Source organism: Panicum virgatum, chromosome 5N, assembly GCF_016808335.1.
Source record: "Panicum virgatum strain AP13 chromosome 5N, P.virgatum_v5, whole genome shotgun sequence".
Classification (NCBI taxonomy): Eukaryota; Viridiplantae; Streptophyta; class Magnoliopsida; order Poales; family Poaceae; genus Panicum; species Panicum virgatum.
The window spans coordinates 14587403-14658295 of NC_053149.1; the positions used below are offsets into that span (position 1 = coordinate 14587403).

The 70893-nt window shown below is 46.6% G+C and overlaps 3 protein-coding genes across 6 annotated transcripts; 2 read left to right on the forward strand and 1 right to left on the reverse strand.

Annotated features, from left to right (window-relative positions):
* Positions 1-4673: 4673 nt before the first annotated feature.
* On the reverse strand, positions 4674-14103 carry LOC120674278 (probable peptide/nitrate transporter At3g43790). 2 transcript variants are annotated; one of them, XM_039955433.1, is made up of 17 exons: positions 13733-14103; positions 9795-9835; positions 9043-9103; positions 8819-8921; positions 8596-8698; positions 8229-8282; positions 8085-8147; positions 7580-7629; positions 7422-7497; positions 6946-7134; positions 6706-6793; positions 6491-6576; positions 6313-6420; positions 5923-5967; positions 5748-5836; positions 5215-5258; positions 4674-5129 (listed from the first exon to the last, which is right to left on the reverse strand). In XM_039955433.1, exons 1-17 carry the CDS (start codon positions 13914-13916, stop codon positions 5032-5034), a joined length of 1482 nt encoding a protein of 493 aa, XP_039811367.1. In that variant the 5' UTR covers positions 13917-14103; the 3' UTR covers positions 4674-5031. The 2 variants fall into 2 exon arrangements, with proteins under 2 accessions (XP_039811367.1, XP_039811366.1); XM_039955432.1 differs by having other exon boundaries at positions 6946-7155.
* A 6101-nt stretch (positions 14104-20204) lies between these two features.
* Positions 20205-38726, forward strand: LOC120672879 (DNA gyrase subunit B, chloroplastic/mitochondrial). Of its 3 annotated transcripts, XM_039953489.1 has the most exons (21): positions 20205-20512; positions 20599-20719; positions 21969-22049; positions 22139-22252; positions 23130-23186; positions 23763-23864; positions 26163-26313; positions 32129-32205; positions 33009-33116; positions 34267-34337; positions 34979-35120; positions 35351-35449; positions 35570-35698; positions 35837-35951; positions 36093-36160; positions 37085-37198; positions 37267-37383; positions 37577-37630; positions 37716-37821; positions 38098-38228; positions 38326-38726. In XM_039953489.1, the coding sequence occupies exons 1-21, from the start codon at positions 20361-20363 to the stop codon at positions 38392-38394; spliced, it is 2178 nt and encodes a 725-aa protein (XP_039809423.1). In that variant the 5' UTR covers positions 20205-20360; the 3' UTR covers positions 38395-38726. The 3 variants fall into 3 exon arrangements, 2 of the variants coding, with proteins under 2 accessions (XP_039809423.1, XP_039809424.1); XM_039953490.1 differs by lacking the exons at positions 38098-38228; positions 38326-38726 and adding an exon at positions 37952-38085 and having other exon boundaries at positions 20236-20512; positions 37716-37904; XR_005674366.1 differs by lacking the exons at positions 38098-38228; positions 38326-38726 and having other exon boundaries at positions 20233-20512; positions 37267-37492; positions 37716-37782.
* Positions 38727-40656: 1930 nt separating this feature from the next.
* Positions 40657-48281, forward strand: LOC120674585 (sulfoquinovosidase-like). Its single transcript, XM_039955747.1, has 6 exons — positions 40657-40674; positions 44071-45209; positions 46181-46313; positions 46436-46651; positions 46754-46909; positions 47028-48281. The coding sequence occupies exons 1-6, from the start codon at positions 40657-40659 to the stop codon at positions 48147-48149; spliced, it is 2784 nt and encodes a 927-aa protein (XP_039811681.1). The 3' UTR covers positions 48150-48281.
* The last annotated feature ends 22612 nt before the right edge of the window (positions 48282-70893 follow it).

A 70893-nucleotide genomic window follows, 5' to 3' on the forward strand; every position in this document is an offset into this window, starting at 1 on the left:
TTAGTGGATTAGCTTAATTATATTTGGTGCTTTAGAACACTGGTTTAGTATTATAATTTGAGTACTATTACAGACTTTTTCATATAAAATAATTATACATTAGAATAGAACTATGACAGTACCTTATTGATATTGCAGTATAAGACAATAGAATTATGACAGTACTTATATTTTCACGCATCGATTTGGTATACGATATGTGCATTGCTTAAATCATTATTTTTTTTATTTGGCGCACCACACAATAGCACCAATGTCTTCGTCAGGATCAACCTACATTCCGTGGAGCAAGTGTAAAGCCACCGTACCCGAAGGAATTGATGTGCCAATGTGCTTCTGCGGTTCGTTATGCAAGTTCATGCAATTTGAGGTTTTAGGAGATGACTACGGCATGAGGTTCTTTATGTGTGAGAACTACGAATATGATCCACCTAAGCGATACAACAAAGACCGGGCCAAGGTAGCAGGAGAACATACGCTATTTTTCTCTGTGACCTAACATTGAGTTATGATTCTAACTTGTGTTGGACAAAGTCTCCTCCGCCTCTTTGTGATTTTATGCAGTGGTTCGACACCGTGCAGTCGCAGCAGGCAAAGGACATTGTGGAACAAAAAGCAAGGTGGGCTGCAGAACGTTGGCGCCGAATGAAGCACGAGGAACGGCAAGAGGAGAAGCGCAAGAAAGAGCAAGAAGAGATCCGCAAGAGGATTGAGGAGGTGGATCGTAAGGCGGCGGCCGAACGTGAAGCTGACAGGGAGAGAAAGCGAGAGAGGGCACACCGTGCGAAGGAAGCCGGGGCCGAAGCAATTAGGAAGGGAAAATATCCTAGGTACACTCAGTAGAGTAGTACCATGTAATCCCGGCATTTTACATTCCATAAGGCATGGTAGGTTTAGATGCAACAAGAAATTATCTTGTCGCGTGCACATGCCACTACAATTAGTTGTTTATGTTTTAAGTTGAGAGCTTAACTTTGTGTGTTGTAGCCTTTACCATTAATTTATAGTTGTAGCCGGGAGTCTATGAAATCTTTTTCACTTGTCCTTAATATTTTAGGAGCTTTTCATGTCACTAGAATACTAAAAAACACACATTTTATTAATATAACGATAAGAATTAAGAACTAAGAAATACATCGGGGTCTGCTGCTAAAAAGCACACATTTTGATGTCACTAGAATACTAAAAAGCATCCGGAGACCTCACCCGCCGACGATGATGACGACTACACGCTCGAATAGCTCAAAATAGGAACCATAGTGTATCTAGCTGCGAGTACGAGATCACAGGTTGCCACTGCTCAGCACGACGATCACGGGTTTCAAATAGCAGTGCTCTTCCACCATTTCAAATAGATGTGACAAGACGGCAACCACACCAGCTCACCTTCAAAGCAGTCTCTCTGGCGAGGACGACGGGCCTGTCATTCTACAGCGAAGGTCTGTGGCGTGTAGTGGGGAATGCGGCATCTAGGCGCGATCGACCGAGCGGCAGCAATGCAGTGCTGTGAGTCTGCATGCACAGAGATGCATTGAGTAGTCATTTCGAGCATCGAATCTAGCCTTTTCAGTGTTAGGTCAGCTAGCCTCTTCACTGTGTTGTCATGTAGGTTTTTTAGGTGCATTTACACTCCACACTCCGGGTATCAGACCTTTGTGCGCCTATAAATACTCCCAAGTTTGTGAACTCCCAGCACAACTCAAACACCAAACCTCATTGTATACCCAATGTCTGGAGGTGGGTCTAGCGGGAAGAATTACTATGGTTTTGAGAAAGGAAAAGGGGGAAGAAAGGGAGACCCCATAATTTGGGAGGGGCCTCTTGGACATGATTCCTTTCCGGAACCAGTGTTTGAGTTTCCGCCACAGCACAAGAGTGAATTTACCAATGAAACTCCTCTTCGACAATATGATAATCGTAGAGAACCGTGGCCAAAATGCAGACATGGTGCGGACTGCTTAGTGCAGATGTGCACCGACGGGATGGATGGCGGTCGGCGTTTCTTTAAATGTCCACACGCATGGGTAATACTCGGTTGTTTCATTTCTTTATCTTCAATGAGACACCTTACATGAAATTTGTTTTGTAGTCTTCCGATGCTCCAGAAAACTGTGGTTTTACTAGGTGGGTAGATCTTGCACCAATTGATTCTGTTCAGGAGTTCATCGAGTACCTCCAGATAAAGATCTTTGATCTGGAATGCAAGGTGAACCATTATGAGGAAGTCAGCAAGGGTAACAAAGACGTCGAAGTTGATGATACCATCAATGCAGCCGGTTCACAGGATGAACCATGCACTATTCCTTACTGCAACTGCCCTTGTCACAAGAAGAAGGGCCCTGCGCCTCCGGCACCACCGCCTGCACCACCTGCAATTGGTGGATACTGCGGAGAAGGCTCAACGCAGTTTGCTATGTGGGGGTACGGCTACTAGGACTTCCCTAGTGCTAGTGACATGCTGCATCGCTGTGTTTGTTCTGTTTTTTTTTTAAATTACCTAAGGCATGTTAGGTTAGTCCAAAATCTGTTTACCGTAGTTTATAACGGGTTCTGACATGCCACTACATGTGTGATGTGTTTTTCATTATCGTTGTATTATGATGTAAAATTTGGTGGTTCACATTACGTAATGCATTTCTTAGTTCTTATTTCTTATTTGTGTGATGTTTATTTGTAATGAGATAGCTATGGACCACTTATTTATACACTTCAACGTTCGTCACTGATCACTCTCGTATTTTCCATTACATACAATAGATGGTATGTTTATACTTCGATGCTCTATTACGACTAAGTACGATTCAAACTCGACATTATGTACATGTCCAGTGAATGCAAGTTAGGTCCGAGACATACAAACAAGCATAATACAACATTAACAATACTAAATGCGAATACATCTTAAACCGATGAACATCATATGTTATAGATCATGGCATGAAATCATCTAGGTCGTCATCCCAGTTGACAGATGGTGGTGGTGCAGGTGGTGTAGTATGGCTCGACGAACCTCTTGGTTTTCCCTTTCTCTCTTTTCTGGATCTACGTTCATGTACAGGGGGAGGAACATCATGTGTTGGAGGCCATGGTTTGGGGGGCATGAAGTCATCCATGTCGTCATCCCAGTTAACACAAGTTTGTGCTGCAGGTGGTGCAACATGACTTGACGAACCTCTTGCGTTTCCCTTTGTCTCCTTTCTGATTCTAGGTTCATGTACAGGGGGAGGAACATCATGTGTTGGAGGCCATGGTTTGGGGGGCATGAAGTCATCCATGTCGTCATCCCAGTTAACACAAGTTGGTGGTTGAGGTGCTGAAGCATGACTCGACGAACCTCCGGGCATCTGTTCTTGCGCAGGCCAAGTACTATCACCCGAAGATCTTATCCGCCTCCTTCGTCTAGTTTGCGGCATAAGTCCACCACCGAAGATACATACCAATTTACGGAAATTTGGTATCGTTTTGTTAATCAACTCCGTGTCCTCGGGGTAATCCTAGCATATAATTAAAAAACAATGTTACTGTTTCATAAATATGGATTCGAAATGACGGACGAGATTAGAACTGAATGAGAGTTACCTTAATGTGCATCTCATACACCTCTGGCCGCATCCATATCTTACAAGAACTTTGTAAGAATCCAATGATATTAGGATGATTTGCTAGTTCACATACTCTCATGTATATCTTCCGACGTTCTAGCAGGTGTCCCTTTACATCTTGCGTCATAATACCTCGAAATAATGTAAAATCTTTAAACTCTACTATTTTGGACAACACCATCTCTATCGTACCATCCGCTAACGGATCCAACTTCTTACTGATAACAAGATGGGTCATGATATCAAGTATTATACTAGATTTTTCTTCAGTCCATGAAAATCCTCCACAATTTGAGGCAGCCATTGCCTTATCCTGCAATATCAATAAAGTACTGTCATAATTCTATTCTAATGTATAATTATTTTATTTGAAAAAGTCTGTAATAGTACTCAAATTGTAATACTAAACCAGTGTTCTAAAGCACCAAATCTAATTCAGCTAATCCACTAATTAAATTAAATTGTTATACAATATCAATGGATTCATACGGAAGTTACCTGTAGATCAGGAGTACGCAATTCGGCAGAGCTTCGCCGCTTTTCTTCTCATCACCCCTCTTTTTTTTCCTGAATTTTTAGGCTCAAATGACAAAGGGAATGACGGCCAGGGCTTAAATAGAAGGGAAGGCCCCTGTCGCCCCCCCCCCCCCACGGGCGACAGGCCCCTGTCGCCCCTGGGGTGGGCGACAGGGACTGTCGCCCGTTGGGGGCGACAGGCCCCCTTTTTTTTTCTCCAGGGACTTTGTTGCAAATTTGAAGAAGAAAAAAATTACATTTGAACCCTGTCGCCCCCCATAGGGCGACCGGGGTATATTTTTGAAATTTTCCAAAACAGACATATATTTTTAAAATTTTAATTTTTTTAAATATAAAAAAGAAAAAACCGTCCCGCCGCGGTGGACTTCATGATCCAGTGAGAACGCGTGGAGATGGTGTGAGGTCCAAGTCCAAAAACCTCGTGCGAATTAGTATCAGGCTTTGAAGCGTCACACTTTGGTTCAGATGACGCCAACCATTACCAAGAAACCCCTGAACACCACCATCACAACCCCGGACAGCTTTCCCGCTCACTTTTTATTTTCTTCGCATGCGTATTTTCCTTTTTTTATTCATTCATCAACCATGCCGTGAAAAGGGCATCGTGACCTTCTTACAAAATCAATGCTCCACTACCGACGATGCACAAACACCTACCTGACCAGAACAATTTCTCTACACTACTTACGCGCGTGAAAAAACCGGGCAGCATGCGCGGCAGCAGAATGTTGTTCCAGCACATACAGCAGCGGCATGCTGCGCAAGGGGATGAGAAGGAACACTTGTGTTCTTTGCCTGAGTTGTAGAGGCCTGCGCCGGAAGAAAAAATATAGATCGCCTTGCCCCTGGATGTATAGGATACCATGGGGGGACGCTGGTGTTCGTTCGTGTCTTAGTGCTTCGCGCTGCCTCGGACAAAAAAGGGCCTGAAGGTGAACACGAGGCCGGTGACCGTGAACACGTTCAGCATGAAGAACACCAAGTGGTCGCCTGCAAAGATTCGGAGCAGATGTTAGCAGAGGTGTGGGATAGCCAGTGGTGGGATACATTGAAGAGATATCCTCCTGTGTAGTACCTGGAAGAAATGAAGCTGTTTGGCGCCTTTGGGCCCATGAAAATCTGCAGAGGAAATATATTAAACATGGTGAGGTGATGCTTCATCAGTGATATGATATTCATAAGACCTTAGGGTTGAAAATAGGATCAGCTTCATCTGTTTGTAACGTCGTGGACTTTCGGACATCAACATAGCTTCTACTAATATGTGACTTTGAAAGCTACATTCATATGAAAATGATCCTAAAACATTATGAAAGAACTGTCATGAACACGATTTTTATGACAAATCCAGTGATACTGTTTCCACATGAATAATCCAAGTAGCTCTTTTCAAGTCAAAGCTATAGAGGTTTGGCTGCATGCTTTCCGGAACGAAAGAGGGAGTAAGTTCGAATTGGATCCAGGTGCAGTTTGACAATCGCCGTGGAATTATACATGGATTAAAAGGCAACCCCAAAAGCTGCCCTGACTAATCAGACTAAGAATCTTCTCCGCAAGATTGTGATGCATGCTTTGTAAAATACTCAGACGACAATACTGAATACTCACATTATTCCTGCAACAGCTGGAGCAACAGCTTTAGAGATGGACATTAGTGTTACAGCGATGCCGTTGGCTGCCGCTCTTACATCCTGCGTCTGTTTTTTGGCATACTGATGTTAGAAACATTCATATGCATGAATATAGGAAAAGAAATTACCCATTATTGGGAAGTGGAACTTACCACAGCTTCATTCATTAAAATGTTGAACACGGTAATGGTAGTTACCTGAAAACAGCATAAGGGCACAAATAAGTTTTGTAATAACTGACAATGCATCCATTAATTTGAAATATGTAACCATGACATGTTCATCCATCATAGTGAAAATAGTGCCGTACTTGAAAGCGTCAAGCTAAATATGAATAACTACTAGTGGCATCAAGCTTATCTGTTGTTCTAAACAATGGGCCTAGCACATACGAGAAAAGTTTGTTGGAGAAACATGATTTGCACTGAATAAGCTTGACGAGCTTAGCCATCACTGAGTTAAACTGTTAAACAGCATCACACTTGAAATTTGCCTATTTGTTCTAAACAGCAAAAGTAAAAAAAGTAAGTTTTTGCACTCACCGAGAAAGTATTCTTCAGGAAAGATGCGAAATTTACTACCAACATAAGAACAAACCCTGACAGTGAAGGAAAGAATGGATAGCAAGCAAGAAGTGGTATAGTCAATATCTGCACATCAGAATATCTAGTTAGTTAAATCTGAATATAGTTAGGTAGAACAGGTAGTGAATTATCTTACTGCCACTCCTCGGACTAATGTGATGTGGTCTACCGATTTTGCAAGCAATGGATAAACGAACATTTGATATAGAAAAAGGAAGAGACCTGAACAAAAAAAAAGAGCCTATAGTCAGTATATCTAGTATTATCTACAACACAATAGAACATCAATGCCTGAAATATAAACAACTGAGTTTCAACATCAACTTTATTGATTTTTTTTATGCGACATACCTGACGCTGCAAGGACATTGCCCACATCTGTGGTAGTAAAGCTTAATCCACCATACGATCTGTCACTGACAGCCCAGAGGGAGAATACCTGCAAGTTTTTCCTGATTCAGATACAGTGATAACAAGGGCACTGGAAGCAAGGATACAGGAAAAACAGATGCAAATTCAAACATGCCAGTAAGATAATTTGTGCAATTTAACAACAGAAAAGGCAACTCAACCAACAAGTGGCAATTTTACCTCTGCATAAGCAACATCCTGGAGAGAGAAAATACAATATAAAGTAATAGCTGACATCAATGGCCAGTTTTTAAATAATTGTAGGCATCCACCATTTCCATTTTCTTCAGTGTCCGTACCAGCAAGAGATTCTTCTATAGCTTCGACTGAATTATCAACAGTATCTTCATTGTGTTTATGCAGAGTTTCCTGTAATGTTGTGCATGCAATCTAAATCTCAATTCGTATATTAAATGACAATAAGACCTCCTAGAGAGATTGTAGCATTGCAGTGCAGTGATGTTTAGTGCTGAACAATAACAGAAAGATGTCAAATTTGATATACATGTTTCAGTGAACATAGGTTCTCAATAATCTATGTAATGAGTTCTCTGGTTGTTTCACACTTCGTGTACAAAGGAATAAAATGATGGTGTTTAGCTCTTAGTTTAAAATGATGTTTTCTTCAATACGAATGATAGGAACAGCAAACTCACCAGAAACCAGGTGCATGCAATTAGAGCAAGAACTGCAAGGATTGATATACATAGGCAGGGGAGAAAATACGGAAACCTAAAATATTGCGTGTTATAACATAATTAGCATAACTGAAGCAATCGTCATTGAAAACAACATGCACAAAGCAGATGCTTACCTCCCAAATATAGACGTCTGAGAGAATATGCTTGGATATTTATCTGCAGGCTGATACAACAGCAAACCACAAACACATAAGCTTGCAAGGATAATTGATGTTTTTCCTCTAAAGTGTGTGTCAATACAATAATCTAACAAACAGATAATTTTCTGCATGGTAGCCTTAAACGTCACTATACATTGAACAGAATCAACCTGTGCCAACATGGATATGTATCAATGTGGTTTCAGGTTTGAGCTAATATGTATTAGTGGATGAACTCTGGCCTTTTTTATGTCATCATGAGTAATCATTAATGCAACCAGACAACTCAAGCACTCCAAATTTACAGAAGGGTCTTTGGGAAAGAAAAGGCCAAACAAGAAAAACTTCAGAAGGCTACATAATTTCACTTTTTATTGTTTATTAATCATGGTAATAAAGAAAGATTGAAAGAGTAGTCAAATCATATAGATTAAGGTGGTAATTAAAAATTTAGTATTCCGCACAGATTGAATATTACCTGTGCAAGATAACCACCAATAGCCGGTCCAATAATGAGACCAATGCCTCGCGAGGAAGAAACCTGGTACATCAGCAGTAGCAACTTATGAACATTGGGCTCTCAAACAGAAGAACAAAAAATAATAATGTTTGAGCATCTTACAACTGCTAAAGCCAGATGATTGTATTCTTTTCGGCACACTTCTGTAGCATAAGCCTGAATACCCAAAAAGAAATAGCACAAATTAATTGTAGTGAAACCGAACAAGGTTCAAGTGTTAGCCTGTTAGGATAGTACTCAATGCATTTTAACAAGAAAATGGTAGTGTTATATCAGTAAACAACAAACTGAATCTGTGGAATATGGTCCTCTTGTGAGAAGGTGTAATACAACAATAGGTGTAATAAAAAAAACTACAAGTGACTGAAGAATTTAAACAGAAGAATATGGAACTTATTATCTAAGCAGCTAGTGAACAGAGGTAAATGAACATGACAGTGGGTCACGGTGGCCATATATGTTTAGGTACCTTAATTGGGCCGAGATAGCCACACATGACCCCGAGCAGACATCGCGTGGTTAATGCCATCCAATAGTTTAAGCTCAGTCCAAAGAGAGTGTTGAGGATAATTCTGAAATAGAGAAAAAAAGTGCCAAAATTATGGGTGCATCAGCAAAAGTACAGCCCAAAGAAAAGCCCATGTTACCATGTATACAGAGGGAACTGTGTTTTGTACAAGGAAGATCATTACATTGAAACAAGGGTCAATATGATAACCGGTTTCCTGCCATGCTTATCGGCCACAATTCCCCACACTGTTGAGGAGATTGCTCTTCCAAACATATATGAAGCGCCTTCATTGATAGCAAAAGCACCATGAGTTTATAATGATAGATAAACACCTATGCACTGCTATGTACCAGTTCTCTTAGCAGATAGGCACAGAAGAGGAACTATGTTTTACAGAAAACTCACCAACAAAACCAGCATAAAATCCAATATCTTGGGTCTGTTTAGCAATATGCAGGTCTCTTATCTGCAAGAAAAAAGTCCAAGGTTAAAATGAGAACAAATTTATGAACTTCACAAAAAAAAAGAGAATAAGTTTATGAAAATATTTACCAGTGAGTTCTTTTTATCTCAAATTTAGGAGACTACGTTTTATTTACAATGCCACATACTTTCTCCTAGTTTGGTCGAGTTTTTTTTTATTTAGAAAAAAGTTGCCCTTGAACCACCATAGCACAGGTCCGCTTGTGTGCAAAGAAAACGAATATGCTCATTTGTAACTGTTGTCAGTTTTATCATGTTTAATTGTAAGACCACAGGATCATTACATGTAAGTCCAGCAAAAAGGGCAAGACAAGTAAGGCTTCAGCTCCCAGGTTCATGTCGAATCATAAAGTGGTTTAAGCCTCTGATTTCAGTATAAAAATGGAAACAAGATGGCTCATTCAAACACCCTTAGTGTAACCCCAGCTAGCTCGATCCAACTCCATGGAAAGCACGTGCTCTACCCTGCCGCCAGATAGTAATGAGGTCTAGCTACTCAATTGCAGACCGGATCGTAACATCTTACCTAGTCTACAAAGAGAGAAAAATGGCCTTGGAATACAGATGTTCAGAATGGAAAATTCGGATTGTAGTTGTCCCACTTTTTTCTGATAAAAAATGAAATTGTATCTCATGTTTATAAAATAAAATAAAAAAGAGCTAATGTTACTTACCATAAAATACAAGAAGGGAAACAGAGTCTGGATCGGCAGGGCTGCAGATAGAGAAAAAAAACGGGGTTATGTGCATTTCCAGTTGATAACTAAGAGAGCTCACACAGGTCAAAAAGCATGCAATCAGTAATTCGAATACATGCGCCTATTTCCAACAAAACAAGTTTATTGACTGAAAAACGGAATAAAAAAATCTTACAGGACAGCACACCCAAAACTATCAACAGCAGTTGCTGAGAAGTGACAAGTGACACAATTACTTGTATAGTTATTTCTGTCCGCAGGCAAAAGCGAACAGAAGCAAGAGCAGATTTGAACGGACAGCAGAGAAAGGCACACGACACACATGCATCTAGGCAGCAGGAATTCCCTGAGGAAATGAGCGTGCATGGTGCGAGATCCCAAGGAGCAGGATCACGTGAGTCCTGAAAAATGGCACGCCGAATTCCAAGCGTTGAAAAAGGCACGACGAGACACGCACGTCAGCACCGGCCGCTCTCGTTAAGGTGGCACGTCTGCACCGGCCACAACGGGGACGAGATACCGGATACGCACGCAGGATCAACGAGGAGAGAGATCCCACGGCCGAGCGCGACAAACGGACGCAGCAGCGCGGTGGCCAAGCGGCGGGAGGCGAGCTCGATCCGGCCGCGGGCAGCGCTCAAGGCTGTGCGTGGCTGCCGATGCGGGCGCCGGGGTAAGTACGTGGGAGGTCATCAGGCGCGCGGCGCCCGGCAGGGCTGCCGTGGCCGCGAGCGCGTGACCACCGGCCGGGCCGTGGGCCGTCGTGGCCACGGGCAAGCGGGGTTTGGGCCGGTGCGGGGGGGGGGGGGTACTGACATGCTGGGCCCACACTGGTTTAGGAGTTTGTGTTGTATCTAAACGAGTAAAATGCATGGCGCGTCCCTAAACTTGTCTTCCTGTGTCATCGCGGTCCCTAAACTTCCAAAAATACAATTATGAGTCCCTAAAGTTGTTAATTGGTCCACGTGAGGTCCAAATCACAACTATCCCTCCTAAGCGTGGACCTGACATGTGGGGCCCACATGTCAGGTCCACCTCCCTCCTCCTCGACGGCGGACCTCGGCCGTTGCTCGACAGCGCAGGGGAGGGAGGGAGGAGGAGCGCCGGCGGCCGAGCTCGAGCTCGAGCACGCCGACGGAGGGAGTTGTCGCGCTGGATCGGTGAGGGGGAAGGAGGAGCCGCCGCTTCGGCCGCCCCGCCGGCGCGCTCGAGCAGGGGCAGGTCGGCCTCGCCGACGGTCGCGCGGGCGAGGGGGCCTGGCCGCCACGCCTCCAGCTACCGCGCCGCGCCCACCCAAGGGCATCACGCCGCCACTGCCGTGCAGCCGCCACGCCACCGCCCGGCCGCGGCCGCGGCCGCGCTCCGCGCCGCTGCCTCCAGCTGCTACGCCGCGCCTGCGCGCGGGCCTCGTGCCGCCACTGCCGTGACGGCGAGCCGCCGCGCCGCCGCGCGCCCGCGGCCGCGGCCGCGCTCCGTGCCGCGTCCTCCAGCTATCGCTCCGCGCTCGCCGCCAGGGCACCTGCTCGTCCACCGCCCCGGCCGGTCGCGGATCTGGCCTGGAGCCGCGGGGGAGGGGCGGGTCCGGCCCGGCCATCATGCAGGGAGGTGGCGCTGCCCCGGATCCGCTCGGCCGCCGCGCGTGGGAGACAGAGGGAGGGGGAGGGTTGGCCGGCCACCGCGCGTGGGAGGGTTGGCCGGACTGCGTGCCATGGCCGGATCTCGAGGGCCGCGCGCCATGGCTGGCGTGGGGAGGGAGGAAGGAGGGAGGAGAGCCGCGCGGCGGCCGGCGCGGGGAGGGAGGAGGGCCGCGCGGCGGCGGCTCAGCTCGCTGTGGAAGGTAGAGGAAGGAGGGAGGTGGATCTGACATGTGGGCCCCACATGTCAGGTCCACGTTTAGGAGGGATAGTTGTGATTTGGACCTCACGTGGACCAATTAACAACTTTAGGGACTCAGAATTATATTTTTAGAAGTTTGGGGACCGCGATGACACAGAAATACAAGTTTAGTCACCCGCCATACATTTTACTCTATCTAAACCATGGGGCAGGTGCTCTGTACTCTACATGCATACGGGTATATGGGTACAGAGAGCAAGCTCTCTTTACTGTTGCGGTTGGCCTGTTGCGGCAGAACTTTCATGGCGATTAGATCTGACAACGGACCACACGACTCAATAAATCCGATCTAACCAGCTCGAAAAAACCCATACGATCAAGTGACGGGTTATGTACGGACTGAAATATTTGATCCGAAGCTAAAAAAACTCGATTCAACCCGAAAATTACAAACAAAATTGCGGGCCAACCCGATCCAACCCAAACCCGACCCGACCATGTCATGGACTAGAAATGGGCCAATATTTTTTTATCCGAAACCCGAAGTGACCCGACCTGAACCCGATCCGACCCGACAAATGATCAGATCTAAGAGCAAGTCCAACAGTCTCGGTATCGCGCCTCGCCTCGGGAAAAAAAGCGGATCACCGCTGAAATCGGCGTCCAACAGCCTCTTCAACCAACTCCTCTCGCTATCACATTCTGTATGTGCGCCCCTCCGCTCGCTTCCTTCCCCGAGCGCAAGGAGCTCGTCATCTGCTCCCCCCGCGCGCGGGTCCCACTTCCGACGTCAGCGGCGGCAGCAACAACCGCGCCGGCCGGCTCCACCTCGCCACGTCCGTCCGCGGCGGTGGAGCTCACGCCCACGTCGGTGAGAGGGGCGGGCCGCGACGACGGAGCTTGCACCTGCGGCGGTGGGAGGGGCGAGGCGCAGAGCCTCGACAACGACCCCGGCGGCGAGCACAGAGCCTCGACAACGGCCCCGGCGGCTCGGCGAGCTCGGCCGCGGCCCCGGCGGCGCGCGCAGGGCCTCGACCACGGCCCCGGCGGCTCGCCGAGCCCGGCCGCGGCCCCGGCGGCACGCGCAGAGCCTCGACCACGGCGCGGCGCGGATGCGTTCCTGATCTCCTCCCGCTGCCGCAGGCAGAGGTCCTTCAGCCGCTCCACCTCCCGGTCCTTGTTCTCGAGCTGCAGGCTAAGCGCGGCAATCTCTTCCTCCTGCGCCTGGCTCTGTGCCAGGAGCTCCCGCTCGCTGCGCAGCACCATGGCGAGCGTCCGCGTGTTGGCGTTGGTCTTCGCCGCGGTGGCGACGGCGGCAGGAGGGACCGGGAGGCGGGCCTTGGCGGAAGGCGGCTTTTTGTCCATGGAGATGAGCCGCCGCAGCGTGTTGACATTTTGACCCCTAATTATGGTGTCAAATAAAGTCAGTTTACAAAACCAACTTCAAAACTCCGCGCTAGGAACCCTGAAGATCCTAATGAGGCCTTTGACCGCGTGATTTGAGAATGGTTATTGTAGCATACTATAGCTAATCGTCGATTAATTACCGTTATTAGATTCGTCGCGAAAAGTTACACCCTTCTCTGAAAAAATTAAAAAAAATCATTTGATCTTTCGTGCGGAAGCTAAAAGAGCCATTCGAATGATCCCTAGAATGGGAAACAAACGAGGCCAATGCTCCTGATGCTGGGCGGATGGTAGGCCTAGGATATGTACTAGCAGGTGTAACTGGGTGTAGGTCGCTAGCTGATCACGGGGGATCTTCGCCGTCAGAGTGGTGGAACAGGATGCGAGAAGGCTGGGAGATGAGAGCCCTGACCTCGTCGCCGACCAGGGTCAAATCGAATAACGAAATCGCCGCGGCTAGCATACAAACACTGCTAGCAATCTGGAGACACCTTTTTTTTTAAAAAAAAAGAAAGAAAACGCCGCGGCTAGCATACAAACACTGCCGGCGGCCCGGCGACGAACAGGAACGGAAGAGACCAACGAACAAGCAGCTAGCTCGCGGTGCGTTGAGGGGCGGCGATGGATATGGATTCGGGGGGTACGAGTGGGACGAGGCGGCGGCAGCTTACTGCAGGTGATGGTGACGAGCCAGATGAGGAAGAGGTCCTTGAGCGGGAACACACCCTCCCGCTCCGCGTTCAGGCGCTCCACCCGGCACCCGGGGCACCGCGGCCGGTACGCCCTCCCCTTCTTCGCCAGCAGCGGCTCCCCCAGCGCCGTCGTGGCTCCTCCTCCTCCGCCGCCGCCGTCCATCTTCGCGCCCTGGCCGGCTAGATCCAACCCAACCCCAACCCCGGGTAGTGGCCTCCGCGGCTGCAGCGGCGGAACGGGAGGCGGCGAGCCGGCGAGGCTAGCAGTAGCAGCGCGGGGGGTGGGAGCGGCCAGGTAGCCCGCGCTGGTTGGCAGCTTGGGTTCTGGCTGGCTACGGCCTAGCGGGGGGCTTGCTCGCCTTGTCTTGTCTGCCCCGCGCGGCGGGCGGCGGCTACGTACGCTTGGGCCCACGCACATGACTTTCTCGCCGCGCGACGGGAGCCGTGGACGAGTCGGGCTCCTGGGCCCGGGCGAGCGTGGCCGGAGCCGGACACTGGTGGAGCTCCGGCTCCCGGACGCGAGCGTGGGTGCAGCTCCGTCACCACCCCGATCCCCGATTTCTGATTCCCGCCCAGCTGCAGACAAACGTTAGGCCCCGGAAGAGCACAGGGAATCGAGTTGCATCACGATGGGATAGACAAAGCAATATAGGCATATAGCCGGTGAAAAGTGAGACCTGAATAAGCTTTTCTTAAGAAAAAGAAGAATTGCTTTGCTAGTTGCTAGGAAGTGGTACATGACCAACCAATGCGTATTCTTCTTCTTGATTGGAGATTCTGGACCAGAGAAGAGAAAGCGACTGGCGATGGGAGAACAACCATGTTGCAAAATAGAAAAGATTGTCTAGTGCACCGTTTTTTTTAAGGTTTCGCGTGCGTGTTCAAGGATAGGGGATTTGGCAGGTAATGTTTCAATGTCAAGTTAAACTGCGAAGAGAGGCTTTTGAATTTCAAGATGGCCTTCAAAAGTTATTCTAAGGCAAGAATACTATCGTGTTTATCTTTGTTCTTAACGACCTACAGCCCCGTTTAGTCGTCGTCGATTTTAGCTGATTTGATAGTTACTACTGACTACTAGCATCGGCGTATAATCTGCAAACATATATAGCGAACTATCGAAAGCTAGAATTACAACGAAACCAAATTACAGCAATGCAACAGAAGCAAAGACAACGCCATACGACAACCAACAACATGGGCCACATGCTAAGGTGCGGGAAGAGCTCCTAACTTAGGTTTAAGTGCCTTTTCAGACAAATTTCAGTTGTTAGAGCACACTTCCTAGCATAGCTACTGGCGGACACACAGCCTAGATCGAGGAAGTCAGTGTTATGTCATTTCAGGCTAAAGCTCGTATGATAGAAATTTCAGATTTTAAATTCCTGAATCTTTCAGGATTTGGCACCCTGACTATATATCAATGACTCAGATTAACCACATGTATTATTGTAATATGGATGTCAAATCCTGAAAGGCTCACAAATTGTAACACAAATTCTGAAATTTCCACCTCCAACTAGTTGCTCAAAATTTGTGTTACCTCATGTTTTCTTATTGACTAATATATCCGTGCGTTGCTACGGGGAAGTCATATAAATATATTGATTAGCCTATGAAAATATATATGCTATACAGAATATATATTTTAAAATAACATAGCGGACGAGGACTTTAGTCTTTTTTATTTTACTTAACAAACTAACACTAATTCTAAACAGTCTCAAACCCTTAACAAACTGTCATCCAAATTCCGATTAGGACCCCGATTGACGAATCAAGAAAATATTACTTGCTTTAGTAACAGTAGAGATAGAGATAGACTTAGGATTTTACAGAGGTAATTATTAAGGACGAAAAGATTTTTTTTAGCATCACAAAAATTCATTAATTCGAGACAGGATTACAATCAGCCGCTGATAATCCCAAAAGCCACTCCGGGATATAGTCAAACCAGAACTGGGCCTGCTCAGACACCGACCCCAAACTAGCACAACTATGAGCTACTGAGTTTGCATCTCTACTCACCCAACACACTTTAAAAGCATCAAAAGACCCGCCTAACTCTGATATCAAAACAAAGCCCGCCAATCGGCGAACGTACACCATCAACTGACTCTAGCACCGTCTTCAAAGCGCTGCAGTCTACTTCCAGAATAGTTTTTTCGAAACCACACTCAACAGCCAATTCAAGGCCCTCTTTTGCTGCCATCGCTTCAGCCGTGAGCGCGTTCGGTACTTTGTCAAACCATCTGGTCGCTGCTGCCATCACCAATCCTTTGTGGTCACGAATAACCACCCCAGCGCTGCCTGTACAAGAGTCGGCATCGAACGCTGCATCGGTATTCACTTTCACCCGTCCCTCTTCAGGGCATCTCCTCACTGATGGGAGGCTTGCCCCCCTTGTCCTTGATCGGTGTTTTCAGCGACGCCAGGTCCTCCAGCAGAGAGGAGATGTAACGTACCGTTGCACCCGGCTCCCACACCTTCCGGCCATGGCGCCTTGCATTCCTACCAGTCCACAAAGTCCATGCACCGCACACCAACATAGCAGCTGCACTTGGCGAGCATACCTCTGCCTGAAGCACATCCAATGCCCAAGTACTAGGATGAAGATTTGGAATAGACACTGTGAGAACCGTCCAATTTGATACTATTTTAAACGAACCGCCGGTCATTATCATCCAGATGAGAGTTAACACGTGCTTGCCGGAGAGCGTGCCACGTGTTATCCCACATCTAGAGACACGAATAACCGACACGTCATTCATTCAAAATAATATCAAACCCGGTAGTCCCGGTATGTGCTCCAACATACGCCCAGAATTAGCATATGCACATACCGTTTACAATCGAATACATCGCCAATATTCCACAAAGAGCAGTTTTACACACTTAACATTACAAGTTCAACATAGGTGGGTTTCAAACTTCACTTACAAGTATTGGGCTCACGAAAGTCATATTAAACAGAAACATAAATTTTATTGCATTTACATGCTCTCCCAAAGCTCGATTACGATAAAGACTTACTAAAGTAATGACGCCTTGCTCAAGGACATCATTACAGCCACCACGATCTACTCTTCCCCCGCGTTCGGATCAGCGGGGTAGAAGTGGCCGTACACCACTTTCGGCTCACCTGCAACTAGGTTTAGGAAGCACCCTGAGTACAAAGGTACTCCACAAGACTTACGCGAATAAATAAGCAAGGATCATGCATTGGCTTAAGTAAAAGCTTTAAGGTTAAGTAATTATTGCATAAGCATTAGCTCTCTACACTATCACCTATCAGAATTAATTAATCTTGCCCACCCCAAACACTTTTAGTTGATTAAGAGAGTAACATAATAATCAAAAGATCATTGACAAGACATGATTCCAAAACCAACAATACCGAAACTCTCTAAGAGGAATTCGGCGAACCAAGAGCTTGCTCATATCCGAGAGCGCGGCAATTCGAATTGATTATAACCTTACAAGGGTGTACTACTTTACCCACACGACGCGAGGACCATGCGACTCACCCAACCGATCACGCCGGGCAAGGGGGTACTCACGTCAACCGTTCCCAACAAGGCTCGATCATTGAACCTCACACCTAGATTACGAGTAGAGACTTAGTTCCACCAGGGACATCTCTAAACTTTCCTACACATAGGTCCACCTGGGGACACACTAAGCCTCTCTGCATAGCCCGTAGCCACGTATCTAGGACTGCACATCAATGATCAAGTCAAAGAAGGTAATTGGCTCATCTGTTCCATTATATTGGATATGTGGTAGCACGGAAAGGTGCTCAAGGCCGATGGCATCCACTCAGTCCTTAATCAATCCAAGCGGACTATGCCCATGTGACTTCATTCTCTAGGCCCTACCATTCTGCTCGAATCTCGATACTACCAAACTCTTAACAACCCAACCGAACCAGTGCGATCAAGGTTAAATGGTAAATGTGATCCTCCAAACCATTCATGTCTAGCGAGCAATAGAAGTATTCTAAGCAGGGCTAAGCATCTAGTCAAGTTAAGTAATTAACTAACTAACTAGTGCCAAGAACATGGTTAAACAATTCAAGGAAGGATAGTGCATCAAAGGAGGTACAAAAATGCAATACATACATACTACTTATATAAATAGCCCATTAATACCCAAGTGGAATAGCTACACTAAATCAGATTAGATAGGTGCAAGGAATATGCTTAGCTGCTTGCCTGGGTTAACTTCGGGCTCGACCACGAACGGGATTCCGGGTTCAGACTCCACGGACTCGGTGGGCTCCACGGGTTCGTTCTTCGACGGCTCGGTCACTATAATGCATGAATGTGATGCAAGAATTAAGAAATGAACTTAACAACAAGAATAAATCATGGAAATAATTGAGCATGCAGAGGACAATACAAGGAACTCATGAAAATTGGTTTTGCAGGAAAAGAATTTTCCTATAAGTAAACATAAATAGATCAATTTTCAGCTACTCTAAGCAAGATAAATCGGGAAAGGCATACAAACTGAACTAAACAAATCCAAGAAAATTATCATGGAAACTAAGAAGGAACACAAGGCTAACAAAACTGGTTTTGCCATTTTATCACTTTCCAGAAAGAAGTTCTAAATTAAACCATTTTCAGCCAAAGCATAAGAAAACAAGCTAAAACTTTGATAAACAGCAAGGAACCATGTGAAAAAGTTGCACCACTGAAAACTACACATCACAAGGAGTCTAAAAAAATTTAGTTTGAGATTTTTAGAGCAAAGCACAAATAAATAAGCATTAAACTCACTTTTGCAGGATAAATCTACAACAAAGTAACATGCAAAACAATATTTTTCCTAAGTAGATCTAAGCTAGAGGAATCTAACAAAACAAGTTTCATAATTTTTGGAGCTATACATGAATTTTTATGGATTTTGCAAGATTGCTGCTCAAATAAACCTAAAGAAAACCCTAGCTAAATCGCTAGGTACACCCACAGCCAGCCACACCCGCCAGCCAGAGGCCGACAGGTGGGGCCCACGGGCCAGCGGCCCACCCAGGCCGGGTCAAGGCGAGGCCGGCCTTGACCGCGGCGTGGGCGCGCCCACGGCGTCGTGCAGCACGCGCGCACGCGCGTGTGCGGCGACGGCGAGCGGCGGCGGTGCGAAGCGGCGCAACGAGGCAGGGCCAGAGCGGGAAAGGGGAGGTGCGCACGGAGATGCGGAGGTGGCGGCGCGGCTCACCAGCGGCGGCGCGGGAAAGGAGCGGCGGCAGAGGAGCGGCACGACGAGCAGGGGCGGCGGCGGACCGTGGCGCTCGCCGGTGGCTCTGCAGGGAGGGAGAGGGGCCGGGTTAGGGGCGAAACCGAGCGAGGGAAAGGAGGAGAAGCTCTCCCCGCGCGGAATCGAGCTACGGCTCACCGTGGGCGGCGAATCGGCGGCGAGGAGGGAGCTCGGGGGCGGCATCAATGGTGGAGGGGGCTAGGGTTTGAGGGGGAACGGGGCCCGGCCTTGACGCGGATAAGGAGGGGGGGCGAGAGAAGAGTGAAGGGGCGGCACGGGACACGAGGATGAACGGCACGTGGTGCGAGGATGGCCGGCGGCGGCGACGCGTGCGGTGCGGCGCCGAGTGGAACAGAGAGACGAGGAGAGGGAGAGGCTGACGAGTGGGGCCGGCGGAGAATTTTCTTTTCTTTTCCTTTTTTTTTTCTGGGCTGTGACAGACACCCCAGAGATTTTTTTAACTTCTGCCCAAAACCTCTTAGCAACCGGGCAATGGAGGATCACATGGATCAAGTTCTCTTCCGGATTACCACACATCTCACAGTGGCTCTCTGGTGCAATATGCCTCCGCTTCAGTTCATTTTTGATGGCAGGAAATTGTGTAGCACTCGCCACCAGAACACCCGCACCTTCGGAGGCACATTCAGCTTCCAGACCAAAGACCAAGCCTGGTCCTCCCTCGACGCCCTTGCTTCTCCAGTCGCAGCCATAGCCTTTGCTGCTTGCTCATTCTTCAGCATTCTGTATGCCGAACGAACTGAGTATGTGCCATTTTTCTCAAAAGCCCAAGCCATCACATCATTGAGTATACTAGTGCTCGGTTTGATCTTGAGGACCTCCTCTGCCTCCAGAACAGTGAAGGAATTCCTCACTATTTCCTCATCCCACACACGAGTACAAGGGATGTAAAGGTCACTGACCCGTTCTGCAAGAACTCCAGGCCGACGAACAGATTGAAAATTAGTGTTTGTGCGTGATCCCGCTCCAATTTTAAGAGGGCAGAACAGAAATGGCGACATTGTCAATACCGCGGACATCAGAGTCAATGGGCCGTGTTGCCATCCCGATTACGGCCTGGCCCAAATTCTAGACTGTTCATCCGAATGCAGGCCGGCCCAGTCGGCTGTTTCTCTCCTTCAATTTCCTCTCCGCGTTTTCCAAAGGAAACAAAGGCCCTCCTCGAAATCATTGCCGCCCCTAAACCCTCGGCCTCTGTCTCCGCTAGCTCGCCTCGGCTCGCCGCGCCGCTGCTCCTCATCCACTACCCGCACCTCTAAACCCTCCTCCCGCTTTCCCCCCAGCCACAAGCAGGCGGCAGGGAGACGGAGACCCCAGCCCAGCGTCGCCGCGTATGGCGCTCCTCCTCCGGTCGCCCCCTCCCCCTCCCCACATTCGCGCGCTCCTCCTCCGTCTCCTCTCCACCGGCGCCGGCCCCCTCCCCTCCCGCATGCTCCCCTCGCTGAGCTCCGCCGCCGCCGCCCCTCGGTTCCTGTTTGGGCCAAGGTGCGCCCTTCCCCTCCTACTACCTCACTCGATGGAGCTCGACGGGTTTTGATTTTGTGCCGTATTTTTCCCTCTCTACGCTCTAGGGTTGCGGCGGCTCCGCGGCGGAGTGGGGTCCCGGTGCGGGCGTTCATGGCTTCCACGGCGGCGTCCGAGGCGATGCAGGAGAAGCGCGTGGCAGGGGAGTACACCGCCGCCAACGTCCAGGTGATTCTCGCCGCCCGCGTTGATTTCTGGTGCCCCTTGCTCGCGCGTTGAGAGCCTCATTTATTTTGGGTGGCTGCAAACGCAAAGGCCCGCTTTTGAGTTCGGGCCTGCAAGGAATTGGGCTGCTCGTACCAGATATTAAATTGTTCCTGTCACTAGTGTAACTCTGTAGCTCGGATGGTCAGAGGCACGCAGTTTTCCGTGCTGTTGGAATAAAGCAAGGAAGGCGTTTTCTAATAGCATTATAAATCGTTATATATATATATAAATCGTTATATATATAACGATTTATAATGCTATTATATGTATGTACATACATACATATGTATATGTAACGAACTCATATATATATGTATATATGTATGTACATACATATGTATATATGTATGTACATACATATGTATATGTATGTACATACATATATATGAGAAAGGCAACATGGAATAGCACACCAGAGTGAATGTGTATTGAGGGAGATGAAGGGAGCAGGTGAGGGGGAGCTAGGAGGGAGGAGCATTTAAACAGTTTTAAGCAGCCTTGCAACCCAATGCAAACCTTTTGGTCATTGGTTTTCTTTGGATTTTCTAGGTTCATGTGCAAATGTTAGAGAAATTAGATTTGAAGCAACCTTTGCATTCATTTGGTAATGGGAACGCCTGCAGATCTTCAATGGAATTAATGAAATGTATTATTTTTTTTGTTAAATGGTGGTTTAATGGACTTGTTTTCTGTGGGGTGCCGTTTGGATTGTTTGACATGAAGTCCTATGTAGCATGATGGAAACACAATCTTTGTGTGACTTCACTCATTTATGTAAACTCATACCTTTATTATTGTGTATAATTGATTCCAAATTATGTGGTGGTTTATGAAGCATGACACTGGGTGTAGAACTTGAGATCAGCTTGGTACATACAAATAACCTACATGTCCTACTTTTTCTTTAGAATTTAGAAAACACTGTATGCATAGTTGTTTATTTTTTAAACGACTTCAGAGCTGTAGTATTTGCTATGTATTTTAACCGTACTGTCAATAACCTAACAATGTGTTGTCAGTGAATCTATGTTGCCACTCATTGGAATCACTTACTAGTGTATTGTAAATCTTGATGGTCTTTTACAAAGACAACATAGAATGTAAATCCTCTGAGGATATATGATATATCTCGAGCTTCAACTGTTGCCTTATGGATGAGAGATTGTTCTGAGCTTGATTTTGGTTATATGCTCGATGGGTAATTTTGTAGGTCTTAGAAGCATTAGATGGAGTTCGCACAAGACCTGGTATGTACATTGGGAGCACAGGACCACGTGGATTGCATCATCTGGTATATGAAATGCAAGAGATTGTGCTTAGCTCTTTTTTTCCTTCGGTTTTGTACCTTGTTTGATCGTTGTTTTGTTTGCTGTATGATAGGTTTATGAAATCTTGGATAATGCTGTGGATGAAGCTCAAGCGGGGCATGCCTCGAAGATTAATGTAGTCCTTCATGATGACAATTCAGTTAGTGTAACAGACAATGGCCGTGGGGTACGCAGTTTCTAAAAATCTGAAATTTCATGTTTTTTCTATCAAGAAAACAAAATCAGGGCTTGATGCTTGAAATAATCAAGAACTATGTGGTTGTGATGAATTTCTTGCATTATGCTGTTGTGTTCATGATGTTCTGGTAGGTCACTGTACTTGTTGGGTACTTAATTAGTCAATATATATTTAAGAAATCTCTGTGTCCTTTATACCATATTTTCATGAAATAGCTGTTGCTTAACGTCTGCCAAGCCATTTATGCTCGTCCTTGTTATGTTTCATCAAGTCATTATTGAAATTGACAATATTTTGATTTTGTACAAAACATGTTAGAACCTGTGATAGAATGGAATTTGCTCTAGGAGCCAGTGCCCATAGGTGTCCATTAAGCAATGTAGAACGATAGGAATGTTTTCTTCACCCTTCTCATGCTAGGAGTTTCATGTCATCTGCCACATTTCCACATGTTAGTCCAGGCATGGACAGTTCTAGCTGTTGTTTTCGTTATTTGCTTATCGTAGCTGGTGTTACCTGTTTACTAAAATACTACACTTCTTTGGCATGCCTGATGCACATCCCCTTGCCTGATTATCTGATTGGGTGCACTCATTGTGACACTCCATTGACAGTCTGACTCCATCTTTTTTATTATCGTAGCCATTAATACTTCATGCCAATGGTGATGTTTAGTTTGCTTGAATAATATAAAGTATTGCTGCCTTTTTCTTTTGAGCTGTAATTTTTTTTTGTTTCTTATATCTTTTTAGAACTTAAAGGGAAACTCTGGCCTACCCAACACGCATCTTCGTACAGCCTCCATGGAATACCATTTTGTCTGTCATTTTACTGAATCACTTTTTTTAATCTATACGTAATGCAGATTCCTACAGACATGCACCCCCAGACGAAGAAATCTTGTGTGGAGACTGTCTTAACGGTATACTTCAACCTTTTTCTTTAACCCTATTTTAGTTGTTGGGCATTTATTGGCCTTCTTTTTTTGCGAAACTCATTTATTGGCCTTCTGGTTGTAGTTATGTAGGTGAACCATTGTTTTGCTATTGCATTTATACGCACATAAAGCAAAACTGTGATTTTATTTTTTCTTCTTGTTTAGTTATTTTCTTAACTTTGTTAAACACTCAGCTATAGCTGGCCTAGAATAATAAACAAAAAGGAAATGCTTCTGAACAGTTTCCACATAAAATGGCTACTTCCTCAACCTATCCCATTTTTATTTTCATTGTCAGTTAGTTTTCTATTTCGTTGCATAAGTTTTGGAGTGTTTGGTTTGAGTAATCGAGTAAATGTGCTTTGTCGCCTAAGATTACCATTGCATAAACAAAGTGTGACCTTTTATCTGCTCTTTTATTTGTCACATATTTGGTTTTTGATTGCATGCGCATTCTTTATGAACCCTCAAAAATTTTCATTTCTGAACCCTGATGTCTTTCTTGGAGGTTAATGACTGAAATTCTTTATCTTCAATAACTGTTGTATTATCATAATACAGTTAATGCACGCTGGTGGCAAATTTGGAGGTTCAAAGAGTGGTTACAGTGTCTCTGGAGGGCTACATGGTGTTGGCCTGTCGGTGGTTAATGCTTTGTCAGAGGTTTGTATTTTGATCTCTTGTTGGCTTTGAATATACTGTTCTTTAAAAAACGAACAAAAAGTTCTATACATAAAATTGATCCATTGGGTGTCTTGCTGTAAAGCTATGCAGCACGGATACGGATACGCGTATCGGTATCGGAAGGATACGGATACGCGGATACGGCGATTTTCTAAAAAACCTGATACGTGGATATGTTTTACTATTTTTTTAAATATATAAATAATGATACATATTAAATTTGTGAAAGTAGTGAGAAAATAGAAAATCTAGGAACTAAAATGTGAGGGAATATAAGTTTCAGGGACTAGATTGTGAGAAAATTGAAGTTATAGGGACTATATTGAGAGAAAAAAGAAGTTTCAGGGACCAGAATGTGTCACAACTTCATATATTCATATGTCCTATAATAACTGAAAAATAGAAGGGGTAAAATGAAAAAGAACCGATCCTTATCTCTTAGATGAGTGGCTGCTGCTCTGTTCGTCCCCAGCCTGCCCCTCGTGGCCTCGTCTTCTCTCTCTCTCTCTCTCTCGATTGGTGGCGCGCGTGTGCAAGATGCGGCGTGAGGGGGCGGGGAGGAGGACTTGCTCCCGCCGGCGCGGAGGAGGACGAGCTCCCCTGGGCGCGCGGCCAGGGCTCGACGGCGGCGGGGGCGAGCTCCCAGGGCGGCGCGGCCGGAGCTCCCTCCCCTGACGGCGGGGGCGTGGCCGGGGCTCGGCGGCGGCGGGGGCGAGCTCCCCTGGGCTCGCCGGCGGCCGGAGCTCCCTCTCCTGGCGGCGCGGCCGGAGCTCCCCCCTGCCGGCGGGGGCGAGCTCCCCCGGGTGGCGCGACGGGGGCGAGCTTCCCTGGGCTGGGCCGTATCCACAGGTCGGATACGTATCAGACCGCGTACTCAATATTCCCAAAATCAAATAAAAATCGGATACTCGCAAGATACGTATCGAAGCCGTATCGAAGACGTATCCGTATCGGATACGTATCCGATACGCGATACGACACCTTTTGGATGTATCCGTGTTACATAGTTGTAAAGTTGGCAGATTCAGGCACTTTATCATTTTTTTTAAGATGGTAAATTGGTAATCTGGTAGCTTCATTTTCTATAATGTTTTTTGTGAGTAGCCCTTAATTAAGTTGTGGAACCTAACCTCCCAAATCCAGATAGCAGTAGAATTGAGAGGGTAATAGTTCCTAATGTTTTGTGAGTGTTATGATACATCTTGGGTAGGTACAGGATAATTGAATCGTGGTAAGGACTTACATCTTTCGCAAATTTCCTTTGAAGCAGTACTAGATGAAAAATGATATTAACATAGAAACAGATAAAGTAACACAGCTCATGTGATATACCTTGACTGTGTACGTATAAGAACTGTCAGGATATCCCAGTCCATTTCTTTGCTGGCCAACTTGCCATCAATGGTAGAGTGTTGATTTCCATTCTTATGTTAGTATCTGGAACTTCTTCAAAAGCAATAGGACCAGGGTGAGATCCAACAGGAATAATTTCCATATTGCCTTTTTTTTTGACATAGTCTCTATATTAACAAAGAATGAAAATATCAGGTTTTGTAGAATGAAAATATCAGGTTTTGTAGAGGCGAAATTTTGAAAGCAAAAAATGTTTGAAAGTTGCAGGCAAGTATTTAAAATCTTAAAAACTGTGTGCACATGCTGGGTGTGACTGTGACCATACCCTCCTTTAGGGAGAAAGGCTGAGGGAATCAGAGATCAAAAGACAAAACCGTTTATTTAACAGATAGTGTAGCATAACAGGGTATGCTACAAGTTAGTGGATGTATTATTGTGCAAATAAACTGTTTGCTATTTAATATTTTAGTCTATGCTAAACTACATGAATTCATAATGCTTTGTTATCAAAACACCATTATAATGGTATATGGTTTGCTACATGGCATTTGCTTGTCATCTCTTAAGTCTTAACTTGCCTGAAAAAGAACATCTAGAGAAAGAGCATGTGTGGTTTTATTATACAATTACAATACAGGTCAGCATGCAGTGCACAAATTTCTGTTGGTCCTGCCTCTGTTTCATACTGTGATTTTAGCTGTAGTGTTAATACTGAACATTTTTTGGTGAGATTTGGCTTCACATGATGTTCAATTTGGTTGTGTAAGGCAGTGTCCCATTATACTGTACCCACTACCATTGTTGCTTGAGTTATATGAAATAAGTATCAATTGTATTGTTAGTAACTCTGTATGTCTGTGATTTATTACCATTGCATGTTACGCACTTTTGATTCAATCGATCATTGTGATGTCACATACTCAGGCACTAGAGGTTACTGTTTGGCGTGATGGGAAGGAATACAAACAACACTATTCTCGGGGGAAACCAATCACAACGCTAACTAGTATCACACTGTCCGGTGAAACAAGTTCTCGCCAAGGAACACGCATAAGATTTTGGCCTGATAAAGATAGTAAGCTTATATTCTTACTGCTGGAGTATATTGAGCCCATGTATAGAGGCCCATTAAGAGGCCCATGTATAGGTCTATATATACCCACCCATCTAGGGTTTGGATGAATAGAGCAATTATTTACCCTCCTACATGGTATCAGGCTAGTTTTTCTCCTCCCTACCCTGCAGCCGCTGCCGCCGGCCTCCATGGCTGGCCGCCGGCGCCGCCCCTCCCGGCGCCGTCCCTCTCCTTCCCTTCCTCCTTCCCCCCACTTCCCTCCTCCCCTGCTTCTGCAGCCGCATGGCGCCCGATCGCCGCCGCCCTGACCCCTGCATCCGCCGCCGCCGCCTCTGCTGCCGGCGCGGGGGGCGCGAACGCGGGGAGCACCGGATCTGGCGCTGGCGCCGCCGCTTGGAGCTCTCCGGCCGCCGCGCTGGCCGTCATCACGCCAGCGCCGGACGCCGCAGGGGCCGCGGGGGCCGCGGGGGCCGCGGGTGCTGCGGGCGCCGCCGCCGTGGGCGCCCTGCAGCCCCTGCAGCAGCTGCCTGTGCAGGACGCGCCGCCCGAGCAGGGTCCTCTGCCCGCCGTGGCCACCGCCGCCGCCCTGCAGCAGCCTCCTGCCGTTGCAGGCGCGGGCCCCAGGGGTCCCCTGCAGCAGGCCCCGACCAGCGACCCCACAGCCGCCGCCGCCGCCACTGAGGCACATCGCGCCGCGGTAGCCGCGGGCAAGCAGCCCGCCGTCGTGACTCCCACGTGTCCCGAGCTCGGGATGCCCCCTGCGGATGCGCCGCTCGCCGCCTAGGCACTCCGAGGGCAGCAGGCCGACGCCGCTCTCGCCGCGGCCCTCCTCGCCGCCAAATCGGAGGCCTCGGCGGCCTAGGAGCGGGTCCGCGTGGCTGCCCTCGCCTGGGAGCGCGAGCGTGCCACGTCCGACGCCCTCGCCCTCCGGGTCGCCGAGGCGGAGCGCTTTCTCCGCATCTCCTCCGGCCAGTTGCCCGTCGACCCCGAGCCCGGCAGCTCCTCCCGCCGTGCCCCGCCTGCTGGATCTGGAGCCCGGTACGACCCGACCGACCCCATGGTCGCCCAGTTCCACCTCCAGGCCGCCGGCGTCCAGAACATCAGGGCCCTGGTCTCCGTCGTCCTCGATCCCGCGTCCTCCTACGGCCGCTTGCGGGACCAGGTTCTCATCACCCTCCGCCGCTACGCCCTCGACGACCACGTCCTCGTCGACCCGCCGATCGAGGCTCGGGACGTGACGTGGCTGCGTCTCGACAGCGTCGCCCTGTCCTGGATCTTCGGGACCATCTCCCTAGATATGCAGGACCTTGTCAGGACCCACGGCGGCACCGCGCGGCAGGCTTGGGTGGCGCTCGAGGGGCAGTTCCTCGGCAACGCCGAGTACCGCACCCTCCAGCTCGACGCCACTTTTCGCACCTTCATGCAGGGGGACCTCTCCGTCGGTGAGTACTGCCGGTGGATGAAGAGCATGACCGATGCTCTTCACGACCTCGGGGATCCGGTGTTCGATCGGGTCTTGGTGCTCAATGTCCTACGGGGACTGAGCAGCACCTACGACCACCTGAAGGGCTGGATCGCCCGCGAGAGGCCCTTCCCCACCTTCTTGCAGGTCCGGGACGACCTCGCCCTCGAGGAGATCACCAGGGGTCTCGCACCCGGATCGTCCTCGCCCACCCCCGCCGCGCTCGTTGCTACTCCACCGGCCTCCTCCGCTGCTCCTGCCACCTCCCTCCTTGGTGCTGCTCCCGCCGGGCAGACCGGATGAGGGGGGCCGTGGACGTCGCCGGCGACGGGGTGGTGGTGGTGGCACTGGTGGCCCTGCTTCTGGGAGCACCGGTACCGGTGGGGGCCGTCGGGGCGCGCCGACACCGGCTCCGGCTCCCGCTCCTGCCCCTGCCGCTGGAGGTACGCCCTGGCCATCCTTCAGCAACCCATGGTCAGGGCGCATCTCGATGTGGCCGTTCCAGGGTCCTGGAGGGGGGCCTCGTCCTCAGCTCCAGCCGGCGGCCATGTTCACTGGCGCTGCTCCACTCTTCGCGCCGTCCTGGGCCCCGCCCGCTCAGCCCAGCCAGCAGCCGACCTGGCCTGGGGGGTGGGACCAGGCCGCACTGGCGTAGTCCTTCAACACCATGGGATTGACGCCGCCGGCCAGCACCGAGTGGATCGCCGACTCGGGTGCCTCGTTCCACACCACTCCCGATGCTGGTATCCTCTCTTATGTCTGACCCCCACACCCCTCTTGTCCTTCTTCTATCATGGTTGGTGATGGGTCTTGCCTTCCTGTCACCGCCGTGGGTTCTGCTCCTCGTCTTCCTAATCTTCTTGTTGCTCCTCAAATGGTTCACAATCTTCTTTCTATTCGCCAGTTTACTGCTAACAACTCATGTTCTATCGAATTTGACTCCTCTGGTCTTACTGTGAAGGATTCGGCTTCCCGGCGTCCGCTCCTCCGATGTGACAGCCCGGGGCCCCTTTACACTCTACGACTTCCTGCTTCCGCTGCCTCGCCTTCGGCTTCTTCGTCTTCTGCTTTTGCCGTGACGCCTTCTTCCACCACCTGGCACCGCCGGCTTGGTCACCCCAGCCGCGACGTTTTGGCTCAGCTCCGCCGTAGTACCGATGTTCCATGTACTAGGGCTCCTGCCGAGCACCTCTGTCATGCGTGCCAGTTAGGTCGTCATGTTAGACTTCTGTTTTCTTTTTCTTCTTCGCATGCTGCGCATGCTTTTGATCTCATTCACTGTGACCTGTGGACATCTCCTGTACTCAGCATGTCTGGCTATAGATATTATCTGGCCATTGTTGATGATTTTTCTCATTACTTTTGGACTTTCCCTTTGCGCGCCAAGTCTGAGACCTTCCCCACCCTCCTCCACTTCTTTGCCTGGGTGTCCACTCAGTTAGACCTCACCATTAAAGCCGTCCAGTGTGACAACGGGCGGGAGTTCGATAACTCCACCTCCCGGTATTTCTTCCTGTCTCGGGGTGTTTAGCTGCGTATGTCTTGTCCGTATACCTCCCCTCAGAACGGTAAGGCTGAGCGGATGATTCGCACGACGAACGACGTGCGCACCCTTCTGATCCAGGCTTTTCTCCCCCCACGCTTCTGGGCTGAGAGCCTCCACACCGCCACCTACCTGCTCAACCGCCTTCCGTCCACTGCTTCTTCTGCTCCCACTCCACACCACGCTCTTTTCGGTACCCCTCCTCGCTACGACCACCTTCGGGTCTTCGGGTGTGCGTGTTACCCTAACACCTCCGCCACCGCTTCTCACAAGCTGGCGCCCCGCTCGACTCGTTGTGTGTTCCTCGGGTACTCCCCTGACCACAAGGGGTACCGATGCTTTGACCTCACCTCTCGCCGCGTTCTGATCTCCCGACACGTCGTCTTCGACGAGTCGGATTTCCCCTACTCCACCTCCTCCACACCTTCTTCTGATCCCGAGCTGGCGTCTCTGTTTCCGACTTCCCCGGTGGTTTAGCCACCGTTACCTGTCTGTCCTTTTCCTGCAGGTTTTCCCGGCGCACCGGCACCGCTTCCAGTGATCCCTGCTGCGCCGAGCGCGGGCCCCGTGCCCGCGGTCGCGCCACGTGCGGCCCCGGACCTCCGGTCGTGCCGCGCACGGACCCGGTGTCTCCCGCTGCGCCACGCGCAGCCCCGGTGCCTTCCCCTGCACCTGAGCGGTACGCTCAGCCGGTGCAGGTGTACCGGCGTCGTTCGACGTCGACACCGGCGCCGCCTCCTGCTCCGGAGGCTCCTGCGACGCCGACACCGGAGCCGTCGCCACCACCGCCTCCTCCGGCTCCCTCTCGAGCCGAGCCGGAGGTGTACCACCCGCAGGTCATCCATCGGGATCCTCGGCATATCCATCCCATGGTGACTCGGCGGATGGCGTCCCAGGCCGCGACTCTCTCCGCCACCGAGGGAGAGCCGCGGGTCTCTCCGGTACCCTCCTCTGTCCGCGACGCCTTGGCGGATCCTCACTGGCGTCGCGCGATGGAAGAGGAGTACGCGGCTCTTCTTGCCAACCAGACGTGGGACCTCGTGCCGTGTCCGTCTGGTTGTAATGTGGTGACTGGCAAGTGGATCTAGACGCACAAGCGTCGGGCTGACGGCACACTGGAGCGCTACAAGGCTCGCTGTGTTCTCCGGGGGTTCACTCAGCGGCCTGGTGTGGACTATGATGAGACCTTCAGCCCGGTCGTGAAGCCCGCTACGGTGCGCACTTGGTACTCTAGCTTGCGCTCTCGCGCACTTGGCCTGTGCACCAGCTGGATGTGAAGAATGCGTTTCTTCACGGCACCTTGTCAGAGACTGTTTACTGCTCTCAGCCTGCGGGATTTGTGGACTCGAGTCGTCCGGATATGGTCTGCCGGCTCAACAAGTCTCTCTATGGGCTGAAGCAGGCTCCACGGGCTTGGTACTCTCGGTTCGCCACGTTCTTGCTGACACTGGGATTCACCGAGGCCAAGTCTGACACGTCTCTCTTCATCTACCGCCGTGGAGATGAGATGGCATATCTGCTGCTATATGTCGACGAAATTGTGCTCACAGCTTCCAGTCAGCAGTTGCTTCAGAGTGTCATCTCTCTGCAACAGGAGTTCGCTATGAAGGATCTCGGTCAGCTCCACTTCTTGGGCGTCACTGTTGAGCCACGCCCATTTGGTCTTCTCCTTCACCAGCGGCAGTACGCCCTCGATATTCTGGAGCGGGCTGGGATGACTGATTGCAAGCCCTACTCCACTCCAGTCGACACTCAGGCGAAGCTGTCTGCTCATTTGGGTGATCCGGTGGCTGATCCTACTGCCTACCGGAGTCTGGCCGGCGCTTTTCTGTACCTCACCTTCACCAGGCCGGACCTCACCTACGCTGTTCAGCAGGTCTGTCTCCATATGCATGATCCCCGGGAGTCACACCTTGCTGCGCTGAAGCATCTCCTCCGGTACGTCCGTGGCACTGTGGACCTCGGCCTGGTACTTCACCGCTCGCCATCTGCTGAGCTGGTGGTCTACACCGACGCAGACTGGACTGGCTGCCCGGACACTCGTCGCTCCACCTCCGACTACGCCGTCTTCCTGAGCGGGAACTTGGTTTCCTGGTCGTCCAAGCGGCAGCCGGTTGTCTCCCGCTCCAGTGCCGAGGCGGAGTACCGGGCTGTCGCTAACGGCGTGGCGGAGGCGTCCTGGCTACGACAGCTCTTGGCGGAGCTCCACAGCCCGCTCGCCAAGAGTACGCTCGTCTACTGCGACAACGTCAGCGCCGTGTATCTCTCCACCAACCCAGTCCAGCATCAGCGGACGAAGCACGTGGAGATCGACCTACACTTCGTGCGCGACAGAGTCGCAATCGGCGATGTTCGGGTACTCCATGTCCCGACTACCTCCCAGTTTGCTGACATCTTTACCAAGGGGCTGCCCTCCTCGACCTTCTCTGAGTTTCGATCCAGCCTCAACATAGCCGGTGGCTAGTTGTGGCTGCGGGGGGGGGGGGGGGGGGTTTGCCCTTTGTACTCTATTTGTTCTCTCATCTTGTCCAGTCTTGAACACCGCTGCGTCGGTTGTTCAGACTGCGGGGGGTGTTAGCTTTCTTGTTGTCCAGTCTTGAACACCGCTGCGCTGGTAGTTCAGACTGCGGGGGGGTGTTGGAGTATATTGAGCCCATGTATAGAGGCCCATTAAGAGGTCCATGTATAGGTCTATATATACCCACCCATCTAGGGTTTGGATGAATAGAGCAATTATTTACCCTCCTACACTTACAAAGAATTTCTCTGGTCTAAGCACTACCAGTGATGCTAATCATTTTTTAATGCAGTATTTACCACCACGATCAGTTTTGACTTCAATACAATCTCTAGTCGCATCCGAGAGCTTGCCTTTCTAAATCCTGAGGTATTGTAATCCTTCACCAAGATAACTTATATGTTTTATTTGCTGTTAGCCTGATTTGTTTATTGGCTAGCTGGTTCATAATTTGATCTATGTTATGTATTTATAAGGTTTTAGAGTTCTTTTTACCATTACTTGACCCAGGCTAAACCCAGACCGTGAACACGTGCCTCTTAGATGATTGAGTAGATTACCTCTTTAGATTTGCCATTTCCACTTATGTACAGATCACACCTTCTTTATATATATATTTTGCCTTAGTAGTGGAAATATTGTAACCCCATCAAATCCTTAGGTTGATAAATGAGAATATGCTTTGTGATGATGGCAGCTGCTAATCATGAGTATTTGTGGAGATGTACCATAAATATCATTGTAGCAAGTAACAATACCCAAATATATCTGCTATGGAAAATTGTTATTGATGTGATGGATCAGATGGATAATCTCAAGTTAAAAACCTGATCATAAAATGCTGTTTTTGCCCCTTGTCTTTTGCACTTAGTCATGTATTCCTTCTCAGCATATATCACACTCTGCTAAGATTTGGTAGTTTTCATCGTGGTTCTTACGGCGGTAAGGCGAGGTGTGGTGAGTCACCACCGCCCAACCGCCTAGGCGGGCTAAGGCGACGCCTTAACCCAAAACAAGGGGAGCGCCTTGTCGCCTAGGCGACGCCATGAAAACCATGGTTTCCATTGCGTGTTGTTGTCTTCATTCTAATGCTGATATGCACACACGGCTTGGCTAATATTCTTTATTTTGAAAGTATACCTCTGGTTAATTATACTTCTCTGTTATACCAGCTGACAATAACCTTGACTAAGGAAGAAGGGCACACAGAGGTTCAACATAATGAATACTGTTATGCTGGTGGCCTTGTTGAGTACGTTAAATGGTTGAATACTGATAAGGTTTGCTCTAATACTGTTTCGATTCTGAGTATAGACTAGACATAAGTTGTTCGTATAGGTTAAATTGTATTTTCTGGACTCATAAAAAATATTGAAATCTGCCTATACTTTGTTGTTTGTTATAACTTTTACAAGTAGCTGAAATAAACAAACATGAATGTGTTGTACTTAACACTAATGTTGATTTTTCACTACAGAAAATGTTATGTTGACCAGTGGTATATTCTGCTATATTGCCTGATTCCAAAATTAGATGTTGAAAATGTGCTCCATTTGCTGGTTTGTTTTGACCATGGTACAATAGTTGAATGCATGAATTTGTTCATATGCTCACAGACTGAACTAGATTGTCTCTGCACGCATTAGCACTTAAAATTTTGTATGCTGTGTGATCATGGTTTGTTTTTGTTACAGTTGATTATTGTATGTATTCTTTATTGTTCTGAAGGGACTAGCCAATAACTCGCATGTTATGTTAGTATTAGAGTTAGAGCGCCCCACCTAGCCAACCCGACCATAAAACCCAGGTGTTATAGTGGGAGGGGTGGGGGCTTTTATCCTCAGTCCAACATTCCCCCTACGGCGTGCGAGTCCGGCGTAGCCCGCAGCAGGTTCTAGTGCCCGGCGTAGCCCGCAGCAGGTCTCAGCACACGAGAGACGCAGGGGAAATCGCGCAGCGGAAATTGCGTGGCCGGGAGGGATCGAATCCAGGAGTAGGACCTCGGCTTTGGTACCAAGTTAGAGCGCCCCACCTAGCCAACCCGACCATAAAACCCAGGTGTTATAGTGGGAGGGGTGGGGGCTTTTATCCTCAGTCTAACAATTAGTACATACATTTTTGAAGTTTGTGCCTATAAGGCCCTGTTTGGCACAACTTGTGATAGTGCAGAATTGGGTTACTAGAGAAACATGCGAAAAACACATTCTTTGGATAAGTGGTGACCGAGTCTTTTGGCACAGCTTCTTCTTAATTTGTGGAGAAGCTAAGAAATAACCTGTGCAAACTGGGCCCTAGTTTCACTATAAGAAAGAAGCCATCAGATTGTGTTTAGAAAAGTCTATTGTTGTGTGTAACAGGCAATGCACTGTATATTTCTATCCAGCAACAAACCAACCTAACTCTATTTCTTGGATGTACTTTCTTCCCTAGAAACCCCTACATGACCCGATTGCGTTCAGAAAGGAGTTGGACGGTATTACAGTGGATGTCTCCCTTCAATGGTAAAATCATTTTCTTGATTTTTTTACGAAACTTTACAGCTATGTTATGTACTGCATCATGTCGATTCATGTTCTGTTTGCTCAGTTGTTAGCAATGAGAGACAGTTTGTCTGATTGAACATATCTACAGTTTTTAGGATATCTTGTCTAGTTTAGACATCTGATTCTTGTTTCCAAGTTTGAAACTGTGTAACATTGGAGTTCTCAAAATTTAGTGCCTTATTTGGCCTGAATCTTTTGCTAAAATTTGGAGGATTGGGCCTGATGGATTTTTCAAGTGCTCACTGCTCAGATAAATCCAATGTGCTTTTTTGTTTGAGTTTAGTCTGGTTTCTCCCGTAGTCCCGTTGTGGACAGAGTTTCTAGTTCATGAGCCAACCTGCATCTATCTCATATTCTTGCATGTTCATGGCCTTATTTTTGCAATTGACTATATTTATTCCGAATCTTAGTAATTTGACTGGGGGGAAATTTTGTGCATCCTTGTCACTCAATTGTAGAGAGTTGGGCAAACACTACACACCCTAGGAGAGAGGGGGGGGGTGACCTTTGATATATATAGGCTTGGAGTACAAGTAAGACAATTACAAGTCAAATACAGCTATATACATCTAATATCAATAAACTGTCACTCTTTACAGGTGCTCTGATTCCTACTCTGATACAGTGCTAGGATATGCAAACAGTATCCGAACTATTGACGGTGGTACTCATATTGATGGTCTGAAGGCTTCATTGACTAGAACAATTAATAACCTCGCAAAGAAGTCGAAGACTATTAAGGTGATAAAGTCCTTTAGTTACCTCAAAAAAAAAGTCCTTTAGTTGTATATGATTGCATCTATTATCTCTTGTATGCCCAACTGCAACCTGGTGATTCTACAAACCATTTTTTAAGATGTTTATCTTAATTTAGTGTGGACAGTAACAGCTAAGCCTTGAACTGCACTTTTGAATCCTATTTATCAAACCAAATAAAAAAACATACTAACTATATCTGTTGCTCTTTGTAGGATAAGGATATTACCTTGAGTGGGGAGCATGTAAGAGAAGGAATGACATGCATCATTTCAGTGAAGGTCCCTAGTCCAGAATTTGAAGGTCAAACGAAGGTGACAGCTTCTCTTTCATGACACGATTCTTCAAATTTTTCTGATGATTTATGGTGTACCATTTCTTCTTTGTCTATTTCCACCTAATGGCCAATCAATTCTGTTTCCTTTATTTCACAGACAAGGTTGGGAAATCCAGAAGTACGGAGAATAGTTGAACAATCTGTTCAAGAAAACTTAACAGAGTACTTAGAGCTCCATCCAGATGTTCTCGATTCAATCCTATCAAAGTCCCTTAATGCTCTCAAGGTACGTGGTTCTTGTAATAATTCCACATGTTTTGAGAGAAGATATTTTTATCCATTAATTGGTCTAACAAGATGGGTTTGTTAGGAGCTTTTGGGTTGTTTTTCTGATGCAGTATGTGATAAACTCTTTTCGTTGCAGGCTGCATTAGCAGCCAAGAGAGCCAGAGAATTAGTGAGGACAAAAAGCGTCTTGAAATCTTCATCGCTCCCTGGAAAACTAGCTGATTGTGCATCAACGAATCCTGAAGAATCTGGTGAGCCGACATTGATGTTGGCAGTCATGGCACTCTGTGTGTGTGTGTGTGGGGGGGGGGGGGGGGGGATTCCACTGTGCCTTAGGCTCCTTGGCAGCACGTCTTGGCTTTGACATTTGCTGATTTTTCATCAAAATGCAGAAATCTTCATCGTCGAAGGTGATTCTGCAGGCGGTAGTGCAAAGCAAGGGCGGGATAGGAGATTTCAGGTAAAACTTGTTTATCTTTTTTTTTCTGAATATGTTCTACGCTTGTATCACCAGCAGGTTTCAGGAATCCGGTTGATGTTCAGGGCTGTAGATTATTAGATATTTTATGAGGTTTCAGGAATCCGGTTGATGTTCAACACTTGCATCCATTCTTGCTTTCTAAATTTCTGGTCGCACCAGTTCCTGTACTGTTACCTTTTTGAAAGCTTACCATACACTGCCTTAAAAAAAACTTCCATGCATTGAAATGGTTAATTTTAAACTGGACAATACTGTAATACACAATTTTGTTGCCATCCTCAGCAGACCAAGCATGATGTGTTTATCCCCATCGCACCATTCAACTTCTCTCATTGCACTTTTTATTTATTTATTATTTATTTTCTGCCATGTCTGTGGTGGTCTCTTTCTAGTTTTTTGTAAAATGTATATAGATAGATATTTTGGCTCACGGGCATAGGCAATTGCCCTTGCTGGCTTTGCATGGCATAATGGGGCTGCCAAGGCCTAGATAATATTGTATGGTGGTACTACTGAGAATTGATATAGTTTAATTATCTCTTCCTTCTTTTCATTGTTTAGAAGTAATTATTATGAGAGTGATTCAAGGTTTACTAAATTGTGCAATATTATAGATAGAGCAGTTGGTTGTAAATGGATTCTCTTTTATTTGTTTAGAATCAGTGGTTCCTGGACTCACTCAAAGCTTCCTAGTCACAAGATGCATGCCCGTGATCAAAGTAGATTAGTTGTCTGGCAGGAATGGGCAAATGGTTAGAACTTTATGCACTTCGGGGCAGAGGCCATTAGTTCATTACTACACGATACGAGAAGATAGTTCATTACTACAAGAGTGTCAGCAACATAGATGCCATATTCCTAGCATTTGCTCAAAGTCTATTCATGCTTAACAACTGATTGCAGGCTATTCTGCCTCTAAGGGGTAAAATTCTCAACATTGAAAGAAGGGATGAAGCTGCCTTGTACAAGAATGAAGAGATCCAAAATCTTATCCTTGCTCTTGGATTAGGAGTGAAGGTTGCATACTCTTTTATTCTTTTATTCTTTTTGGGTCTTATCTATTATCTAACATATTATACTTTTAGGGTGAGGATTTTAAGAAGGAAGCTCTTCGGTATCATAAGATAGTTATACTTACTGATGCCGATGTTGATGGTGCACATATCCGGACTCTCCTCCTTACTTTCTTCTTCAGATATCAGGTACTTGTCTTGAAGCATATGCAAACTGAAGAGTATTCCTCGTTTCCTCATCTGTTAGGTTCTGGATTCATAAGAGCATATCCATATCCATGAGAGATTTTGCTTTGAGGTGGCAGCTGTTCTTACCATAAAATGTTGGCAAATGTTATTGTGAACAATAAAGGGTTTGATTAGGAACTCGTTCACTTTGCAGAGAGCACTATTTGATGAAGGTTGCATCTACGTTGGTGTACCTCCTCTTTATAAGGTTTGACTGTGACTTCAACTCTAGTATGCTTGAATGATAAATTGATCTTAATTATGAGAGTTGTGTATTTATGTCATGGTGTTAGGTTGAACGTGGGAAACAAGCACATTATTGCTATGATGATGCTGATCTTAAGGAGATTGTTAACACCTTCCCTGCAAATGCATCATATCATATCCAGAGGTTTAAAGGTACACCAGTACATTTTATTCCCTCCTGTATCATCCTGACGAGATAGATGACTTTGAAACATCTCAAAATTGGTATAATCACTTCAGCCTGCCAGCTCATCTTTCTCCACCTACCTCCTCCCCTTACACCTCAGCCTGCCAGCTCATCTTTCTCCACCTACCTCCTCCCCTTACAAGACTATAGTCTCGTGTTTGTTTCAAGTTTTGTTACACCTGCAACTAGCCTTATGTTTCCTCCATGTTTATGTTGTATTTACTTCTCTGGTGTTGCAATAGGTTTGGGTGAGATGATGCCTGCTCAATTATGGGAAACTACAATGGATCCAGAGAGGCGGCTCTTAAAGCAGCTTAAGGTTGACGATGCTGCTGAGGCCAATGTTGTCTTCTCATCACTTATGGGTACCCGGGTAAGCAACAGAAAATTCATTGGAGTGCTCCTAAAATATTGAGATTACGCACGTGTTGTGTTTAACAGTACTTGATCTGTGTTTTGCACCTTTCCAGGTTGAATATAGGAAGCAACTGATCCAGAATGCTGCAAGCTCGATCAAACTAGATCAACTTGACATTTGATTGCATTGAGTAAGGCTGACCCCATTGTGTATGATATAGAAGGTCCACCCAACCAAGCATAGAAGACTTGATTCTTCACCACCAAATGTTTTGGTGCTAGGGTAGCAGTAAAAATAGGCTAGAACTGGATCCAGGATGACAGCGTCTTGCCCGGTTTCCTGGTTCTCCCGACACATTTGTGGCCATCCTGTGACGTGTAAACTGTTTTGGCCTGGCGGATATCACCTGGGGGAGTTGGGGTAGTTTCCTGCCATGTTTGCCACGGATACAGTCTAACAGACTTTTATCTTCTGAAATTTGCGGTTGATTATTTTTTATGCTGTGCTTGTCCATTCTTGCACTTATGCTTCTGAAATTTGCCGTTGATTATTTGTTATGCTGTGTCTTGTCCATTCTTGCAATTATGACATATATATCTATTGGTTACGCGATACATTTCAATCCATTAGTAATGTGATTTTGCAATTTCGTAGGGACTATGGGAATTCTAATGTTCTTCATTTGAGTTTTGCTTTTGCCAAAACCGTGTGAAATTCTGATATTCATGACTTCATGTGGCAGTATGTATCATCGCCCCTTTGAATGTATGTAAACACATGTTATCCTATCCTATGAATATCTTCAAGGTACTGCATTGCAGATCTTCTGTAAGGGATATTTCAGTATCGTGAACATGCTTTTGTAAAAGCAAAAAAGACGGGCTAAAAATCAGAATATTAACCCAGAGCCAATCAGAAGATATGGGGGTGGAGCTGATATCGAGGTCGTTTTTTTTTCTCGTCACTGAACCAACAATGCCCACTTGTCGACGTACATGAGCAAAGCTACAGCACATGCACTACATACGAGAGCTCGCACACAGTGAATGGAGCGGCCAGCAGAGCCGATGGAAGGATGCTGAGGGAGAAGGGAAAGGACATGTGGATTTTTACACCACCTTTTAGCTGAAAATTATTATTTCACTTGATGCCACAAGCAAGCGCTTTCATGATGTGTTGAATACAAAATCGGTTTTGGCAGCGTGTTCCCCACAAAATCAACCCTTACGGGGTGTTTCATGGATAAAGTTCCCAAAAGGAAATCACCGGTGACTTGTTCGCCGCTATCGCGGAGCCTGGGGATGTGTCTTTGCTCTGCCAACCAATCAAAAGAGTGCGGGAGAAGAGAAGTCAGAAGTGACTGTATAAAGTTATTCTCACTTGGAGACTCGACACGAGCTGCTCCATGTCAGCCACCGAATTCGTTGGAAGCTGATCAATTATTGGACGTAACCTAAGATTACCAAGATTGAAAAGTTGATAACCGAGCTAGAAGAATGTCATGGTGATGAAACTTCCCTCTCATCTTATAAAACTTTATGTTCTTTTTTCTTATAATAACTCTGTCATATGATATAAATTTAATGTCCGTGATACTACTACGAAACTCGCATATGGTGAAAGAGAAGAGAAAAAGAATATTTTTTCCTCGGCCGATATGTTCGGCGGAGGAAAATGCGGTGCGAGGCGGAAGGCTGTAGCAGGACTAGCAGGGAGCTGAGAAAGTTCTCTCTGCCTCGTCAACTGGTTGCATCGTCACCTCCAGTGACGCCGCCCTTAAATAATCCCATCGAAATCTTTCCAAAAAAAAAATCCCATCGACATACACATGGCTCGTTCTGCAATCAAATGATTCTGACCGGCCGGATGGAGTTCGGTGCAAGGTTCTGCAATCTGCCTCGCCTGAAGTTTGGAATCAGAAGCTGTTGCCTGTGGGGGTTCCGCCCGGCCACACCTGATGACCTCTGAACTTTGGAAATCTTATTGCACTCAGATCATCATGCCGATGCACAAAACTGAACGCCTTGTTTGGTCATGTACCGCGGGGAGTTCACTGCTCTCGGAATAGTGCCGTGATGACGGGAGGATACAACTGGCGTGACGGACCGGGAGCCAACCAAACCAAACGCCGCTCAAAGGAGAGAAAAAAAAAGCTTGGAGACGGGTCTACGTCTATAGCCCTCTGGACGTGAACAGAGCCATGAACACGTCCAGGTGGATACGTGCATTCCGCATCTCAAACGGGGGGCCTACGCTATATCAAGGGTAACTGAATACCCATTATTTGTGGTAAAAAATTTTATATATGTAGTGTATTATATATATGTATATGGAGCAAAAATAGAAATATTACACAAAATAATAGGCTTCCAAACTTCTAGTTTTTGCTTCGTGTTGAAAAATCATAGCAGCCTACGTCCCAACCCTTCACCTGATGGCCCACATGTCCATTAGCGATCAGGTAGTCAATGAGCTAGCCTGACCGATATGCCAAATGCTCATGTGCTCTCTCGATCCCTCGATTCCCAATCCCCGCTGCAAGACCCTAGCTCCTCAAGTCGGCGATCCCGACGGAGAGGGTGCGACAAGGCCAAGCGAACAGACGGAGGTAGGGGCTCATTAGCCGCAAGAATGAACGACAGTAGGGCCTCCGCAGCCAGGCAGACGGACGGCGACAGGCTTGGCAGTTGGGCGGGCCATGAGACGCGGGCAGCGGCCAAGCTACTAGCATCGCAGCTAGGCAGAGGTACAGAGCTTGGGCGTGCATGGCGTGGCTCACGTGGCCAGAGCACGGCACTGCTGCTTCGCCAGGGCGGCAAGGCCTCCACAGCTCCACCGCTCCACAGTCTGTGCCCTTTGGGGCGTGGGCGAGCAAGCAGAAACAGACCTGAGCGAAATCAAACCTGAACGCAAGAGCTGACTAGTGATGAATTCAATTTTAATTTTGAAATTATTGTTGTAATTTATGAAATTTGGGCTGTCAAAATTTTTTTTACACCTTTTGAAATTTTGAATATCCACATCTTGAATTCTGGGCCCGCCCGGAGCCAGTACTACTATGGGCGTCTGATTAAAAAAAGGAGCCATTATATTCTCTTCAAAAAAAAAACAAAGGAGCCAAGCAGATGTATATCAATATGTGAAGTCCCACTCAAGATTCAGACTGTCAGAGTCACTAGCCCGTCTGTGCGTCGGATGGATTTGTTCTGCCCATATACACTGATCAGAGTTCAGAGTTCCACTCGGATGTGGTGATTGGGTGAATGCTCTGCGCATTTTTATGGTAAGCACTGGAGGGCTCATTTCAAGGAATGATTACTGAGAAAGGAAAGAGAAAAGGATGTGGGGGATTTTCTGGGCCCCGCATGCTGTTCTGCTTGGAAGAACAATGCCGTGATAACGGGAAGATGCACAGCAGCTATACAACTGCTAGAAGTGAGAGCCGTACAGAGATCACAGGAAAGACAACAGGTTACTCTACGCCCCAAATAAGTATATCGGGCTATATATGCTGGTGTTTCTTCCTGAAAACTGGAGTATGTGGCTGTGAGATGAATTTTCAAGCCTCGCTTACACGGTGGCTGCCCTTAGGTGCTTTGAAATGTCATTAGCTATGCATAATGCATCGCGTGTACGCATCAGCTATGCTGAATTTTTTCCAAGAAAAACTTTGCATCAGGGAAATCTATAGTGTGTCCCATGTGGCCATGTCCATTGTTTCACAAGAAGTCAGAACCAGGAAGGGAGTTCGGTAAGGTCGATCCATTGTATCTGGACACACTTTGGCACGGGCACATGTGTCGTACTAGTATGCAGAGATTCACTCTGCTAACAGAAAACGAGTTTGTTGAGACACTGGTTTGCTCTCACGTATGCTGCCAAATGTTTACTTGAAAGTTCACGTCTTAGTTCGCGTGCTGGTTGTATGCTCCCACAATCACGGCCACATTCATGAGAAGGAGCCGCAAGCAGCAGACATGCTTTCTAAAGAAAGCTACCCATAGATGGTACTGTGATCAATTAAGCAACCGTATGTTAAACGTATATTAAGGACAAATTATCTCGCTTCATGTCAAAATAAAAGGGACAAAAATGGTAACCCAGCTGTTAAATAAACTTGGTAAAAAAAACATCTGCGTCATTCCGGCTGGACATGGAAGACCGGCTTCTTTTACATGTGAAAAGCACAAGTTTGACCCGTACACAGAATTCGGAGAAAATTAAGCTGACTGGTGCACATAAAATCGTACCTAGTATTATGATGCAAAATGTAAACCGTTGATATAGCAAGCGTGCCAAGAGTCTCCCAAATTTCAGTTTAGTTTCAAAGTGTAGTGAATGAAACAATGAGTTGCCTCTTTATGCCTCCCTTTCGGTTGAAGCACTATATTCTTTGATATTGTGCTTATAATCAGACAAACTAAATGGAAACGGGGTAATATGACATAGGCAAAAGAACATGGACTTCAAAAGCTAAGCACTTCCAATTCCAAATGTGTGTGTGCTCGTGATCTTTCCATTTTTCTACCCTGATAACAATTTTTTTAATTAAGAACTTAGTTAATTAAGTGCAGTAAAGAATATTAGAGTTTCTTTTGTTAGGAAGAGTAATCTAACAGAATCCGTCTGAGATTCTTTTTCTTCTTTCTACAGAAAAAATATATGAGGAGAAAGACTAGTGAAAATTCATATTTTCCATTCATCAAGGTACAAGGATGCTCCTACGTCCTACCCGATAAATGTATGAAGTGACAGAAGATCTATGAACTAGGACGGAGGGAAGCTAGATAGCATTAGAGGTCAAAGTATGTCACCCGTACAATAAGCCAATAAACTAAAACAAATAATACATGGGATTTATTGTTTGGGTAATACCCATAAAATAATTTTATAACCACGAGAGAGAAATAAAGAAAGTCCACTTCACACATAACAAGTAAAAATATATGTTAGTCCAAAGTTAGCCTTGTTGACCTTTGACCACCGATAGCTAAAATGAAGATTACTTGGCGGCTTGAAAGTAATTCATCATAACATAATTTTTTATTTAAAATAAGATATATACCATGCATATCATGTCAATGTTTTAAATCCCATATATATGTTTCTCATGGGATTGAGTTAAAAAAGATTGTATTGCTCAAAATCATGAAGCTTATCAAATTTGCATGGTTTTAAATAGCGGGCTATAACCCCGCTATAACTCCGCTATAGTCTTTTTAGAGAGTCCCAGCTACGGTACGCTATTTGTATTTATACTGCTATGGCAGCTATGGACGCTAAATTGCGCTATAGCTGTGCTAAATGGTGTAGCTTTAGCGCTGCTATAGCCTTATACTTAGCTCAGTGCTACTATTTTGGTCTTTTGGACAACTGAATATTTGATTGTATAAATTTTGTTGTATTGTCAACTTAAGTAATGTTTCCGTAGCCCTAGAAACATATTTATGTTTATGAAAGTTGCTAATTATTATATTTTTGTGTATCTATTACTTGTATTTTTCATGATTTAGTAGTAAATCGCTATTTGGCATCGTCCGCTATAGCCTCCGCTATAGCCTTTTAGCCTTGGTAAAAAAATACGACGCTATTTACCATAGCCCGCTATTTAAAACCTTGCAAATTTGACTTCATAGGCAAGTTCACCAGCCCTCAGATTGAAATGTAGAATTTTCTTTAAAGTCCTGTAAGATTTGGTACATATTCCAAAAATCCTACTTCTTGAACAGGTCATAAACCTTTCTGCCTTGGCAAATCTAGCAAATTACGTCAGTCAAAACGAGCCGCGTGCTCTCCGGGCCCACCGCCCCTGCCCCACCATTTGGACCCACGCCCCTCATTCTAGAATCTATTTCAGCCAATCGGCTTGGACCGAGCAGAGCACCGGCGGATCCTCCTCTCCGTTCTCCCGCGCGCGCCATCACCCACCGCCGTTGCCATGGCGTCCCCGGCGCCTCCCAAGACCGCCAAGAAGCACCACGCGCGCCTCAACAACCCGTTCCCTCGCGCCGTCCCCGCCGCCGCCATCCGAAATGGCGACGCCGCCCCGCGCCTCTCTTTCGCCCCGGCCTCCAAGCTCGCCCACGCGCACGACTCCCCCGTCGGGACCCGGTTCCGCCTCCGCTGGGACCCGTCCCTCGGCGGCCAGGCGTCTCTGTCCAGGGTGCCGCCAGGCGGCGGCGGCGACGCGCGCCGCGCGATGTTGGAGAGCGTCCCCGGCGTCGCGTTCCTCTCCGCGGCCAACGCCGCCACCGAGGCCGACGAGTGCCGCGGCTCCTTCGCGCTCCGCGACGGCCGCGCCCGCCTCGTCCCCCACCGCCAGCACGTCGACAAGATCAGGGCCTTCTACCGCTGCGACGCCGAGGCCGGCGCCGGCCTGCTGCGCGGCGCCGCGTTCCAGGCGTCCGACGCGACGCGGTTCCCGGTGCTGGTGATCACCGGGCTGCTGTCAGCCAAGCCGTCCTCGCCCGCGTCGTGCAGCTGCTGCGGGCAGCGCGCCGGCCGCCGCGCCGCGGGGAGGCCGGCGCTCTCGGCGCGGTACTGGATCCTCCTCGAGGAGAAGACCGACACGCAGGTCGCGTTCAGCGTCAAGATCGGCGACTACCAATGGACCTGCGCGCGCGCGGACCCTGCCAAGTCGCCCCCGGCGACGGCGACGGCGACCACGACCCCGAGGATCCACCGGCCCAGCCTTCGCCTTCGTCTGTCCGCGCGCGTCCAGCGAGCCACCAGCAAGAAGACGAGGCTGGCCCCGAGCCGCGAGGAAGCTTCGGCGCTCCTGCCGCCGGAGCCGGAGAGGGCGGAGGCGCGGCCGGAGGAGTTCAACCGCGTGTTCCTGACGTACGCGAGCAGCCGCGACGAGCGGTTCTACGGGTTCGGCGAGCAGTTCAGCCGCGTGGAGTTCAAGGGGAAGCGCGTGCCGGTGCTGGTGCAGGAGCAGGGGATCGGCAGGGGAGACCAGCCCATCACGTTCGCCGCCAACCTCGTCAGCTACAGGTAATTCTTCTTCCCAAATCTGACAGCTCCTCACAGCTGACCGCTAAGGAAAAGAAAATTCAAATCCAAATATTTTTGTGTCTGGTCTGCAAAGAATAGTCTACAATGAAATTTGTAGACAAATCTTTTGCCTACACCGTCAAATTTAGAGCATGTTTTTTTAGTTAGTGAGTAGTCGCTTTTGTGTTGTGTTCCTAGGTCCGGAGTTTTATCATGTAATCTAACAAAAAGTGAACCAGTGTACAAAGTCGCGGTGCGCTGTGTAACTTGAAACTGTTTTCTTCTATCTTAAAACAAAGAAGCACAACTCTCCTGAATTTTCGATAAAAAGAAACAAGGTTCTTTCAGGTTTGGTGAGGCCATTACTGAGCAGTATGGGATAGCTTTCGTTGTTATGCAAGTCAAGTTCCAGGACCAGTCCTGCGCAAGTCTGGATGGGCAGCAGGTGTCCGAGCAATTGAGCTTATCCAATCATCTGGGTCGCGCCGCTTATTGCAGGCATTGATGAACTTCAAACTTGCAAGGATTTTTTTTTCTTTTTGAGTGGAACGTGCAAGGATTTAAGGTCGACAGCGACACTAGCAGTGTTTGGTCTGAAATGAACAATTTCAGCAAGGAACTGAGGTTTCTGAAGCTTGTAGTCTGAAGTCTGAGCTACAAACAAACTCTTCACGTCGACAACGATTGTGGCGTCTACTTGCGCTACAGTTTCTTGTGCGTGTGTGCTACTGTGCTTGGAGTTCATAGTTATCATAGGTGAGAAAAAAAGAGAGAGTGAATAATGCTCCTTTCTTGATAAAGCCGACTATTGCGCTGAACTTTCAACTACAAATTCTATATCCATTTTCCTGATAATAATTGAAGAACAACATGACCTTGCAGTGTTAGTGCTGATGTAGGTCAACTGGCGCCAGCTTTTTTGTTTGACTTCGGAGATGATTTAGCGTGTTCTTCCTCGTGGGTTTCTCTAGGTCAGGAGGAAACTGGAGTACCACATATGCCCCTTCTCCCTTCTACATGACCTCAAAGATGAGATCTTTATACCTTGAAGGATACGACTACTCCATTTTCGACCTGACGAAACCTGACAGAGTACAGATTCAGGTAGCCATTCCACCGGACTACAAAAATTACAAAGCAACTGCTGTTCCTTTTCAGATAAACACTTTGAGAGCATGGTGCCATGATCGAGCTCATCGAGTGCTTACATTACTCTTAATTTGCAGATTTATGGGAATTCTGTTCAAGGACGAATACTAGACGGTGATTCACCAACCCAACTCCTCACCAGCTACACGGAGTCAACTGGAAGGCCACCTGTTCTTCCCAGGTGGATCACATCTGGTGCCATCGTCGGCATGCAGGGCGGCACAGACACCGTTCGCAGGGTTTGGAACCAGCTGCAGGACTACGATGTCCCAGTTTCAGCATTCTGGCTACAGGTCTGACAGAAAAAGGACCTTTTTCCATGCTAATCCTAATACAGTCTGAAGTTTGAACTCTGAACCGGCTCTGAACTGCTGCACATTGGGTGGTCGATGCAGGACTGGGTTGGCCAGAGGAAGACGGCAATTGGGTCTCAGCTCTGGTGGAACTGGGAGGTTGATGATGCTCATTACCAAGGATGGAGGGATCTAGTAGACGACCTTCGACGCAGCGGCATTAGGACGATGACTTACTGCAACCCTTGCCTTGTACCGGTACGTTTGGAACGAGAGAACCTCCTCTGAATTCTACTGGAATTCACTCTTTCAGAAAGGTGCTCTGCAGTCTGCATTGCGTTACTGTTCTGAATTTTGTTTACGTCTGCTTCCTCAGATGGATCAGAAGCCGAACACGAAGAGGCACCTGTTCGAGGAGGCCAAGAAGCTGGGCATCCTGGTCAAGGATGAGGCCGGCGAGCCGTACATGATGCCCAACACGGCGTTCGACGTCGCGATGCTCGACTTCACCAACCCGGAGGCGCACGCGTGGTTCAAGAAGATCCTGCGGGGCATGGTGGACGACGGCGTGAGCGGCTGGATGGCCGACTTCGGCGAGGGCCTCCCGCTGGACGCGCGGCTGCACTCCGGCGAGGACCCCATCGCCGCGCACAACCGGTACCCGGAGATGTGGGCGCGCGTCAACCGCGAGTTCGCCGACGAGTGGCGATCCGGCAGCGTCGCCGCGGCGGCGGCAGCGGAGGAGGACGGCGACGGCCTGGTGTTCTTCGTGCGGTCGGGGTTCCGGGAGAGCTCCCGGTGGGCGATGCTGTTCTGGGAGGGCGACCAGATGGTGAGCTGGCAGGCGAACGACGGCATCAAGAGCAGCGTGGTCGGGCTCCTCAGCGGCGGCCTCTCCGGGTTCCCGCTCAACCACAGCGACGCCGGCGGCTACTGCACGGTGGACCTGCCGCCGCTCCTGCGCTACCGCCGCGGCGAGGAGCTCCTCCTGCGGTGGATGGAGGTGAACGCCTTCACCGTCGTCTTCCGCACCCACGAGGGTAACAAGCCGGCCTCCAACTGCCAATTCTACTCCAGCGGCCGAACGCTCACGCACTTCGCGCGCTGCGCCAAGCTCTACAAGGCCTGGGAATTCTACCGGGCGGAGCTCGTCGGGGAGGCGGCGGCGACCGGGCTCCCCGTGGCGCGCCACCTGTTCCTGCACTACCCGGCCGACGAGCGCGTGCAAGCGATGACGTACCAGCAGTTCCTCGTCGGGACGGAGATGCTGGTGGTGCCGGTCCTGGACAAGGGCCGGAGCGCGGTGACCGCCTACTTCCCGGCCGGCGCCGGCGCGTGGAGGCACGTCTGGACCGGCGACGAGTACGGTGCCACGGCGCATGGTGGGTTCGAGGCCGAGGTCCAGGCCCCGGTGGGGTACCCGGCCGTGTTCGTGAGGGCTGGATCGCCGGTCGGCGACAGATTCTTAAGCAACTTGAGAGGTCTCAAGGTGCTGTGATCTGTGTCAAGTGTACAGTAGATTGCCTAACATTTTTTTTTTTGAAGTGGAGAGAGGATGGAATTTGGGTTCTGCGTGGAAATGATTTGTTGTCTTTGCGATTTGAAAATTCGGTGCTTAAAAATTGCAGAAGTTAAAAAAAAATGTGGTGAGAGTTGGCGAGGGGAGTTGGGAGGGCGTGAACACCCAGGGGGAGTCCATATGGAAATTGGAAATTCCAAACAGAAGAAAGCGATTCAAAATGCGATAATTCTACGCTCTGCAACAGCATGAACGTATCAGAAATCTTTATAACTGTGGTGAAGGACTGAAAGTAATTGACCGACGACGAGTACTATCCGACCCAGGGCAGCGGGACTGCTTATAGGCATAGAATATTCTAGAGTAAGGGATAGCTTATGAATATACCTTACCTCTTTTGTAACTACCCAAATAGGCGTAGAACTAGCTGCAGTATAAAGGAAACTATCCGATTGTGTTGTAGTAGGACTCCAACTGTACTCGGCTAGGACTTTTCATGTAACCCTGTCTCCCCGTATATATAAGGGCGGGCAGGAAACCTCTCCAAACAATCATCAACACCTAAGGCAATACAAACAACCACACAGGACGTAGGGTATTACGCAACTCGCGGTCCGAACTTGTCTAAATCTTTGTGTTCCTTGCACCATCAAGTTCCAGAGCAGTCGATCCCTACCTACAAACCTTATTGCTAAGAGTATCCCTGAACAGGTTTGACGGTAAACACCGACAGCTGGCGCGCCAGGTAGGGGATTCGGCGAGTTCATCGGCGAATTCGATGGCCGGATCAAGTGACGCCAACAACGTGCCCGAGGGCACAACCCTTGTTTTCGGTTCCTGGGCATGCACGGCTGACGGATCGGGCAGCTTCTCCAACCACCTTGTCACGCCTGACTCGCCTAAACCGAAAACCATCTCCCAACTCGCCGACATCTGCGAGTCTGCGTATCTCGACGAAAAAAAAGTTCTACCCGAACTCGACTCGGACAACCTAGAAAACGTGTCAACTCCAACTCGAACTCTTGATTCAGTCGAGTTCGACACAAAATCTGATTCCGAAAATCTCCACTTTTTTGAAACTCTCAGAAAATACTTGACTCATCTCAAGACGATCAAACGCCCCAAGATCAAAAACTCAGAACTACTCGATGGAGTAAACCGAGTTTCACGATCAATAGAGGGCTGCATCGAACTCGCAGAAACTGCTCTTGGCTCATCACAGCAGAACCCAGAAGTGTTGAACCCGCCACAGAAAAGGTCGGGTGATATACTCTCAGGGATCGATCGAGTGAATTCCAAGCTCACCGATTGCATTAAGATAGCTGAAGGCACCCTGCAAAATAAAGAGCAGAAATCGGGAGGAGGAATCTGCGCGGGAGCAGAAACCGTCTACCTCCAGGATACCTCAGAGCCCTTCACCGAAACCTGCTCACATTCGGACCCCTGATCCAGTCGAGTCCTCGTTCGATCAGGATTTTGATCACTTCATGAACGGTCTCGACAACTTTGAACCATTCGATGATCTCGAAGATTGGTCTGACAACGTCGACCTGTTCATGGACGCTATGGCCAATCCACCCGAACACGCTGACACTCTTTGGGAACTGGCCAAGCTTAAGAACGGAAAAGCCAAAGCTCTAGAACAATCCAGTGAGTCAATTTTCGACAAACTCTGGATTAAGGAGCCTGAAGGGCTGACTCCCACCCAATCATGGCTACATTGGATGAACGAGAACGCCCTCCGTGTAAAGATGGGCATTCCGCTTCTCGCCCACCCAAAGCATACATACTCTAAAATCGGTGGACTAACCGATTCCGAATCCGAGTACTCTTCCAACTCGGAGGAGAAGCTGGATGACCTAATCCAGTACAGCAAGCAAGTCGAGTCCAACTCGGCTAAGAACTCCAAGTCCGATCAGGACTCCCTCTCTAACTTGGTCATATATGCAACACCGCAAGGGAGGACAATGCACCTAAGGAAGACACAAGATCCCAACGCTTCTGGCTCACGGCCAAAGGATCCGCCCTTCCAGCAGAGCGCCCCTCTAGACCCGTCCTCAAACAAACAAGACCAAGAGATTCAAGATCTCTGCCGTGAAATCCTCATGGTTCGCATCTCAGAAGTTCAAGAACCTGAGGGTGATTCCACGGAGCGTCTCAACCTCGACGACTATAACTCTGATGATTCCGACGAGTACCTTTCCGACAACATGGAAACTACTCCTCCCACAATCTCAGAAGCACAAGCTACTATCAAGCAAGATCCGCCTGCGCCTCCTCCAGTAGTGACAGTCACTGTGCAATTGAAAGAGCAACATACAGCAGAAGATCTTTACGAGCGCCGCCGCCTGCTTAACCAGAAAAGGGCGTTTAGGCGACAGCGCCTCGCCAACAGCCAGCAAGAATAGTAAGGCGACAACTATGACTACTCCAATTGCGACCTCCGCAACGTGATCTACATTGGCCGTGACACGCGTAACGTCATCATCTCAAGAAGAAAGGAACGCGAGGAAGTCGAGGCTTACAACCCTTCTTCCAACTACCCCATCCCACCAAAGGCTTCCGCACCTTTCAAGAAGTACAAGCCGATAAACACTTGTCCTCAGGGTAAACCGCGCACCCCACATCATGGAGAAACATCTCTCGGCGGAGCCAGGGTCAACAAGGTCCTACTCCGCAAGTGCTTCATCCACCCAAAGAGCTCTCACACGATCTTCGAGTGCAACTCACTCCGCAAGGCCCTCGGGGCACCCCTCCTGAAGGAGACTCTACCTACAATCTAGTCGAAGCACTGTATCGACTTGTTTTATCTTCGAATAAGTTTTATTCAGTCATGTAAACCATTGCTCACGTCTAAACGAGTAAGGGGTAGGTCTTAAGAGTTAGAGTCTATCATTTTACAACTATTGTAATCTCGACAAATCCAAAATAAAAGTTGATTTCCTCCGCAAATCGACTACTTGGCTCTCGCTCATATGGCAAAATACCCCATCTCAAACACTACCCTGAAAAGCTGCATTAGGGCAGCAATTGAGTAGTTTTTTACGGTTTACTCTGAGTGGTCTTTTGACATTTACGTCTTGGGCAACCCAATGGGGTTCGTACCTAATAGTTATGTCTTAAGGATTACTCCAGTCCTTGGTTAAAGGACACCCTACTCGCTGGCTAGAGTAGGTTTTGGATATCCTCTCGACATTTATGTCTTGGGCAACCCGATGGGGTTCGTACCTAATAGTTCTGTCTTAAGGATTACTCCAGTCCCGGTTGAGGACATCTTACTCGTCTCGCTCGAGTAAGTTTTGGATATCCCTCTGACATTTACGTCTTGGATAACCCGACGGGGTTCATACTTAACAGTTCTGTCTTAAGGATTACTCCAGTCCTTGGTTAAAGGACACCCTACTCGCTGGCTCGAGTAGGTTTTGGATACTCCTTCGGCATTTTCGTCTTGGGCAACCCGACGGGGTTCGTACCTAACAGACTTGCCCTAAGAGATACTCCAGTCCTCAGGTAGGACACCTTACTTGCCCTGCTCGAGTAAGTTTGGGATATTTCTAAAATATTTACGTCTTGGTTAACTCGATGGAGTTCAATCCTAACAGTCCTATTTTAGAAATCAATCCATTCCATGTATAGGACATACTACTCGAGTAGTCCGGGATATTTTCGCAACGGTTGTATACTATCTGGATGACCAAGCAAGGTCTATCCTAACTGCCCAACTACGAAATTCCTCAAGGAGTACAAATAAGTTCTTGATACTCTAAAATAGGTTGACAAGAGCTTCCTGTTTACCTATCTATCAAGGAACATATAAAAGCTCCATTCTAAACACTCGATAAGAGTTTCTCCCCGTTGGACAACAAAAGTCCATATGAGCTTCGCTCTAACAAAGCATTTCCTTTGGAAAGAAAAAATTGCTTTAAGCTACAGCTTTTCAAAATTCTTATAGTGCTTTTCCCACTTGGTTAATCCTGCGGGATTCAATCATAACCGGTCAGCACAAGAGTTATGATTTAGAACCATACAAACTCGATCCTATTCGAGAATACTTTGCCTTCTAAGGTATCTACAGATACAATTCTTCATATCTACTATCAAGACTGAGTAGGCGCGGTGCTGCCAAAACTCAGGATTTTTCCGAGTACAGCTACTCGACACATCAGAGGATTTCACAATCCTACCACAGAATAAGTACTTAAACATTACACAAATATTCAATATTTGTCCAACAATACTTTCTGCCCACATGCCGACTCAATTACAAACAAAGTTCAAGGAGACTCAGGCTTGCTCAAGGACTCCACAATCTGGTTGGCCACTATGGAAGTTTCTTCTACATATTGACGGATTGTTCGTCCGTACAATCAGCTTTGGCTCCCTTACCTAGTGCGTCCAAATGAGTGGTCGGCCAGTAAGATTTCACCAACCCGAGCATGTGACCCACGTACTGACGGGTGGTTGTGGAAACATACCTTTCAAAGGCCTCGGGTACTTTACGAAGTTTCCTCGCCAGCGAGAGTGGTTCTCCTTCGTTCCCTTCCGGGATGTCCATAACCTCGGCTATTTCTTGGGCAGCATCCCTACTTGCCTCAGCTCCACGAGCTATCGCTGCATCGAGTCTCGCGATTTCGACAAGGTCTTGAGTTGCTGAAGAGCTGTCAAGGCCTCCCGGTCAGAGTCCTCCTTGATATTCTTGAGCTTTTCAATTTCATCTGCGTTTCGGTACATAAGTATCTTTAGATCCAGTACCAAGCTTTCCTGAATCTTTAAAGATTTTGCACAAGCTGTGTACTCGATTGAAAGAAAATTTTATAAACACCAAGCATATCAACTAGTCGAACGCATAGTATGTGCTAAAGACTAACCTTTCTTGGTTTGGGAGAGCTTCTTGAGCTTCTCCTGGAGAGCAGTCTTCTCAGACGAGAGTGTTTTCACCCTCTCTCTCAGAGCATTCAGGTCTGTATCGTCCTGGGCTTGGACACCCTCCCGCCCCAGCGCTTCCTGCAAAAATAAAAAGATCAGCATACTACTCGATCCATACTAAAGTATACGAAATATTCGACTACTTACCTCCAGTAGCTTGAAAGCAAGCTCCACCTTCTCTCGCGGCAAGACACTTCCCGATGAGACCTAGGAAGTACTCGCCCACACTTCAGATACAACCCTCTTGGGCACATCTTCAATCGTCCCTATAGTATTCCCTGTATTTTGGGAATCTAGAGGAACAATATGCTATTTAATCAATTTAAGAGCAAGAAAAAGATACTTTTAATACAAGGTGGCACAAGTTTACCTGCAGGGGTCTCCTCAGGCATCTTATCGTTGCCTCCCTCGGGAAGCTTCTCGACATCCTCCTCTTCTGGAAGTTTGTCGCTTCCACCATCCTCGGGGAGCTTCTCATCTCTCCTCTCGGCGTCACGCAATAGAGAATCCCGAAGCATGGAATTCACCATGTCTTCAGTCTCACGAGCACTCATATCAGGAGTACCCGGAGGCTTCTCCATTGCCGATTTGGGGACCGAGTCGTCAGCATCTTTCCCCAAGACCGTGTCGCTGAAAAAAACAAAGTAGTTATAAACTACTAGATATAAAGGCAAATCCTACAATTACAAGTTTCGAGGAACTTACGTAGGAGCTCTTTTCAAAGCAAGCCCCTTGATGCCAAATTTGCGGGCAGGCTTCACAACTAGGGCCTGCTTAGCCGCATCACCGGCTTTATCTACAATGGAACTACTCGCCGGAAGAGTAGTCCTAGTCCCTTTTGACGAGTCAACTATGGTGGAAGGGACGGACTGTCCCACCACAGCATCATCCCCAGATGCTAAGGTCCGCGGCACTTTAGTCGCCGGACTTAAAAAGAAAGACTCAAGTCAAAACCAGCAAATTGAAGCCAGAAGCTCTTGATTGCAATTAACTGGCTACTTACCTGTCGCTAGTAGTTTGGGAGGAGCTGCGATGCTTTCTCGCCACCGACCGAGTACCCCTTGGATGCCCAATTTGGGTATCAGTACTCGGAGTAGGGCTGAGCTCCCTATCACTCCAATCCCCAGCCGCCTCCTCATCTGCACAACCAAGGCTAGACATCAGTACTGTTTGTATGAAACCTCATATGAGCGTACTAAGACTTGGTTAATAGATCGAAAAGTCTGGAAGAATAAAAGGGCAAATAAATGCCTGGCGGTGAAGGACTACTTTTAAAGTACTCCACGTCCTCCTACAGAAAGCAAATTCTATCAGATTCACACTAAGGTAAAGTACTCGATCACTACGTAGCGAATACTCTTATCAAGTACCTGCTTTGGAGGACTCGCAGCAAAAAATGTATCAGGAACAACTGGGATTTTCTTTACATCTTTTAGCAGTCATTTTACTCGATTGAACGCTTCCTCATCCGAGATCTCTTCCTCCGAGTTCCTTGATACTGGAAACCAAGTGTTTCCCAAGCCTGTAACGGCTGGATCCTTCTCTTCATCTGGTCGAATACGACTACTTCTCCAGTCAACATATTTTGCCTCAGAATGACAATTCGCTCGAGCAACTCAAGAATCTGACTCTCGTCGACTGGTTTCTTATTCCACTCAGGCCATTGGATAGGAGCGCCTGGAGTAATCGTTGGGAAGCTGTCCCACTGGTTCTCGACATAGAACCATTTGGGTTTCCATTCGATTACCTTACTGCTAAGACTATAAGGAATATACACTCTATCCTTTCTCGGCCTAAGTTGGAGACCCGCACCTCCTACTACATCTAAAATGGAGGATTCTGGTTGTGGTTTCAAGTGGAAAAGGAATCAGAAGAGTTCAAAATGGGGCTCGATGCCCAGAAAAGCTTCGCACAAATGCACCTTTGGTAGGATTTTGAGCTTCCACAGCCTCTTCCACCAGTGTGTTTCCTCTGATGCCCTAGACTCACCATCTGAGTTTGTCTCACGCTGGTCCTGTTCCCGTTTCAGCAACCTATAGCACGAACGCACGGAGTAACAACCACTCTTCTCCGGAGCCCAGGCAAGTAAGTCTTCCATTAGCCGAGCACCTGGTTTAACTTTCAGAATTTCTTCAGCATCAAAGACACTGAATGTGTCCTGTACCAATGGCTCATTCCAAAATCTAGTGCCTGGGATAAAAAGCTGGTGCACCCATTGCACTTGTGTATCATCATACCGAATCAGCGGCAGTTTAGATCCCAAACCTGTGACCCAGTTTTCCTCCCAAATTTTCAAGTTCCCTGGGCCCACTCTTTTGATTATACCTTTACTGAGCGCCTCCCTACCAAAAAGGATAGCCCGCCAGGTTCCCGAGCTTCTTTTCTTCCTGGCCGCACTCAAGAATTCTCCATTTGGATAGTACTTCCCTTTCAAAACTCTTGCACACAGTGACTCCGACCTCATTATAAGTTGCCATCATTGTTTGCCCAACATAGCCTTGTTGAATAGCGGATCTCTCTAAAGCCCATACCGCCATCACTTTTGGCTCTTGACAGTTTGGACCAACGCTTCCAATGGATTTTTGTGATTGTCAATAGAACTCCCCCACCATATCAAGCTTAATGGCACAAGCACCAGATTTTCCTTTCTTGTTGTGAGGATAGTGTATACACTCATATGCTATGAGTACATTGTCTGTGATGAGCCTTGTGTTGACACAGAATCGCGCCAACACACTCGAGTGCGCTAGAATGCGCGATTGATCGTCAAAACGAGCAGAACCAGCAAAACCCTGGCGGACCGGTCTGATCGGTTCCACCGACCGGCCTGACCGATGTGGAGCAAAGCAATGCGAAAACATAGGAGAACAAACTCGGGAGGGACCCCGTCAGAGCTCGCGCAGCTAGGGTTGTTTTGAGGTCGGTATGCCACTCAGAACGCCTTCAAACACTGTCGAGACACAGGAAGAACAACAATTAGGGTTTGGAAAAGCTAGGGTCTGAGAAGAACAAAAAGTAGTTGTAAATCGATTCGGTTTACACAAGAGTTTACAAAATAAAACGAAGCCTACTTCGACCTAGAACTGGACAGACCGGTCTGACCGGTCGGCCTCTGAGCCTGCTAGATTTGGCTGTCAACATATGCCCCCCTGCTTTTTGGTGAGTTTCACAAGCCAAAAGCAAGAACTAATCTGATATACATGTTTTACACAGAACATACCAGCCTAAAATAAAGCTAAGGGCGATATCCACTACCAGCCATCTTCATCTTCATGCACTTTGCCACACGCTGGGGTAGTACCTCTTCAAGTATCTCCTGTTGATAGCTCTAGGTAGACGCTCACCTTGCACTGTCTCCATCATATACGAATTTCCAGAGATAACCTTGATAATCTTGTATGGTCCTTCCCAACTTGGAGATCATTTGCCAAACTTGTTGCTTTTCATCCCAAGAGGCAAAATTGTCTTCCAAACCAGATCTCCAACCTGAAAAGATTTAATTTTTACCTTCTTGTTGTAAACTCTGGCCACCTGAAGCTTGTCTTTCTCAATTTGCTTTAAAGCCTTCAAACGCTTGTCGGTTATTTCATCAATGTTATCCATCATTAAGTCATGGTAATCAACAGCGAAGAGGTCGTTTTGTTTTATAAGCGTCTAGATTCACCTCAACGGGTAAAACGACCTCTTGATCATACACAAGCTCAAAAGGAGTAACTTTAGTAGCACCATGTCGAGATATGCGATGAGCCCATAATGCTTCGGATAACACTTCATGCCGCCTCCTAGGATTTTCTTCTATCTTCTTCTTGACAAGTTTGATCAAAATCTTATTACTAGACTCGGCCTGTCCATTGGCCTGAGCATAGTATGGAGATGAATTGAGCAACTTAATCTTGTAAGATTCGGCAAAGGCATGCACCTCCTTTGATATGAATGAAGAACCTTGATCCGTTGTCAAAGTTTGTGGAATGTTGAATATAAGGATAATATGCTCAGTAATAAACTCAATTACCTTCTTATGTGTCATATTCTTCAAAGGAACCGCTTCGGTCCATTTAGTAAAATAATACGTAGCAACTAACACGAAGCGACACCCCTCTGAAGACAGAGGATTAATTTGTCCAATGAAATCCAACCCCCAACCTCGGAACGGCCATGGTTTAATAGTAGGATGCATCAACGCATCAGGCACCAATTGCAAATCACCAAACCGCTGACATTCTTTACAACCTTTATAATACTTGAAACAATCGGACATCATGGTAGGCCAATAAAAACCGGCTCGTCTAAGCAACCACTTCATCTTGGGAGCCGATTGATGAGTACCACAAATGCCTTTATGAACTTCACCCATAGCGACTTTGGCCTGATCCGAGTCCAAACACTTGAGAAGGAAATCTTCTGCAGTTCGACGATAAAGCTCATTGTCAATTAAAACATATTTGAGAGCAAAACGCTAAATATTACTTTCTGCACCACGACCAGGATCTCTTAAATATGATATAAGAGGAATCCTCCAATCCTGACCTTCGGCCGCGACGATCAAATCATCCCTTTTGGCCGAATTGGAATCAATAGCAGCATCATCGGTTAGACAGGTCTCTGGACCGGTCAGACTGGTCTGGCCGGTCAGACCGGTCTCACTGACCGGTCGGACCGGTGCGTCCAGAACCAGAAACTCGGCTTTCATTTGCATCAGCTTGCGAATGTTGAAATATTTTTTTGTAACATTATAGCTAGACTAGATGCTTGCTGAGCCAGAGTATTTGCCTTTCCATTCTTTTCTCTTGGAATATGTTTTATAATAAATTCATCGAAGGAAGAAATAATATCATACCATTATAGCATTGACATACCTTGGATACTTGCTACACCACCAGAAGAGAATCTCCAAAGGCTTCAACATCTTTCATGCCCATGGATTGCAAGAACTCCAAGCCAAATAGAAGCGCTTCATACTCAACTTGGTTATTTGTGCATTCTTCTTCCAATCGGTTTGGAAACTAAAAAACGGCACCATTCGGGGAAATAAGAACAATAGCAATTCCTTGACCAACATCACAAACCGATCCATCAAAGTACAACTTCCATGGTGTGCAAGTAATATAGCCGACTTCGAGATCATGCTTGTCATTAATCCGATGCTCAACAATAAAATCCGCTACAATTTGGCCTCTCCTAGATTTCAAGGGTTCACAAGCCAAATCATATTCAACCAAAGCATAAGCCCATTTGCCGATTCGACCACTCAAAATGGGCTTTTGCAACATATGCTTAATCACATCGGTTTGACACACCACTATGCAAGTACTAGATAGTAGGTAATGCCTCAATTTGGTACAAGCATAATAGAGAGACAAACATAATTTCTCAATAAAGGTATACTTTGTCTCCGCATCAACAAGTATTCGTCTTAAGTATATAATAATGTACTCCTTTCCTTTGGTTTCTTGAGTCAAAACAGCCCCAATAACTTTGTCTTCAGCAGCCACATAAAGTCTGAAAGGTACTCCTCTCCTAGGCGCCTTGAGCACAGGTGGTGAAGACAAATAAATCTTGATCTTCTCAAATGCTTCTTGTTGTTTTGCCACCCAAGTAAATTCGGTTTCATCCTTTAACCGAAGAATAGGAGTAAAATCATCGATATTTCCAAACAAGTTGGATATGAATCTTCTCAAGAAATTTACCTTGCCCAATAACTTCTGCAAATCCTTTTTGCATGCAGGAGCTTCAACTTTCTTTGTGGCTTCAATTCTCTTAGGATCAATCTCTATTCCCTTCTCATGAATAATGAAGCCAAGGAACTTCCCAGCCGATACACCAAAAGCACATTTGAGTGGATTCCTCTTCAAACCATACCGGCACATCCTTTCAAGAGCAAGTCTCAAATCGGTGAAATGATGATCCAAGCTAGCCGATTTATTGACAATATCATCAATATACACTTCCAAGATGACGCCAAGCAAATCATGGAAGATTAAATTCATAGCTCTTTGATAAGTTGCACCCGCATTCTTCAAACCAAAAGTCATGACAACCCACTCAAACAAGAAGACAAATCCGGGACATCTAAAAGCCGTTTTAAACGTATCTTCTTCGGCCATAAATATTTGATTGTAACCAGCGTTACCATCAAGAAAGCTAATGACACGATGTCCGGAAGCCTCATTAATCAACATATCGGCTATGGGCATAGGATATTCATTCTTGGGAGTAGCTTTATTAAGATCTCTAATATCAATGCACACTCTAATTTTCCTCGAATCCTTTTTCTCAACGGGCATAATATTAGAGATTCAATCAGCATAACGACAAGACCGAATAAATCCAACATCAAGTAAACGATTAATTTCAGCTTTAATTCGGTCATACATAACAGGATTGAAATGCCTAGCCAATTGCTTATAAGGTCTAAAACCGGCTTTGATTGGTAAATGATGCTCAATAGGATCACGACTTAAACCAGGCATTTCATGATACTCCCAAGGAAAACAATCAACATATTCTTTCAATAATTAATCAAATCGGCTTAATATTCAGCCGATAAATTCTTGTTTACAAATGTCGGCCTAGGAATAGTACCATCACCAATGTCTACCTTTTCTAAAAGATCGGCCGATGTAAACCCTTGGTCCAGCTTGTCCAGATCATCAAAATCTTCAATGGCTTCACACATATCATTCGTACGCGCCCGATATTGATTTAGCCTCTGCTGCAGCCACTCTGAGTTGGACCGGTCTGACCGGTCTGGGTGTCCGGTCTGACCGGTCAGCTCTGTGCATCGATCTGAGTTAAACCGGTCTAATCGGTCAGTGCAGGCGATCTGACCAGTCGCTTCTGGAATTCCTGCTGAACTCATTTGATTTACATTAAATGATTTAACCAATTATCCATCGGCTTTAGTATAGAAGAAACAAAACCATCCTTAGTGCAACTGATCAAATCGTAATCGGACAGATCCATGCCCGATAAACACTTGACATTATCATGTGCACTAATAGAATCGGAATCGGCCAAAGCAACAAAAGATGAAGTGTCTCCATGGACCTCTTCAACCTCATCGCCGATCCACTGAACAAGAAACTGATGCAAGGTAATGGGAACACACTGATTTGCATGGATCCAATCCCTTCCAAGAATTAAGTTGTAGTTACCTTGCACCTTCGAGACGAAGAAAGCCGTAGCAAGTGTCTTACTCCCAATGGTAGGCTCCATGGAAGCAACTCCTTTGGCGCTAATGGGCTCGCTCCCACCAACGCCACTGACTGTCATATTTGTCTTGATCAAGTCTTCATCTTGGCCACCGAGCTTCTTGTATAATGAGTAGGGCATAAGATTCACAATGCCCCCCCATCCACTAGCATGCGAGTCACCGGCTTCCCGTTGATGTGCCCCTCATGTAAAGAGCCTTTAGATGGTTATCTCTCGCTTGGCTTCTGGAACACAGCTTCACGGGATCTAAACTGAAGATGAGCCATGTCTTCCTCCGGAACTATAAAGTAATCCGAGGACAAATGCACAACATTGACCTCCAAGTTAGTGTGCTCCGGAGATGCTTCATAATCCACCAATTCCTCATCTTTTGACGCTGGAGGAACTGCTGGGGCTTCATCAACAGAAGGAACCAAAACAGGCGCCGCTGATTCGGCTATTGGCTCTGCACTGGGTTCGACCGGTCTGACCGGTTGATCAGAGCGGTCAAATCGGTCTAGCTCACTGGTCTGACCGGTCGGCGGCTGCAGTCCGACAGGTCCTGATGGCTGATCAGTCGTCTTGATCTACCATACTTTGCCTTGAGGGATCATGGGCCTATACTTGTTGAAGTGTTCATTCCTCATCTTCTCTGCCTCCTGTTCCTTCTTCTCTTTGTTGCAAAGGAACTGCAGCTTCCTCTCCTGTGTGTGAGTCAAACCTGAAGGGCACCACCTAGGCTTGTGGTACTTACCTGCTGCGCTCTTGCTTCTACTGGCTTCATGATCATTGGCCATGACCGGCTTTTGAACAGGAACATCAACCGATTTCTCAATGTCCATTGGCTCTTTGCCCACATCCTTTATCGGCACGTTAATTTCGCCGATCTGAACAACAGCATCAGCTTTAAGCTTCTCTGGATCAGCAACAGGCTTCTGCTCCTCCTTCCTCTCTTTAACGCGGTACTCGAACCTCGGAACAGGAGCCTTACCCGGCCTCTGATGAGACCGGTCGGCATGGACTGGTCTGACCGGTGCAACTTGCTGTACTGGACCTGATTGGTGTGGCCCCAATCAGTCATGCACGGGTCCTCTGGAGTTTTCCCCTTGATAATGTGGAGGATAAGGCATTGGGAAACACTGCATCCAGATCCCTTCATGCTCCTACGCCGGATTTGTTGCATTTGACGCCAGCGGTACCCATGGCATGGTAGCATACATCTTCTGGGGAGTATACAAAGTAACAACATCACCCCTGCGCCTGCTGGATTCCCTTCTCGGGGATACTGGATGATCTTGGCGCGGCGGTGATCGTGGTCTCTTTTTTAGTGGCCGATCTTTCTGAACGGCCTTTGTGTACTTGTTCAACAACTGGTTGAAGGTGGGCTTCTGATTTGCAGCTCTTCTCTGCACCTTCACCTCATTGGTCTTCTAAGTACCCACTTCCGGACGCTTTGGCTTGAAAGTCCGGGGATGGTCGCCAGGCCGGTTTGACCAGTTGGAGGGGCCGGTCTGACCGGTCGGACCGGTTGGAGATACCGGTCTGACCGGTCGTGCCTGAGCAGCAGACCGATTTTCTAGTGGAGAGCTTCCTTGCCCCCAGAGCCTTGGATTTCTGACGGTGATCTTTAGAGTGTCTTTTCCATCATTAGTTTTCTCCTTGATAACCTCTCTGGCCAGAATCTTGTCATTTGCATTCGTCGGCCTTGGATCACCAATGACAACGTTCTTTCCCTTAGCTCCTTCGGCTTTTCGGCCGAATGAGTACCTTCAGATCGTTCAACTCCAGTGTGTGAATAGGGAAAGGTGCCTTGTCAATTTGCATCTCAGAAAGTACCAATCGTCCTTCGTTAACGGCCGATTGTACCTGTCGACGAAAAACATTACAATCATTAGTCGCATGAGATGTAGAGTTGTGCCACTTATAATATGCATGTCATTTAAGTTCCTTGGGTGATAGTATAGCATGTGACAATCAGATGTTACCATTTTTAAGCAATTCATCAAAAATCTAATCACACTTAGAAACATCAAAAGTAAATTTCAGTTCCTCCTGCCAATTCTTTTGAATCAGCTTAAGAGATGGAATCAAACCGGGTTTGGCCTTTGATGCCCAAACAAATTCAGCGGCATACACTTCCTTGCTCTCATCGTCCGAACTATCGGAATTATGATCAAGAATATGAGTATTGGACCGATGAGGCTTGGAGGTATCCTTGGCATTTTTAAGCTTAAACTTCAAACCGATGACTTTAATCTGCAAGTAATTAACCGTATGATATTCAAAGTCCTCGAGTTTTTCTTTCAAATAAGAACACAAGCCATTAAATGCCAAATCCGCCAAATCCTTTTCGGAAATTGTCAAAATAAAACACTGTTTTTAATTTCTTTAAATCTCTTGAAATAATCAGAAGCAGGCTCATCACGGCCTTGCTTAATCAATGTCAAATCTAACAATTTCGCTTCGGTTCCCCTACTAAAGAAGTGATCATTAAACTTATGCTCCAATTAACTATAAGCCGTTAATAGAATTTGGAGCAAGTGAGGAAAACCAAGAGAAAGCCGTTCCAGTCAAAGATAAAAAAACAAATGCACACGCAAAGCATCATTGAAACCGGCTTCTCCCAACTATAAGATATATTGGCTCACATGTTCCCAAGTCGTACGAGAATCATCACCATTAAATTTATTGAACTCAGGAACACGCCAACCAGCAGGATACGAAATAAAATCAAACTCAAGAGGATAAGGCTTTTGATACAAACGTGTACTACCCATATCAACCCCAAGTTTACTCTTAATTGCATTAGCCAGATCTTCTTTGAACTTAAGGAGATCGGCCTGATAGTGCTGGATGGTATAAAACTCAGAAAATTGACGATGTGCATTAGAATTTCCATGTGTCATCGTCTGTGTAGAAGTTGGGATCGGTCCTTGGTTAGGCCCAGATCCTCATGATCCACCTGCCACAAAAGTAGTCCGAGGTGGTGTGTATATCGACAACTCATTGGTTCGGCCAGGGCAGCCGAACTTGGAATCGTCTCGAGGGGAGTTGGTGACGGCACCGTCCCTGAGTAATCGGTCTGACCGGTCGGTAAGGCCGGTCCGGCTGGTGCTGTGTAAACGGACGACGGTGGTGGGGTTTGTAGTGGAAACGAATTCGACGGCATACCATAGAATTGTTCAGACGCGAACTCAGTAGTAGCCGAACTCGGATCTGATGAGTTAGGATCTATCATAGGTTTCTTACCTTTAAGCGCATCAATATTGCTACTCATCTTAGATAAAGCGTCACCCGCAGTAGTTTGTGCAGCAATAATCTTCTGATCCATCATGTGTGACATTTTATCAAACATATCAACGGGAGAGAGGCTTACATTGGGGATCTCTTCAATCTTATTCTTGTTAAGTTTGAGACACGGTAGTACGAACTCCTCCACCCTCTTGATGAGGCCACCACGATCCTTCTTGAAGCCCTTCAGGAATTGAGCCGTGACGTGCTCCTCAACAAGAATGTAGGCCTTGCGCTCCTCTTCGGTGAGCTCCTCCATTGAGGCGGTGATGATGTTTTCCTTGTTAATCTTTGCAGAGCTCATCTTCTTCGAGGACTAGATTAGATCGGTTTTAATCTGTTCCCCAGCGAAGTCGCCAAAAAGTATGTTGACACAGAATCGTGCCAACACACTCAAGTGCGCTAGAATGCGCGATTGATCGTCAAAACGACCAGAACCAGCAAAATCCCGGCGGACCGGTTTGACCGGTTCCACTGACCGGTCTGACCGGTGTAGAGCAGGGCACCGCAAAAACCTAGGAGAACGAATTCGGGAGGGACCCGTCGGAGCTCGCGCAGCTAGGGTTGTTTTGAGGCCAGCAGGCCACTCAGAACGCCTTCAAACGCCGCCGTCGAGATGCAGGAAGAACAACAATTAGAATTTGGAAAAGCTAGGGTTTGAGAAGAACAAAACGTAGATGTAAATTGATTTGATTCGATTGGAATACCTCAATCGGCTTTAGCCTTTATATTTATAGGCCCAGAAGTCGTACCCCTTTCCAAGTCGTTTTACACAAGAATTTACAAAATAAAATGAAGCCTACTTCGAACTAGAACTGGACATATCGATCAGACCGGTCGGCCTCTGAACCTGACAGATTTGGCTGTCAACGCCTTCCGGCACTCTGTTCCAACATTGCATAAAGAGATAGAATGAAACTGAGAAATCTCTTGGGGGTTCGCAACGTTTGGAATCAAGATTAAAATAGTCCTATTAATGACCTCAGGCATCTCACCACCATTCAAAAAACCCAGGACTGCAGCAGTTACCTTCTCCTTTACCAAAGGCCAGGTATTATTGGGACCGCAGCTGCTTCTCTTGCGCACCCGTCACCGTAACGGGCGTGTTTTTTTGTCAGTCACCGATCGGTTAACGCTGAGATATATATAACTGGCCGCTCTCTACTACTTTGTTTTAAGAGGCCGCTCTAGACTTGTTTGTTTTCTGCTCTCGGCTGTAATATGGGCGTGACTAGACATCACCTGAAGTGATAGATTTATCACTTGTCGCGTGTTTGGTTTTGTAGCACAGGAGCCAACTTTGACTATTATTTAGAAGTATTAAATAAAAACAATTTACAAAACTAATTCCATACCACTGCGCTACTTCGCGAGGCAAATCTAATGAGTTATTTGACCGTATAATTAAAGAATGGTATTACTGTATCTAATTATGAATTAATTAAGCTCATTAGATTGCATGCAAGATTCCCTTGTAGTGTTAGGTGCGCTAGTTGTAACCAAATGAGGCCTGAAGTACTTTACTCCATAGACGGCCCTATTAGCCCATCAAATCTATTCTATTGAGATGTTTCGTAGCTGCCAGATGCCCAGATGAGAGATCTACATATACGGAATGCTATAGAACTAACATACTGCATTTTAAGAAATTGGACACTCCCACATATGTTGCAATATTTAAACACAGATGTTGCAACTATTGTTTTATGCATATTTCATAGTAAATGTTGCAAGAAACATAGTGCTCATATTGCGGGGAGAATTTTATAGCCCAGAGTCGAACCATAAATAAAGTCATTTTTTACACATTATTTTTCATGTTGCAAATAGTGACCATTGATGTTTCACTAAGTAATTTTTAATGTTTCATCAGAGCGTCCGATAGAAACTTTCCCACGAATAAAAATTTGAACATCACTAAAAAATAATAATATACCATGAATTAAAAATTAACATAACAAACATTTGATTGTACAGAATAACAATTGTAATAGAAATTGATAAAAATAAATCCACTCAAACAAAATTATAAAATAGACGAAGTACAAATCAAAGAATGAATATCTACCTAAAGTTCCCAAAGAAAAAAGAAATAAATTAAATGGACAAAAAATAACACCACCATTTAAAATAAAAAGGAAAATAAAACTAAGAAGGGTAGGAAAGAAATAAAAGGAAAAAGAAATAAAAAAGTACTATATAGAAAATATGTGCAGATCATACACACTTTCATTGTCTATGTAGCATACATTTTTTCAAACCACCGCACCCACGCCTTCCTAAGTCTTGCATGCCTCCCCAATAGCCACAAATATGTTCTTTTGTAGCCTTTTCTTTTACCACCTAAAGAACAGACAGTTTGGAAAATAACAATAGATTTAAAAAATTACAAGTAAAATTTTGACCAAACCTCTAAGTTATAGATAAATCCCACCAGCTAAATTAACAAACAAAAGCCTGTAATGAGCATCATTGGCTAATGTAAAAAATACACAGAAACAAACCGACAAGAGTTCACATAATTTTAAAATTTAGTTACATTTTGATAACAGAAAGATACAATGTTATAAACACTGTAAAATAAAAATACTTAGCACTTAAATTGAATCTAGTTCAAGAATGTCTAATTGAATATAATTTGTACTACTCTCGTTCAAAAATTACATGAATTCTGATTTTTACATAGTTATAATACAAAATTTACACTAAGGTTTCTAGAAGTTACATAGTTCTATACCAATAATATAAAAAAGATTAGATAGAAATCATAGAATGAAAAAGTTCTCCGAAAAACAATAGTTTTTGGCGACCCTTACATATACTACTAGTAAAAAATTCTAACCAAGGAAAAAATAAACTTAGTAAAGGTGAATCCTCTCAATATATAGAGAAAACTCGAGAAATATAAAAATTTGAACTTTAACCTAGGTGAACCATTGAAATGTAAGTAGCACATTAGAAAAGTTCTCCTATTCTAGCCAAAATATTATTTGAGGCACAACAAAATTATCTGAGATAGATAACAACAAGATGTTTTATTCACATGAAGGAAAAAGATGCAAAAAAATATTGCCCTTGTCGCACCCAAAAAAAAGAAAATATAGAACACAATTTAAATAAAAAAATCCAAATCTAACATTATACAAAATAGAACGTAGTAGAAAACAAATCACATTTACATCAAGAAGCCAATAGAAATGACTTCAAACACTGATGTGATAAACACATTTACAACAAACTGATTTACTTGATCCAATCGAATCAAATGGGGGAAGGAATGGTTCTACAGAACTACATGTGCTAAAAACTGTAAGTGAAAATACTGGCACACATATGACTAGAGATGAGGTAAGACATAGCAATATAAAATGTCGTGGAATCATGACGGAAATCAGATGGAGTAGCAGAGCACAGGCTCCGGTTCATATAGGGTCCGATTGGTTGTCTTCCCACGCGAGCCAGGCTCGCATCAGGGAGGCAGGCTCCACTGAGCCAGGTCCTGCGCATGCAAATGCCCACCGTTTGGTTGCCTGTGCGCATGTAGTATGGCCGAGCATGAAGTTGATTGGTTGCCTAGGTGTATTGGTTGTTCTTGCATCGATGCTCTCTGCGCGTAGCTCCCACGCACACGCAACTCGCACGCGCCCAGCCAGGCTCCCGAGAAACGCTCGATTTGAGCTTCACCCGCGAGCCTGGCTCGGAGGCCTCCATTGCATCCATGGGGCCAGGCTCTACCCCTTGACCAGGTATCCAAACATAAGGACCCTGCATCCCGAGAGCCTGGTTCCCTCGTATGCAGGAACCAATCAGGCTAAAGCTGTGAGGAAGTTATATTTTCAAACGGCAATAGAAAAAAAAAGTCTATCATATTGAGTACTAGCCCACCGGCCACTGGTGCTTTACCATCTCTCTTCGACGAGGACGAGTGCCTGTTATCCACCGTCATACACTTTTACTGACAGGGTCCATGACGGGTCGTGTATGCAGGCACCCGGTAACAGCTGGCAGACGCGGTCTCGAAAGCTTTCCACATAGAGCATCTTGTCTGTCCAGTGACAATCTGACTACGTCTAGCAAATCTCTTTTGTTAATGGTTTGTCCTACTCGAGTCTATTTTAACCCTACAGTTGTTTGTGTGTTACATTGTGTCATTTCTTTTATTTTGATCAAACTAAATGAATAATTTGTAATGTTCTGTAAGTTCAAATTACTCTCTCTTTTTTGAAACATAATATAGGCCGGGACACTTAACACTATGAATTGAATACACACATGCAACCCTATCCATTATGTTATCTCTAAGAAATTGAATTGGTAGATCATAAGATTGATGAAGTCACCATAGTCATAGTCCTATTAACGATTTCATCACATATCATTAAAAGAATAGCGTTTTTAGTTTCTAAAATAAATATAGGAAAATGCAAATATATATGCCAAATTAAGAACTTGATCTAGGCAGGTTCCACACAAAGAGAATACAGATAATAAGGTTGCCAAAACCCCTGCTTAAAATTTTAGTTGACCCTCCGTATGCAGTGGTGACGTCGGAATGAGAAATTCAACGTCACAAACATAAGCATCAGTAAAAATAACCATAAACAAAGTCAGTTTAATTCACGAACCAGTATAGGTTCTAACAGACAAAGAAACGATTGTTATTTGGATGATTCACGATCATTACTTACTCATTTTTTATCCTTCACTCTGCGGTCATGATCCGACTGATTTTGGTTCGGCTGTCAATCGAATTTTTGGTTTCATAAATGTAACATTCTATAGGTTGAAAAACGAGTGAAACAGGGTGTTGGCAGCCAAAATTGACAATAGCCGAGGCTGACCGGTCTGGGCCTGTGTAATCCGAGTAGGGTTAGGATTTATGATTTAGAATCCTATTGTAACCCGGGGATAATATGTCGGTCGACTCCGGTCGCCGCACAAATGTATCCCAGAGTGAAGAGGAAATTCCAGCAGTCCCGAGACCCCGTTTCTGTATCAGGGTCTTGACGATGGTCGAACAAATCGTCGTCAAGAAGGACTACGAGCGGGAGGCCCTTGAACTACTGAAGAAGCAAAACTTCGGCCACACCAAGAGGTTCGAAACTCGCTTCCTCATGAAGACAAGACTTAAGCAAGACATGAACCAAGTATTCACTACCATCGAATGGGAGGATTTCGCCAATGTCGTTGAACCAGGTTCGCATCTCTTAACCATGGAGTTCCTCATCTCTCTTGCCATTGAAGAAACCAGTACTGAAACTAAAATTTACTTTCGGTTCTTCAATGAACAATTCGAAATGACCCTAAAAGAGTTTAGCATCACGTTAGGTTTTCATAAAAGATGCATGCTTGACCCCAACACGCTTGCTAAAAAGCATCATTATGACCGTAATTCCTGGTGGAGTGCAATCTCGAACGAACCTGTGAGTAGTAAGAACAGCATAGTTTCTGTCCATAATCCTACTTTGAGGTTTCTTGCCAAGTGGCTAGCCATGGTCGTGCACCCTTGTGCAGACCTCTGCCTCTGCAGCTTACCTGAGCTGTAGTATATGTACGCTATGGCAAAGCAGATTCGCTGTTCTCCAGTCAGGAGCATGCTTGCTAATTGGCAGAAGATGATTTCGGGCAAAAGCCCCATCGACATGACCTCCTTAGTCACTCGCATTGCGAGGTATGTCGGTGTGATGGAAAATGCCGAAGTCACCTTCCTACTCGAGACAGAAGCGTACAGATACAAGGTCGGTCTCGAACATTTTGTGCAAGGGCACATGATGCGAGAAGGGCCCGAGAATTCTATCTTTATGTGTTACCCTGGGTATGATAGGGAGATCGAGCTTCCATGCCCGAGACTCTCTCTACTCGGTGAAAAGTCTAACCTTGCAGATGGAGAAAAAGGAACCCGCACGGCGGAGTGTTGCAGGACCACAGACGAGGAGCAGGACCCGCACGAACAACAACAAGCCGGAACAGGACCATCACAGCAAGCACCCCCGGTCCACACAACTGCACAGCCAGGGCCGTCCACACAGAACATGAGTTTCGAGGAGGCGTATGGGTATTACACCTATACTGACCCAAACTCATATCAGGCCGGCAGCAGTGGGTATGCCGGTGACCAAGGACCCTATTACCCCTCAGGTATGCATCCGTCTTATGGTCCATAGGTGGGTCCTTCATCATCAGCATTCTTCAACTACGAGGACCTAGTTCTACGGAGCATCTCAGACCTCTCGAACCAAATCACTATACCCCTTGGCACACAACAGCAGCAAATGCAGAACACCCTAGCACACAACACCCAGCTTTCTCAGCAGAGCTGGGGGTTGACATCGGCCATGCAGAATGATGTCTCCAACATCTTCATCCACCTAGGGCTGAACTACCAGCAGTCCCAACCATACCAGCAGCCATATCAGGAGCCCGAACAGGACAACTCTGACGAGGAAGAGGAGGAGGAGAACCTCGACGAGGAAGTGCAGGACTCCAATGAGGAGGACTGAGCTTCATCGAAGCTTTGGGGGGGGGGGGTCACACAGCCAGGTAAGTTGTCATCCAGTCTGTTCATTCAGCAGCCATGCCAGTTTCTAAAAAAATAGTAATAATGATAATAAATAAATAACTTAGTACAAAAACCCAAAAATATTTCCATGCCTGAATAAAATCCATATGAGAGGAAACCTGCGTAAGCTCTTGCTTTGAAAGTGATGAATAGTTGCTCTGTTCATGTCTTGTATGTGCCTCGTATACAACTTTTTACTCTCTTAGTACCTGAACTAGTTGGCACATAATAGTTCCACTGAAATCTACTTGTGTGGAGGCATGAGTTTAACTTCCAAAGTCTAAGTTGTTGCGGGATTCGAAATAGCCCAAACTGGTTTTATGCGGGTTGCAGTATCTAAACATGAAACGCAATATCATGGACGATGGACGCAGAAAAAGATATACCAGGCGAAAGTTAATTAAGGCAACGCCGCAATATGAAACCTAATACTAGAGATTAATATGCTCTAGAACCTTGATCTTTTGTCCAGAAAACATGTTGTCAATGTACTTTAATCCAAATTACAAAGCAGTATGGATGTGGAAACAGATACAACTATCAACTATGAACTAGACAAGTCTTAACAATAGAGCCATATATCAGCAACTGCTATATGAATATGAAGATACTTGCAATGTATCTAGATGTGAATATGAGTGATCCAATGTAATGAATATGAAGATACTTGCAAGTTTTTTCTAGATGTGAAAGTACCAATTTTAGTATTTTAGTGACTTACTGTCTTTGAAATGTTGAAAAGCAACCTTAGCAGCA

What these genes read in the sequence shown, in the direction of transcription:
- LOC120672879 (XM_039953489.1), top strand. Translation starts at nt 20,361, where the DNA reads ATGGCGCTCCTCCTCCGGTCGCCCCCTCCCCCTCCCCACATTCGCGCG. An exon ending in AGAAGTCGAAGACTATTAAG is followed by an intron (nt 35,121 to 35,350) that starts GTGATAAAGTCC and finishes TGCTCTTTGTAG; the next exon opens with GATAAGGATATTACCTTGAG. An exon ending in CTCTTGGATTAGGAGTGAAG is followed by an intron (nt 37,199 to 37,266) that starts GTTGCATACTCT and finishes TTATACTTTTAG; the next exon opens with GGTGAGGATTTTAAGAAGGA.
- LOC120674585 (XM_039955747.1), top strand. An exon ending in CTGACAGAGTACAGATTCAG is followed by an intron (nt 46,314 to 46,435) that starts GTAGCCATTCCA and finishes CTTAATTTGCAG; the next exon opens with ATTTATGGGAATTCTGTTCA. An exon ending in GCAACCCTTGCCTTGTACCG is followed by an intron (nt 46,910 to 47,027) that starts GTACGTTTGGAA and finishes CTGCTTCCTCAG; the next exon opens with ATGGATCAGAAGCCGAACAC.
- LOC120674278 (XM_039955432.1), bottom strand. Translation starts at nt 13,916, where the DNA reads ATGGACGGCGGCGGCGGAGGAGGAGGAGCCACGACGGCGCTGGGGGAG. An exon ending in TTCCCTTCTTGTATTTTATG is followed by an intron (nt 9,104 to 9,794) that starts GTAAGTAACATT and finishes TTTTTCTTGCAG; the next exon opens with ATAAGAGACCTGCATATTGC. An exon ending in CAATGTCCTTGCAGCGTCAG is followed by an intron (nt 6,577 to 6,705) that starts GTATGTCGCATA and finishes TTTTTTGTTCAG; the next exon opens with GTCTCTTCCTTTTTCTATAT.